Source organism: Engystomops pustulosus, chromosome 8 (genome assembly GCF_040894005.1).
Source record: "Engystomops pustulosus chromosome 8, aEngPut4.maternal, whole genome shotgun sequence".
NCBI lineage: Eukaryota > Metazoa > Chordata > Amphibia > Anura > Leptodactylidae > Engystomops > Engystomops pustulosus.
In genome coordinates, this window is record NC_092418.1 from 46,320,530 (window position 1) to 46,392,618 (window position 72,089).

Here is a 72,089-nt window from a genome sequence, read left to right on the forward strand (position 1 = left end):
ACACAAATGCGTTTTTTCACAAGTTTCACTGCATTTGGAATTTTTTTCCCGTTTCCCAGTACATGGCATGGAATATTCAATGTGATCACTATGAAGTGCAATTTGTTACGCAAAAAAAGAGCCGTCACACAGATTTTTACGTGTAAAAATAAAAAAAGTTATAGATTTTTGAAGGTGGGGAGTGAAAAATGGAAATGAAAAAACGGGAAAGGGCCCGGTCCTTAAGCGGTTAAAGGTAGTCCACCTGGATGCTGTGCTTCTAAACCAAGCTGCTCTCTTACCAGATCCATTCTTTTTTTCTTTTAATAGCTTAGTTTTATTGAAAATAGACTTTTAAAATTATGCAAATAAGCCTCAAGGCTTATTTCACAGGAGCCCCTGCTGGCTCTGTCATCTGCTAATTATTCACGCCTCCACTCTGCTTTTATTCTTGCCTCCGCCCCTCTCCAGCCAGAGAACTGAATGGAGAAGTGAATAATTAGCAGACAATGGAGCTAGAAGGGGCTTCTGTGATGTAGACAGGAGCCCTTTAGGCTCATTTGCATAATTTAAAAAGATGGTTTACTAATAAAAAAAAAAAAATGAAAACCGTAAACAAACCAGCAAGTAACTGCTTGGTGTAGAATACTGCATCCATGTGGTAGATTTCATCTTTGTTTTCTGTCACAGTTTTCAAAGCCAAAACAAGTGCAGATTCCTCTTTCATTCACTCCACTTCAGGTTTCAGGATGCTGTTTTTGAGGTCCAAACCAGAACCTATGGTTCACCCTGTGTTCATACATTCTGGACGAATTACAATCAATGAACACCACATCTTTTGAACATTAAATGATGCAAAACTTGACACTACTGATTACAAAAGTCAATTTAACCAGAACATGTGAACACAGCCTAACAATTTTTACATATGTTGCAGAATTTACCCCAGCGGTAACCTCACAGCCATTCTGCAGGTCTTCTCCCCACTATGACACTAATTGGCAGGGTGGAACAGGGGGATGTGGTCATAATGCTAAGGAAAACTTGTATACATTGGAGTGTATAATTTGACATATTGAGCTACAGTAGTGATATAATATTCCATCTAAAACTTGTGAAACCTAAAAACTTAATAAAATGCTATTAAAAATGAAAAATATTAATTTTCTCTCGTAGTTATAGGTGATTTTTGGAACAAATATCTGGCTGTTCCCCTAGACTTTTGTGAAATCTACTGTTTGGAAACATTTTTTCCCCTAACAGTAGAGTAAGCCAAAAACAGGGGATGCAGCTGCTGCAGCAATAGGCAATGTGCATTGGGAGCTACTACAAGAAGTAGTTTCCCCAACATTATATTTCCCATAAAAAGATACTAAGTACCTGTAGACGTGCTGATACGTGTGGTACATCTGCAGAATACTACAGTAGCGGTGTAGTTTATGGGATTTATGACAATTCCATACACACAATGCAGAAAAAATGTCTGATCCACAGCTAATAAGAGACATTTCCGTTATTGCCAAGGATCATTGTTCAGAAATCAAACTTTGCAGTGCAAAAATAGAGCTCCGCTTTCTGTCAAGGCAATAAAGTCACATCAGAAACGGTTTTGGTTGGTTTCTGAGATGTGCGTAATGTCTATCCACTAGTATATCTTATAGCAACTACCCTGCAGGTACCCTAAGGGCACGTTCAGACGTTGCGTTTTGGCCTGTGTTTGAAATGCATTAAAACAGCTGAGAAAATTACTATTAATATCTGCGTTTACTAAACGGATGTTAAACGTGATGTTAACATGTGTTAACAATGAGTTACTGCATGTGTTTTGTTAATGCATATGTTAACAAAATGTAAACAGTAATGTAATTAGGCAAATCATCTCTCCTCAACTGTTGTAACGCATTTTAAACTCAATGAAAGCAGAGGCCAAAATGTAATGTGTGAACGCTCCCTCAGGGGACTTGTTCACTTTAAGCACATAAATGAATAAACATGTCACCAGGAGTGTCATTTTTAGCTGATGACAGGTTCCCATACCCTATGGCATGCTGACTTTTAAAATGCCTTAGTCAGCATACTGAATAGTTTCCATACTTTAGAAAAGTTTAATTTAAATCCCTGGCTCCCCGTCTCCTCTCCACCACACTCATGCATCTCCCTCCTCTGGCTGCTTAATGCACATGAAAGGAAGTGGGGAGGGAGCTGAATGAGTGTGGAAAAGAGGAGGCTGTAGCTCCCCACCCCAGGAACTCCTCACATGCTGCTAGCAGGGAGCCAGGTAACGTGTAATAAACTGATAAAAAGTACTGAAATGATTCATTTTTTTTTAATAAGCATAGATTAGGCCAGTGATGGCGAACCTTTTAGAGACAGAGTGCCCGAACTACAACCAAAATCCCCTTATTTACCGTTAAGTGCCAATGTGGCATTTTAAGCAGTAACTTATTGCTACCTGTTCTTCCACTTCTTTCAATTGTATGGGCCGCCTAAGGCCTCCAATACAGTAGAAAGAAGGAGGGCAAATTGAGACTTTCATTATAGTTCCTCTCCAAGTTACCTGGAACAGCAGGAAGATTTGATAGATTTGGTCCTGTTTGGTGAACGCTGTCCTGGGCTGATGTCCTGAGTGCCCACAGAAAGGGCTCTGAGTGCCACCTCTGGCACCCGTGCCATAGGTTCGCCATCACTGGATTAGGCTATTGGAACCTCTCACCAGCTAAAAATGACATTCCTGGTAACAGGTTCGCTTTAGCATCCGTGCTTTATATAGCGGAGCACTTAATTTTTCATTATGAATAGATAATAAAGTGTGATGTATTAGAGCACTGAATTACAAAATGAAATAAAGGCAGTAGATCAGTACAAAGAAATGTACACTTTTTATTAAAAAAAAAGAAAAAAAAACCCTGAAAAATCGGCAAAATATAATTTTGGAAAGTGACCAAACATGGGAAATTTTTCTTTAGAAATTGCGGACTAAATTAAATGTTTGCTCAATTATTTACAGAAGAGAAAAACCCTGACATTTGAAAAAATTTAAAATTATATATTTGTATAAAAAAAAAAAATAAAGCCCAGTGTCCTTTTACTTCTCCACGTAAGAAAAAGCTTTTACTTCTCAAACAAGCGGATCCTCCAGACGACACGTGGGGCTTCACAGTCACTGTCCGCTCAGGAAGGCCAAATGACCCTTTGTACATCTGTTGGCGTAGTGCCCCTTCTCTCCACACTGCAAATATAAAGTGATAGACATCAGTAGAGACCTGGGCTCGTTCACGTATCACCAATTTGATTCATTTGGGCCTTCGATTGATACAACATAAAATGTTCAATACAATGTTAATGCGTTTTTAAGCTGGAGAATATATTTCTGTCGACACAGACTTTAGCCAAAACTAGCGCAGGATACGACCCTATATACCTGGTTTGTATAGGTGACAATATAACAGCATCCACAAGTCTCTTACCTTGTAACAGGTAACCTGGTCGAGTGGTCTTGGCCCCCGATTTCCTACATTATTGTTCTGTGACTGCATGACCCCAATGGTTTGTGGAGATCGCTGCTGACCAAGAGGCGAACTCTGGCTTGTTAACTGTATGAGGGACGATGATCTCTGTGAGGACTGGTTGTTATTTTGCTGCTGGTATGGATGGATTTATACAAATAGATTAAAAATGTCATAGGACACACAGTGATATAGCAAAGATATATATTATTTCAGGAAATTTTTCTTTACATTAAAAGGACATTTACCACCAAGATAAAGGATTGTAAACTAAGCACACTGACATACTGGTGTATGCCCCCTCTGGCAGGATCCACTATTCTTTTAGCTTCTTGTTTTTAATTTTTTTTTTTTTTTTAAGGTTTACTATCCTTCATCCTAGTGGTATTGTATTAATGCATGGTGGGTGTTAGTGTGTACTATAAAAAACATTGTAAACTTTGGCAAGAAGAACTCTATAGACATTTTCTAGTTAACATCTCTACCATATAATGAGAAAGTGCAGAATGTTAACCACCTTTTGCTGGTTCTGGGTCTGTTGAGGTAGAGGAGGTTGTTCGGTAGCTCCCATTGGCAATTCAAAGCGTGGACTGCAAAATCAAATACATTTTATTCAACACTGCAAATTATATTGCTCAAAAATCACACAATATTACAAATTCAAGAAAACATGAAAGACTTGCACATCCAAAATTGTCTACTTTTTTGCATTTTAAATATTTTTTGTCTATTTTTGCACAGAATGATTTAAAGTAAATCTACCATCAAAGTAATAATAATAATCTTTATATTGCGCCCTCATATTCCGTAGCGCTTTACAAAGCATAGGGGATAAATACAAATAATAAAACATGACAGAGCACAAACATTCATATGGAACAAAAGGAGTGAGGAACCTGCTCACAAGAGCTTACAGTCTATGAGGAAGAGTGGGGTGACACAAGAGGTAAAAAGCTTATATTATGGTCCAGCCATTCTTCATAAGGGAATAGAACAAATTATAAATAGAAATGCTGTAGCTTGACCCAGTCATCAGCCATCATCTTATATACAAAGTCTGAGTAGAATGGGACTGCATAGAAGCCTGACCTTGGTGTCTGGTTGGTTGCTGGATAACAGATGGGAGGAGGACACAGGACGGGTTAGCAAAGACAGTTAAAACTTCATGAAGTTAACGAGTGTTATAGGCTTGCCTAAAGAGATGGGGTTTAAGAGCACATTTGAAAGTTTGGAGGTTGGGTGTTAGTCTGAGCATTGCATAGAATGGGTGCAGCTCTAAACAAGTCTTGGAGACGCGAGTGGGAGGTTCAAATTAAAGGAAACCTACCACTGCTGATGGTAGGTATTAGATGTAAACACCGGAGCTTACCTTTGCTAGTGTTTTAAACCGCTGTATCGCGGTTTAAACACATTTTGATGAACAGACCCGAGGTAGCTCAGGAACTTCGTATGGAGGCGCGAGCGCGGACGGCCTCGCGCAGCGCCGAAGCTACCTCGGGTCTGTTCATCAAAATGTGTTTAAACCGCGATATAGCGAAGGTAAGCTCCGGCACCAGCTCACCCTGAGCTGGTGCCCGGTGTTTACAGCTAATACCTACCATCAGCAGTGGTAGGTTTCCTTTAAGGTAGAGATTAATCTAAGATCACTGGCAGATCGAAGAGCATGGGTAGGACGATAGGCTGAAATGAGAGAGCAGAGGTAAAGAGGTGCAGCATTATGCAGAGCTTTGTGGATGAGGGTTACAATTTTAATTATGATTGTATTCAAAAGGAGACAGGCAGCCAGTGCAGTGACTGCCAAGAACTGGAGGCATCTGTGTAGCGTTTGGTCTGAAAAACTAGCCTGGCTGCTGCATTAAGAATAGATTGGAGAGGAGAGAGTTTGGTGACCGATTAATAGAGTTACAGTAGTCTAGGCATCAGAGGAACACTTAGCATTTAACAAGTTTCAAGTGTGAGAAATGGTAGGATTCTAGAGATGTTTCTGAAATGCATGCGGCAAGAGTGAGCAAGAGATTGAGCAACACATTCAAAGGAGTGGTCCGAGTCCAGCACAACCCCAAGACAGCGGGCCTGCTGCTTCCGGGTTATGGTGACCCCACAGACTGATGTGGAGAGGTTAGGATAGACGCTGTTAGTGGATGGTGGAAAGACAAGAAGTTCGTTCTTAGAAAGATTAGGTTTCCATGACAGAGAGTAACAGAAGATAGATGCGGATAGATCCAGAAATGGTGACACTGAAAAAGTGCGAGATTGGAAGAAAACCAAGATAGTGCAGTGTCCTTCAGGCCAATGCAGCAAAGCATCCTGAGGAAGAGCTTAAGTAAGGGCCGTTTTAGTAAAGTGCATAGAGCGGAAACCAGATTGTAGGGGGTCAAGGAGGGAGTTAGGCGAGAGAAAACGGGAAAGTTGAGAATAGACCAGGCGAGCAGAGGAGAGGTGAGGAGAGGAGCCTGGACAATTCTTCCTCTGTGACTGGCTCAAAAGGAGGAGAGTGAACAGGTTGCGGTATCAGAGGAAAGGGGGTTAATGGAGTTAGTAAATAATAATTCACGTTAGAATAGATCCAGGCACTGTGACTGTGGTAATCTTCTTATGTTTGTTAGCCATGGCCTCCTTTCTTCTAAAAATCAACTTATATAATTATGCTAATGAAACAAACTGTGTTATGCAAATAATCTATACATAGCTGTCCGCTCCAGTATAAGAATTTTCCCTGATCGTTCTTAGTCTTCAGGAACAGAGCCTTTCCTGATAATACCTGTATTCTTACAAATACAGAACACAAATCGGAAGAAATGTACTCACTGCATGAATTTACAGCTGGGGCCATCAGGACAAAATCCTACTAGATAGTTGACACAAATGACTCTACGTGTATGCCGATGCCTGCATAGAGGACCTAGAAGAAAAATATAGCTTTTGAATACAGACTGTCACATCGACATCAGACTTCCACATCAGCAATGAATCCATATACACCTTACCATGTTTACAGAAGCCTCGATCGTACCACGGACAATCTTTTATCTTTGATTCTGGGTCAATATGTAAAAACGGGCACTCCTTGTTACTGCATTCACCTAAAAACAAAGATTTCATGAAATATAACTTATTTTGTTTGTCTTGAAATAAAAATAAATGTAATTCAAAATTTATTTTGTAGGTTTATATGTATAACTTGATGGGTCAACGTCTTAAATTCGATCTAATTTACAAGGGTTTATCCAACAAAACCTAAACTGTGTAAAGCTCCTTTCATAAAGAATCAATACTGACTCCGTACAAATGCCGTAAAATATAAGTTAGGCCCCATTCACAAGGGTGAATATACATCCCCATAGACACCTATAGCGACCCGGCTGCAGTACTGTATATGGGGGAAGCGTGCAGCGCTAATTCCTATGGATAGGGAAGGGGTGAGCAGAGCTGATACCTCATCCTCTCCGGCGTACCGATGTGTGCTCACATTCATGTGAATGTGAATGTAGCCTAAGGCAGGCATGCTAATTTTTTTTTCTAGAAGTAAAGAAGCCTTTAAGGGGATATTGTCGCCTGCTATGACTCCACCAAACTAACAGAACCTTCAGGAAGTGAATGAAATGTCCTTTAAGCATTAACTCTTTTTTGTGAAATCTCACCTGTTTACAAGTCACATAAAAATTAGCAGACAAGCATTTGCCAAAGACAAGTACAGTTTAAAGGCTGCGTGTCAAAAGCGCCTATTTTCACTTCTAAAGGCCTCTAATGTCATATTAAAGATTATTTAATCTTTCAGACTGCAACAGGCTTGTAGTTCAGAGAGCTGCAAAAGCAGAGATAAAGGCAGTTAAAGATATAGGGGCAGATTTACTTACCCGGTCCTGTCACAATCCCGTGGTGCGTTCTCCGACAAGGATTCGGGTCTGATGCGATTCACTAAGGTCGTGCATCCAATTTCCTGCATGTGTTGCTTCCCCGCTGAGATCCGCCGTAGTTCACCTTCTTCCTGGTGCTTGTAAGTGCTTGATCTTACGACACAATTTTGTTTTAAAATTCCGCGGTTTGTCCGAATCAGTCGGGTTGTCTGACAGCACCCCCCCATTTCTGTCGCATGCATGCCGGTGCGGCACAATCTGATCGCGTGCGCCAAAAACCTGGGGCAATTCGGCGCAAAAAGGAAATATTCCAGAAACCCGATAGAAACCCTTAGTAAATGAGCCCCATAGACGTAAATGTGACCTGCAGATAAAGATCCAGTTCCCTCCCTTTTTTATTCCTTTATAGGTAAGTAGTCGAGATTTCTCATAAGAAGGGGAATTCTAGAAAGGACATTTCATACAGGTCAACATCTGCAAAGAGTTTGTATGTTCTCTCCACGTTTGAGTGTGTGTTTCCTCCAGTTTCCTCCCGCACTTGAAGACATACTAGTAGGTTGATTAGATTGTGAGCCCCATTGGGGACCGGGACTGATTCGGTAAGCTCTTATTATACCCTACCTGAGGGTGCTATTAGTTTAATGGAGTAAGATCTGGCGAGTTTTGCTTTAAAAATAAACACACAGATGTAAGGTCTCTGTTCCCTATACAGGGAAATTTTACAACAAAATGCTGACACAAAGATACAAAGTAACTTACCAAACTTTGAGTAGAAGTAACATTCTGGCATTTTGGTCATGTCATATTCGTGCAAGAACTCACACTGGTCACCTTTCTTACACAGCCCTCGTAACCAGTGCTTACAGACCACAGTCTTCTCCCCACTAATGTGACGAAAAGGGCACATACCCCCTAAAAACCATGATATAATGGCGAATAAATACATATACAATATAGAAAGTATTGTGGATGAGAAGAAATCAACATATAAATGCAGAGGACTATTCACCTTTGCTGCAGGCGGACTTCAAAAAGAACTCGCAAACAGCCGCCCCGGACTCTGCGGGAAGAAAGACAGTATTAACACGAGGACAAAACTGAAAAACATTTCCTTTCGTCCAGTATCCATGATCCCAAAGAAAATTACAATATTCATGAACCATTAACCAAGGCCTGAATTATACTAACGTGATAAGATATTAAGCCACATGTCTAGGGAGATGCGGTCAGGCAAATATAAAGAAGTTATGAGAAGAATCTTCAAAGCAACTTATTTTTGGGATATGTAATATGCTCTGAACAGTGGGGTGCACCTCCCACCATCACTACAACAGGGGTCTTTTCTAGAGACTCTTCTGCTCCCTTCATCTCTATAGGACTGGGGGAGATAGCGCAGTGCTGTGCTCACATAAAGCCAAATATAGCGGTGGCCTGTCTGTGTGATCGCTATACCATGAGGAACAGGACAGCGACAAGTTGTCCTTCTCTACTTCAACACAACACATTTAATAATCCTTTATCTTGAGATAAGTTATAGGGAATAGTATAAAGTTATAGGGCACCAGATGTCTACTCATCTCCTGCCTCTGGGGGGAGCTCAGATAATGGCTACACTGTTTAGTTAATAAGTCTCTTGAGTATCTCTGGAACAAAAGGCTTAGTACATTACAAGCCACAAAAGTTTCTGATGTATTGACAGACCAATAAGCACATGTCATGTACAGGCGGTCCCCTACTTAAGAACACCTGACTTACAGATGACCCCTAGTTACAAAAGGACCTCTGGATTTTGACAATTTACTATACTTTAGCTCTAGGCTACAATAATCAACTTTAACAGTTTTAAAACCCAATAGTCATAGAGACCAAAAAAAATTTCGCCTGGGGTTATAGTTATAAAATATACAGTTCCGACTTTCATACAAATTCAACTTAAGAACAAACCTGTAGAACCTATCTTGCACGTAACCTGGGGACTGCCTGTATTTACATAAGTTTCCAGTATAAACAGCACAGCATGTTATAGGTACTTGTCTGGTTAGTCACAGACTTCTGTTCCACACAGTGTAAATGTAGTCTTAGAAGGGGCACATGAAATACATTGTTGCTAAAGGAAACCCGGCAGTAGGTTTAGTGCCATCATGCAGTTGGTGTTTAGAGTCACAAACCTTGTATCCTTACACGTGTCTGTTTTCTCTTGATTCCAGGTGGTGAAGGCAGCAGGGTCAGGTGACTTGCATCCTCTTGGAAGTTGGAGCTAAGTGAAGCCAAGGTGAGTCAATGCCCATGTGCTCCACGTTCAGATGGTCTGATGCAAACGCAATGCACTGGACCCCCTGCCACCTTTACCACCTGGTATCTTGGGAATGTGGCCACTGACATGGGTGAGATGAGATCGTCTGTGACACAAATTCCATCAGCATGAAGGCTGCCAATCTGACTACTGCCAGGTCCCTCTAGAGCAGTGGTGCCAGAGATGGCATTTAGAGACCTCTCTATGGACAGGGGCGGTTTGGAGATCAAAGATTCTGGTAGCAATAAGATTGTTACTGCCTTAATTGCTGTGTTGGCACTTTGGGAAAAGCTAGTTTGTTTTGGGTCTCATTTTGAGAACTCAATCTCTAATAGGTTAGCCTTCACAGCTCTACAGCCTAATATGGCTGCTGTCATTGTGTCCCTGATGATCTGTGCTTACAACGCTACATCACCCTGTATGATCAGGAGAGGGGCTGCGGCCAGAAAAGTGCCCCCCATCACAACCCAACCTCTGGATAACTGACCACCAATAGGTGGGACAAAGCACCTGAAGCCTGACCCTGCACACTGATGAATCACATGATCCAGTAAAGCAGAGTCCTACAGCCAGGCAGATGCGCTGCTCAGGGGCCGGGAAAGCTGGGTGACAGCTGATACCAGCGAGCACTAGATCCACAGGGGCACGTGCTGCAGGAAAGTTTCATCACCCGTCATAACCCCCATCAGGCTGAGGCTGCCCCAGTACAGTGCCCCAGGATGTACCAGGCCCCATCACTCACTGTCCATGCCCGGGAAGGGCAGAGGTTGTGCCCCCAGCTGCTGCTCCACCGCCAGCTCCAGGTCGAAGCGAATATGATCCACACACGCGATGAGCTCCTGCATGGTGACCGGAGCACAGAGCCGCACACACACCGGGAACCAGCATCAGCCCCGACTGGGACTCCGCAGATAATTGCCGTACAGCGGCTCAACGAGCTACCGCAAGGCACTGTGGGAAAAGGGAAACGCTGGGCCGCGGCAGTGCATGCTGGGTAACGTGACCTGTGACAGAGGAGAGGAGGACACATGGGAGCAGAGTGCTGACTACCGGAGCGGTAATAACACAGGGGCACGTGTATACACTGTCTGCATCTGTATACATATATATATATATATATATATACATATATATATATATACACATACACTGTCTGCACCTGCTTATATGTGTATATATACACTGTATGTACCTGCTGATATGTGTGTGTGTGTATATATATATATATATATATATATATATATATATATATATATATATATGTGTGTGTGTGTATAGACTAGGGAATGAGAAAACACAACATTTTATTCCACTAAACCTCAAAAAGCAAAATGTCCCGAAATACAGGGCTGCACTACCGGATATAAACCGGGATCAGATACTGTCACATGATAATGCTAAACGGGAGACCTTTAAATCTATCCTGGGTCATTATAATTCTACATTTCGTTTGGTTTACAGATACAGTTAAAAGAGCAATGAATGATAAAAAGAGGGCATTCACAAAATGTAAAGCTGATGGGTCACCAGAAGCCATCAATAATTACAAAACACTCACCAACATTTGTAAGAAGGAAAAAAAAAGCAGTATGGAGTAAAGATTAAAACAATTACATTTATTTAGTCTGGAAAAGAGACGACTACGAGGGGACATGATTAATTTATATAAATATATGAATAGTCCATACAAAAAATATGGTGGAAAGTTGTTCCTGGTTAAATCAAATCAAAAGACGAGGGGGCACTAAACCACTAAAGGCGACAGGGCTTTTTTACTATGAGAACGGTCAATCTGTGGAATAGCCTGCCTCAGGCTCTGGTCACAGCAGGGACAGCAGAGAGCTTTGAGAAGGGTCTAGATGCCTTTTTAAATAAATTTGATGGTTATGTTATATAGAATTGTTTCCCATAAATATCTTCCTCATCCAATCCCTTCCCTTCTTTGGTTGAACTTGAGGGACATATGTAACTACCGTATATACCGGCGTATAAGACGACTTTAGAAGACTGAAAAATCTTCTGTCTGGTCTGGGGTCGTCTTATAGGCCGGTAATGTTTCTCACCTTTCCCGCGATCCACCGAAGCTCCGCTGCCGGTCAGTCAGAGACCCGCACCTGACCCCTGCGCTGCGCTGATAACTCAGCGCAGCACAGCGGGCAGATGTTTTGAATTGTGACAGCCGCGGGCCTGCCTGTTACAGCGCACGGACTGTTCTACATCTGGTCCGTGCGCTGGATCAGGGAAGGCCCGGAGCTGTCATAATTCAAAATTAGAACGGGCCCCCGTCCCACCCACCTCACACTACTTACCCGCCGTCGACACCCATCACTTTCGCTGACGCATGCGCCGGATCCCCTGATGAGAGGCAGCACAAACAGGAGCGGGATAAGGTAAGAATTATGTTTTTTATTTAGCTTAAATATATAGGGCCCTGTTTGGTGGTGGGGGACATTATTTATGGCTACTGGGGTTGCAGGACAGTAATTATAGCTACTGGGGGGGGGAGCATTAATTAGGGCTAGTGGGGGGCAGGACAGTAATTATACCTGAGTGAAGTTGGCCCCCCCACCTTGTTCAAATCAAACAAAATTGGTGTCAAACGTTTGTGCTACGTTTGTGCTGGTTTGTGCAGCAAAAATTTTCGTTTGTGCCGCTATTGTTTTTAAGATATTAATGAGAGTTTCCAGAGGTCATCAGAGGTCAACCAGCCCCCCACATTGTCCAAACCAAACAAAACTGGTGCCTAACAATTCTGCTACGTTTGTGCTGCTCAAATTTTTGTTTGTGCTGCTTTTGTTTTGAATATATGAACAAAAAATGAAAGGTCAAAAGTTCAAGCAGCCCCCCCACATTAACCAAATCGAACAAAACTGGTGTCAAACGTTAGTGCTCCATTTGTGCTGGTTTGTGCAGCAAAAATTTTAGTTTGTGCTGCTATCATTTTTAATATATTCATACTTTTTTCCAGAGGTCATCAGAGTTCATTTCTTCCAAAGTACAATGTGTTTGCTAGCTCCCCCTGGTGATCAAACCAGGGAAGTGTCACTAAGTTTGTTTTTTACCAGTTCTTCCTAAACACCTTTAACCTATGTAAACACCTGAACATACCGTAAAAATGATAGCGGCACAAATGAAAATTTTTGCTGCACAAACGTAGCAATAACGTTTGACACCAGTTTTGTTTGATTCGGTTAATGTGGGGGGGCTGCTTGAACTTTTGAACTTGAATTTTTTGTTAATTTATTCAAAACAAAAGCAGCACAAACAAAAATGTAAGCAGCACAAACGTAGCAGAATTGTTCGGCACCAGTTTGGTTTGGTTTGGGCAAGGTGGGGGGGCTGGTTGACCTCTGATGACCTCTGGAAACTCTCATTAATATCTTAAAAATGATAGCGGCACAAACGAAAATTTCTGCTGCACAAACCAGCACAAACGTAGCACAAATGTTTGACACTAATTTTGTTTGATTTGAACAAGGTGGGGGGGCCAACTTCACTCCTGGGGGGCAGGACATTAATTATAGCTACTGGGGGGCAGTTGGAAAAGGGGTAGTCTTATACGGCGAATATATCTTAAACTCTATATTTTAACAGGAAAGTAGGGGGGTCGTCTTATACACCAGGTCGTCTTATACGTCGAATATACGGTATATATCTATGCACAGTCTATAGATCCTTAATAATAATAATTCCTTTATTTATATAGTGCTCACAGATTACGCAGCACAGAGCTAAAAATCTGTCCCTGTTCCCAATGGGGCTCACAATCTAATCAACCTACCAGTTTGTTTTGGAGTGTGGGAGGAAACCGGAGGACACAGAAGAAACACACACAAACACGGAGAGAACATACAAACTATTTGCAGATGTTACCCTGGGACTTGAACCTTATATGAGTATACAATTTACAGAGTGTTGTAACAAAAAGGTCGGGCTAGTGAAATAAACATTGGATCGAAAAACTAAAAATGTACATGAATAGATTTTTGAAAAATATTGAGAAAACTCCCCATCTTTAGATGGGAGGAGACTTAAAAATTAATCATCTCTCCAATGTGTAAGAGGTTGGACTGCCATTAAAGGGAACCTGTCATCAGAAATTGGCCTAATAAATCACTACCAGTATGTTGTCAAGCAGTTCAACAGCTTCATGTTTCTTTCATGACCCAGCTCGGTGGCATCATCCAGAAAATCTACTTTTAAGTTAGATGTATAAAGTGAAGGAGGCATAGGGTTTAGCATTAACCCCTTAGGGACATGGCCCTTTTTCATTTTTGCATTTTAATTTTTCACTCCCCACCTTCAAAAATCTGTAACTTTTTATTTTTTCATGTAAAGAGCTCTGTTTGGGCTTGTTTTCTGCGTAACAAATTGCACTTAATAGTGATGGTATTTATTATTATACTGGGAAGCGGGGAAAAAATTCAGAATGCAGTGAAAATGATAAAAAAAAAACGCATTTGCGCCGTTTTCTTGTGGGCTTGGATTTTACAGCTTTCACTTAGCGCCCCAAATCACATGTCTATTTTATTCTTTGGTTCGGTACGATCATGAGGATACCAAATTTGTACAGGTTTTATAATGTTTTCATACATTTAAAAAAATTAAAACCTCCTGTACAAAAAAAAGTCTTCATTTTGCCGTCTTCTGGCGCTAATAACTTTTTCTTACTTCAGTGTACGGAGCTGTGGGTGGTGTAATTTTTTGCGACTTTTGATGACGTTTTTAATGCTTTCATTTTTAGGACTGTATGGGTGCGATCGCAGGACTTAACAGGTTAACTGCCGTGATCGGTGCCAGCACCGACCGCGGCAGTAACAGGCATGTGTTGGCTGTATTATACAGCAGTTACCCACTGTGTATGGAGAGAGCTCAGTTCGTGAGCTCTCTCCATACACCCCTTGCCGCACGAGGACGATATAGTTCGCCCTCGGTCGGCAAGGTGTTAAAGTCAAGCTATCTCAGACTTTGTACACTTCATCCCATGTGACTTTAGGAGAAGTCATTGATGTCCATGGATGCAGGACCAATTATACTGAAGGGGGCATTTTAAGGCAAAAAAGCAATTTACACCTCACTTCAAAGCTGATTTTCTGGATGATGCCACCATCAGTTTTTTAAAAATAATTTTAAAAAACGTAATAAACAGTAAAAGTCACAGACACAATAGGAATTACCACGTCTCAAATGGCCAATCTATTAAAATATGAAAACCTCTATTGCCGGGAGTGAACCTCATAGCGGAAAATAGCTCATTTGGCTCATTTCGCAAATAAACGCTTCGGGCACCGAAGTATGAAAAAGTTAATAGCATCAGAAGATGGCGAAATTTTTTTTCTTTTCCATACACATTTGTTTAATTTTTGAAAATATATTAAAACACAAAACCTGTATAAATTTGGTATCACCGTGATCATACCGAACCAAAGAATAAAGTAGAGTGTTATTTGGAGAGCGCGGTGAAATTCGTAAAAACTTAGCCCACAAGAACGTGACGCAAACACGTTTTTTTTTTTCCGATTTTTCCACATTTGGAATTTTTTTTCAGCTTCCCAATACACAGCATGGAATAATAAATAACGCCACTGGGAAGTGAAATTTGTATTGCACAAAATAAGCCCTCACACAGGTCTGAAAAATGAAAAAGTTATGGATTTTTGAAGGTGTAGAGCGAGAAATGAGGGAAAAAACGCTGCGTCCGTAAGGGGTTAAGTTGCCCTGCTAGACAGTACAGTAACATGTATTGTATATCGTATATTTTTAGTTTTTTGATCTGATGTGTATTTCACAAGATATTCCATCGTCCCAACTTTTGCTGCACCCTGTGTATAGATCCTTATATAAGTATCTAGACTGGGGCTGTGTACATACATCCTTATATACTGAAGAGAGTCAGCTCACCTGAGAATCATGTAGCAGTGTCTGGCATAGTTGGAGCACGGACAACTCAGTTCCAAGTCCACAACAGAAAATTATGCGTTTAGTCCAGCTTCACACAACGATCCAGAGTAAATAAAACAAAAAAATTTATTTCATTCTTTAAAAGTTTGTAGAAACGGATGAACACATGGAGAACACAATCATACACAGTGTTATTGCCTACGCTTTTCGGAAAAATCCTTCATCATGGCATTGCGTGAGACATAAACAGGTGATATTTAAAATAGCCGCTATTGCGGTCATGTGATCACGTTCAAAGAAACATGACATAATTAAAGACTTGCAACATATATAGACATACATATACAACATAGAATATAATATATAAAATTAATAGAATTCGTTGCAGGACCATGCGAACAGGGCATCTGACAAGGAGATATGTAGTAACTTTAGATTTGATAAATTATATCTTGTCTTTTATTTAAATATGTCTTTTTTATTTCATGTTTATATCATGATATAATTTTCATTATATAGAAATGGGGCCTATATATCATATACTTTGTGTGTGTTTTGTGCACGTAGCTGAGGGACCCAAAGATGGAGCCGGAGCTGAAGACAGTATAGAACCTGTGAGGGGGACAGGCACTAGCTATATACTGGGGGGGGGGGCAGGCGCTGGCTATATACTGGGGGGGGCAGGCACTGGCTATATACTGGGGGGGGGGCAGGCGCTGGCTATATACTGGGGGGGGCAGGCGCTGGCTATATACTGGGGGGCAGGCGCTGGCTATATACTGGGGGGGGGCAGGCGCTGGCTATATACTGGGGGGGGCAGGCGCTGGCTATATACTGGGGGGGGGCAGGCACTGGCTATATACTGGGGGGGGCAGGCACTGGCTATATACTGGGGGGGGCAGGCGCTGGCTATATACTGGGGGGGGGCAGGCGCTGGCTATATACTGGGGGGGGGGCAGGCGCTGGCTATATACTGGGGGGCAGGCGCTGGCTATATACTGGGGGGGGGCAGGCGCTGGCTATATACTGGGGGGGGGCAGGCGCTGGCTATATACTGGGGGGGGGGCAGGCGCTGGCTATATACTGGGGGGCAGGCGCTGGCTATATACTGGGGGGGAGGTGCTGGCTATATACTTATATACTGGGGGGGGGAGGTGCTGGCTATATACTGGGGGGGGGGAGGCGCTGGCTATATACTGGGGGGGGGGGCAGGCGCTGGCTATATACTGGGGGGGCAGGCGCTGGCTATATACTGGGGGGGGCAGGCGCTGGCTATTTACTGGGGGGGCAGGCGCTGGCTATTTACTGGGGGGGCAGGCGCTGGCTATATACTGGGGGGGCAGGCGCTGGCTATATACTGGGGGGGCAGGCGCTGGCTATATACTGGGGGGGCAGGCGCTGGCTATATACTGGGGGGGGGCAGGGGGACATGTGCTTGCTGGCTATTGTAGCCAAATTCTTGTGACAAAAGCCATTGGCTCTGACATTGGTTCCTGAGCACTGAGGCATATGGGTCACCCTTATTGTTTACAATATATATTTTCTGTATTCTTTCAGGCTTCATGAACATCATAGTCCGATGCCATGGCCTTCCTGCAGATCCTCTCTAAGTTGCCTTTGTACTCTCAGGCACCAGGACGCCTCCTTAAACTACAGCCTGTGTGCAGACACATTTGTATAACTTGTACTCGAACTCCAATAAAGCACAGACTGTTATGTCAGCAGAGAATAACAGGATTCCAGAGTATTTCTGACTATACTGACCGTAAACCAGAGCTACCACAGGAGGACAACTTTGGGACATTGACTGATAAATACTCAAGAACTGTGTATAAGAAATCTTCTCCGGAGATCCAGGACTTGCGTTATGAAGAGGATGATGCTGGGGAGACACAACAGGTTAATCAGAGGTACCGGGGAAGAAGAAACACGCCATATTGGTACTTCCTACAGTGTAAGGCCAAAATAAAGGAAGGCAAGGTAATAATAATCTTTATTTATATAGCAGCATCATATTCCGTAGCGCTTTACAACATAAACAAATATAATATTACATTACAGAGTAACAATAGTCATATGAAACAATAGGAGTGAGGGCCTTGCTTGCAAGAGCTTGCAGTCTGAGGGTGAAGGGGTGACTCAAGAGGTATAATTGCTTGTATAATGGTCCAGACATTCTTTATAAGGCAACCGAATAAAATTATTTAATAAAAATGCTGCTGCTTGAAACGGCCGTCAGCCTCCATCCTATACACGAAGTCCAAAGTCAATGGGACTGCAGAGAAAGGACACAATGGGGCAGATTTACTTACCCGGTCCATTCGCGATCCAGCGGCGCGTTCTCTGTGGTGGATTTGGGTCAGGCCGGGATTCATTAAGGCAGTTCCTCCGACGTCCACCAGGTGGCGCTGCTGCGCTGAAGTTCCCCCGGAATGCACACAAGTTTACCGGCCTATTCCTAGTGAAGGTAAGTGCAAGTTTCGCAACACTTTTTTTTTTTTTTTAAATGTGGCGGTTTTTCCGAATCCGTGTCGGGTTTTCGTTGCCCCCCCCCCCCCCCCGGTTTTCGTTGCATGCATGTCAGCGCCGATGCGCCTTAATCCGATCGCGTGCTGCAAAATCCCATGGCAAATACAGGGAAAATCGTCGCAAATCAGAAATATTCGGGTAACACGTCGGGAAAACGCGAATCGGGCACTTAGTAAATGACCCCCAATGTTGTTTGGCTACTAATGGCCACAGTAGATGAAGGTTGAATTAGATTGGTAAGAGAAAAACTTCCTAGCATGTTTCCTGTCTTTAGGATGATTTCAGGTCCGGCTTTTGGTACCTCCACGGATGAGGGTGTTAATGCTATCCCTGGGTGCTCTTTATCGTGTACATCCATCTGTCTGCCTTCTGTATATATTTGTGCAGCTCAAACAACTAATCGATGGGGGTGCAGAAAGTCTGACATTCACAAATTTAGTTTGATGGCCTAAAACAAAAACAACATTGTAGTCCAGTATGTTCATTTTGTAGGTAAAAGAGCCAGAGTAAATGCCATAATAAAGACTGTGATGTGTTCATCACCTATTGTCATTTCATGTGTTCTCTCCTGCCTTTCAGCTAGCAGAGGCCTTGGAGCTCTTTGAGGTGAAGATGCTGAAAGAAGAACGACTAAAACCTGAAGAAAGTAACTACACGGTTCTTATAGGAGGATGCGGTAGAGTTGGATATGTGAAGAAGGCTTTTAAGTTATATTCAGATGTACGTAGTGCAGGTTTATATATCCCATTTTAACCTTGTACATGTGAGTTTTTCATATCCAATGGTATTTATTGTTCTCTACTAGTAAATAGCCGCCGCTCAGAATCAGTATGACCCTGAAAAGCCATGTTTGGCACATACTATTTTGACAGACTTTATACATCAACTCAGCTTTAGACTCGCTGTTGAGATATTGGCCATGTAAGCACTAAAGGCGGTCAGCTTCCATGCAGGGGAGAGGAACTTGTAGAGACGGGGCCCCATAGCAGACTTCTTTAGAGTGAAAGTCAGGGTGGCCTTCACAGTGCAGGCCCCATAGTAGCTGCTACCCTTGTTGTTACTTATGCTCCTGCTTCCTTGTCCAAAAGACAGCAGAGGGGTACAGACACAAATATATGTTATCTAATAAAGTCATATTTTCACCAGCTCATGAATTAAAGTACATACTAACTACTTGTTCCGAATTTTAGATGAAAAAGAGGGGTCTGGTACCCACAGATGCCACGTATACTGCCCTCTTCAATGCCTGTGCAGAGTCACCATGGAAAGACACTGGTCTGCAGAAAGCACTCAAACTCCGACAGGAATTGATGGATAAGAACATTCAGCTTAACCCGATCACTTATCGAAGCTTGTTGAAAGTCTGCATTCTGAGCTCAGGACTGCAGGGGAGCTTTGAGATCTTCAAGGTAATTAATGGCCAGAGTTTTTATGTGCCACCAATGCATCCAGTGTCTGAAGAAGGTACAAGGAGAAAAAGACTATTTCTATGGCTGAGTATTTTTCTAATGTGCATGCTCTAGCATCTAATATCAGTGCCTGGTGGGGGTCCAAATGGCTATGCCTAGCATCAGTGCTGATATATGCAGTAGAATTGGAATCTACTAAGTGATTGTAAGGGGAAAATATATACAGGACCAGTCACTGCTCCTGACATGCTCCTGTTTTACTAAATATTCACCATGATATAACAGTTGTATAACCTCAGATGCGGCTAGTCCACGCCCCAGTAGCCGCATAAAAAAATTTGCATACAAGTGTAATAAAAGTTACTTAAAAAGTGCGGGGAAGTGAGGATTAGCCCTTAAAAGGGCTATCTTCACATCCCATTGATCCACCTACCACCCGATCTACCTCTATAGGTAGATTTGTGGTGGTAGGTTCCCTTTAAATTCGTAAGCTACAATTCTATTTTACCTGCATCCTTGGAGGTTAAGGCCCGTTCCACACTTGCGAGTGTGATGCGATGAACTCGCATCACACTCGCAACGCAAGCTGCCGGGAACGCACGGCCCGAAGGCAGCACCGCGGGAGTGAACTGACATGCTGAGTTCACTCCCGCGGTGCAGCGTTCGGGCCGTGCGTTCCCGGCAGCTTGCGTTGCGAGTGTGATGCGAGTTCATCGCATCACACTCGCAAGTGTGGAACGGGCCTAAGTCTTTTCCAGATGTTGGATAGGATGAAACTAAAGTATGGCTAAGGATCACAATGTCAACTTGGGTGTGCTGTAGAGTTGCACTGATACCAGAATTTTGATTGTGACACTGATACCAGGAGTAGTATCCCGATACTCGATACCAATACATTCCCCGTCTGGGCAAAAAATTATTTAATTGAATAACATGAAATAATTTAGAGACGTGGTTATGTAGAGACACTGTATATGAACAGTTAATTTCCCTGATGACGTGGCTCCTTCTCTGCAGTTATATACCTCTATAAACTTCCATCCCCCTATTTCTATCCCCACAACAGAGCCAGGGGAACCCAAGATTTCTATGGTACTGTATATCCTCCATCGGAAGCCACCATTGGGTGTGTGCTGTGGGTGTTTACCTAGTGATGTAGCCATCCTAATATTGAAAGTTACATTACTTGAGAGACCCCTGAGCAAATCACTGGCTGCTGCCGATGTTCACACGTCCTCCTGCATTCAGGTAGAAGGAACTGAACCAGAAGACATATGCCACTGTATGAGCAAATAGTATAAGCCCACATAATAAGCATTCATTGGGAAACCTCCATACATATCCTATGGCCCCATCCACAAGTGTTATTGATGATATTTTTCTCTGATTTTCATAAATGGTCGAAGCAAATGACACTCAGTTTAATAAAAGTCTTGTTAGAGTATAAATTGAATTTTATTTAAAAAACATCCCCATGATAACAGTATATTCTTTTTTTTATAAAAAATTTTTTAAAAGCTGCTTCAGAATTGTGGAGTATAAGCAGTTGCTAATCCAAATTTTTGGAGTCAATTACTCTTCAATTACTTGAGCAGTAACATCACTATAACCTGCAAACACTTAATTTTCTTAACTAAATGTTTTTGACTTTAGTCTTTTCTTTCTTCAAGGAAATAGCCCAAAAGTGCCATATCACCGGTCCTGAAGTATTCAATGTTCTATTTATGGGATGCATAAAGGATGAAGACCAGGGCTTCCTCTATGCACTGCAGGTATTCCCTACAGGCTTGTGATGGGGTGAGCACCTATTTACTTAGTTTAGAAGTGTTCCACTGTTTTATGGAACTTTTTGTGTTTCAGATTTGGAGGCAGATGCTGCACATGGGTATAAAGCCAGATATAAACACATATAACTTGCTTATTCGTGCCACTAGAGACTGTGGAATTGGAGGTTCTTCTGAAGCTCTAGATTTACTCATGAAGTCCAAGGATCTGGCTCCCTTGAGTTTAAGTTCAGGCAAAGTAAAGCAGGAAACGGAACCCTTGAGTTTAAATGTAGAAAAAGAAAAGCAAAGTAGGAGGGCCAAAAAGAGAAAGGAAGGTCATGAAGGGAGAGGTGTGAAGCAGCTGCTCTTGGACAACTCCTCATCTCATCCTGATGGCACAGCTTTGGACTCACAGGAACCTGCAGAGATGAGTAAGCCTCATTGTTCTTCCAGTTTGCCATCTCTTCAAACTAGTAATATGCCAAATCTCTTGGACTTGTCTATAAATACTGATCACATAGTATCCTTTACAAATGTCACTACCCCATCTGACAGACTGGCTCTGATTGGTGACTTACCAGGCATTCTTCAGAGAATGAAAGCAGACCAAGTCACCCCTACAATAAAAACCTTCACACTCTTGGCTGAAGTAGTGAAACCAGATTTGGGGTCAGAAGCTGCAATGCTGGCCCTTATGGATACATATGGAATAAAGCCCGACCTGACCTTTTTTAACACTTTGGTGTTGCAGAGGAGTAAAACTATGAATCTCAAATTGGCTTTGGTAAGTCCTGTATATCTTAGTAAAGTAGCAGAAGTAATTGCAGAATTGTGAATGGATGAGTAATGGTGACTGAAAGGATGACTTATTTGGACTTGGTTTGACACTTCACTTAAATGGGTATTCCGGAAATAAATAAGCGGCAGAAACAAACACCATTATGCTATAAATAAATGTATACAACAAAACTCAATGTTATTAGTCACCAAATGGAGCTTAAATAGTTTGCTTTTATGATTCACAAAATGTTATGGACTTTCTAAAGAAGACGGAGTTATCTCACAGATGGCCAACACGGGATACTACTGTACAATGTCCATGAACCCTCAGTTACCATACTATGTATGTGTAACTGCCATTACTGCACATTACCTCAGCCCCACACTGGCCATACTGGATGTATCACATACTTTACTGCCGTACCATGCACCAGCGTTAGATAAATCTCTCCCTATATCAGTATGACCTGCCATGTGCCTCAATGTACATCATTATCCAACACCGCTTCCCTCCAACATATGGCCCCAGGTAAAACACACTGGGGCACATTTACTTACCCGTCCCCTTGATGCCGCCGATCCGGAATGTCCAACGAGGATTCGGAGCTGCCGCGATTCACTTACAGTGTGTGCCCGATTTCTTGAATGTGCCGATACCCCGCTCAGGTCCGCCGGAGTTCACCTTCTTCTTCCCGGTGCATGTTAGTGCTGATCTTGCGACACAATTTGAATTTTAAATTCCGCGGTTTGTCCGAATCAGTTGTGTTATCCGACGGCCACGCCCCCTATTTGTGTCGCGTGAAAGCCGGCGTCGATGTGCCAAAAACCCCTGTGCAATACGTCGGACCCTTAGTAAATGTGCCCCACACTCCTCCCTTAAAAGGTTCTGTCCGGTATTTGGCATGGCTGCTTTTTTCTACTAACAGTGCTACATTTATTCCCTGAATCCTTTCCTTCCAACATAGACCCATGTAAATACACTCCTGTCCTCCGCCCTCCTAACATGTAGTCCCATATAAATAAATCCCTCATGTCCCTCCAGCTTTAGGCTACATTCACACGGCCGCATGGGGGACGTATATAAGGCCAAAGTATATACGCCTTATATACGTCCCCCATAGACTGCAATGGGCTCATGGCGCCGTACGGGAGTGGTACGGTGCAGTACTTGTGCGGTCCTATCTTTCTCTGTAATACGGCGCCATACAACACTATGGAGAGGGGCGGGGGTGAGCCTCCTTCTTCCTGGGTGCCTGTCATGCTACAGTACAGAGAGCACACTTACATGTGAATGTAGCCTTAGACTGCAGTGACTTGTGACAACACCACTCCAGCCGCTAACGTGCATCCCATAAATAAACCTCTCTTGTCCCTGCAGCCCCAATAAATGACAACACAACGGTCCTGACCTGCCTGCACAGATATCTTGGGCTTCACTACTGCTTGATGATGACGCCATCTTCTTCATGATATCAAACCCACTATAAGCAACCGGCTACAGCCAAACATAGTGATGATCATATGACCTTTAAATACTGGGAGCAAAGTTTTAAATAACAGCTACTGTATATACTTGGGTAAAAGCCGAGTTTTTCAGCACAAAAAATGTGCTGAAAAACCTCACCTCGGCTTATACTCAAGTCAGGAAAAAAAACTAACGGTTCCCATAGCACTATACTAACTTGTGCCCACACTGTTTTTATGCAAGAAATGCATAGTTCCTATCCCCAGAAAATGGACTTTGTAAGTCTACCTGGCACCCTGCCAGAAGGAGCTTCAAGTCACAAGTGGTGTGTGTGTGATTCATGGCAGCAACGACTCTACCCATGTCTCCAGCATGTCTCGCTCTTCCCTCCTCCCTTCGTCTTCCTTTGCTCTGCTGAATGGAAGGAGCAATGAGGAAGATGGCGAAGACATGGGCTTATTCACATAGTGACTTTCATGAATAACACACACCACTTGTGACTAGCTGCTCCATCTGGCAGGGTGCCCTTTTCCGGGATAGGAAGTATTTATTTTTTAGTTAAAAACTGAGTGGGCAGGCGTTAGTATTGTGCTATGGGAAGCTGTCATTAGGTTTATCAGTGAACATCTGGTGAGAGGATCCATTTCACATTAAGAAACCGAAATTAACCTATTATTTTGGGACCTTTTTTTCCCCACAAAATGTCTCCTAATCAAACCTCTCACATATAATATAAATTGTGTTTTTACAGGAACTGCTGCCTACAATGGCACAAAGAGGAATTCCACCAAACCTGCACACCTTTTGCAATCTCGCTAGAGCATGTGTTAAAAAAGAAGACGGTTTAAAGCTCCTAGAGGACATGACGGTAACGTATTCCGTAGTTATGTTACCCGATAACGTTTTGGAAGATTTCCTGTCTTTAATGTTAACAAGGGTTGTTTTGTTTTTACGCAATGACTGCAGATTGCAGGATGCCCCCCAAATAACAATGTATACAGCACATTGATAAATGTGGCTGTTAAGAGGTTAAATTATGACTACTTGACTGATATTTTACGGGACATGAGGAACAGGAATGTTGCTCCAAATGAAGTGGTTATCCGTCAGCTGGAATTTGCAGCACAATACCCACCAAACTTTGACCGAGTAAGTATGTGAAATAAGGAGGAAATATTTATCCAGTAATGTGACGGGCTAAAAATATGTAAGACTGAAAACCACACTATATATAACCTGTATATTGTTAACTGTTTATGGTGTTTAACCCCTTCATGAATGAGGGTCATTCGTACCTGTTCAGATACATTTTTGTAGTGGTAAAACTGTATAAGCCTTTACCTAAATATGTTTAGAGTCAATCCATCACCATTTTATATGTTAAAATTGTCATAATGTTTATATACTTGCTGTCTGCAAAAAGAAGTATATAACCGTACGGCTGTGATTACTTTCCCGTATTGATTACAAGTTGTTGTTACAAAGTCATTTTTATTTCTTTTCCAGTACCTTAAAAAGAATATATTTCTAGAAAAAATAGACGGCTTTCGTGGCTACTATAATCGATGGCTGGATTGGATGGGTGCTGAAGAGCCCCAACACCCATGGCAGAAATATCGGGTTAAAGTGCAAAGTAACTCCAAAGCTGATGAAATAAATTGACTCTTTCTTTACATGTAAAAATGTGTATATAATGTAATCTGGATAAATCTACTGTATCTTTATTAATAAAATAATTTGTCACAATGATTGTTAGTGATGGATAGAAGCTTTGGCTTAATGCATTTGTGTAATACCGGCCTAGTGAAGAAAACCAAGGTGTTGCTTAGGCCCATACTACTTCTCTGCCCCACTCCCCATTTGTTCTCAATTTGCATTCTGTGGCTATTATGTTTGTCATTATTTAAAAGGGTTGTCCACTTTAGGAAAAGCATGTGAGGGCAGGATATTTAGGTATACATCCATTAAAAGTTCTGCACTGCTTTTTTGACATAAGATAGGAGGCTTCACTTTATATTATCAGCCAGACATTCCTGTCCATAAAATGGCTGCAGATGGAGGGTCATGTGATCTCCATCTGTCCATGAGCAATCACCCTGCCAGGACCATATAATAGTATTCACGAGTATAAGATTGATGTTCTGGCAAGGCAATAACCCTTTAACGTCATACTCTTCTCCTGAACAACATTTTGCAACTAACAATTCTCACATTCAACTGTGTGAATATGACCTTAGGGTATTCATATTGTTTTCTCATTTTTTCATTTAACTACACAGAACAATAGCTTGCAGGCACCCTGCTAACCATAGGCTGTATTTTATACAATCTACCTATCGAAACTGTCAAAAGCACTTGATAACATCTGTCACTTTTCGACACTATGAAGTAGACGCAGGAGAAAATTGTCCCCATTAGGGCATCAACCTATGGGCCCCCTAAAAATAAAAAAATGTCATTAGGGTAGAGAACCATGTTCTCAAAAATATCACTTATGTTTTGATTTGATCTTAAATTCGTTTTTCTGGGAATAAAATTTGCATTTGGCTAGGAGGGAGGACAGTAAAGAAGCACCTCTTATACTTATTTCTCTCCAACTTCATTGAGCTGCAGCTGAATGTCAGCCGCTGCTGGTCCCAATATACAGAGGTTGGCAGTGCAGGTTGGTAAAGGAAACCTACCATTTGATTTTATGAATTATGAAGCAAACATACCTTGAGAATTCTGTAGCCGATGCAGAATCATATCTTGGTTAATACCTGTGCCGAGTGGTTTTGCTGATAAAACATGTGACATTATGATAATGAAGAGGTCTCGCTTCTATGGCTCCTTCAGCACTTGGATCAGTGCTTCTTCTAGCATGCCAGTTTTTCTATGCAGGGGATGATGATGCAATCACTGTTCTCCCCGCCAGACAGAATAATCAATTGCTGCACCCCCCCAGCTGCTGTGTATGAGTGATCCAGCTCAAGTTGATTAGTCATGTCTTGACTAACCTCCATTTGTAATTACAAGCTCCAGTGTATAATGTGTTTGTCACCCATCCTGACCCAGCTTTCCCAAGGTCCTGAATGTTATAATTGTTTTTTCAGCAAAACCATTCAGCTCAGGGATTAACCAAGATATGATGCTGCATGAGTGTAGTTACAGCATTCTCAAGGTATGTTTACTTCATAATGCATCAAATCAAATGGTAGGTTTCCTTTAATTAAGGCTGGCGTTGGAGGAGTAGAGGGGCATAAGAGACCTATTTTTATAGCCCCTCTGTCATATAGAGTTATTTTTAATCCTGAACAATTACTTTGAGATTGACTGCTGTGATGGAAATAAGACTGTCAAGAGGAAGATTTCTTTGGATTTAAACAGCATCTTTATTACATACTTAAAAAAAAAATGAAAAAACTGGTCACAAGACAGCCACAATAAGATAATATTCTTCATCTTAAAAGAATCTGAAATATTCAAGTTTATAAAATGTTTTTATTTCATCCAGAGCATCCTCTGCAGCCACAGTGTGTGCATTCAATAATCCTCCCCTGAAACAAAGAAAGCAAACAAACATTGTATCAGTAAAGTACACAAATAACACATCTCTAGATTCACTCCCAATTTAGCCAGACTAATTATTAGCATGTGCACAAAGGATCACCCACTTATCTCAGCCCGAGAATATGCAAAAATATTAAAAGTCAGGAACCACCTGTACAAGTAATTGTTTTAAACCCGACTTACAGACATTTCCTAGTTACAAACAACCTCTCTGCCCACTGTGACCTCTGGTCAAGCTGTCTGGATGCTGGTAATTTACTGAACTGCGGCTGCAATGGTGCTGGGAGATGGTGTCGGATGGGAGCTTCCGGCTGACCGAAAGCTCCCTGTGCACCCTTGTAATCAAACCGGCACACAGATCAGATGGACAGCAGCGCGGGACATCGGCAGCGCCGGAGGTGGTAAGTACACGTTTATTAATTTTAAATTGCCCCTCCCTACATTATTAGTAAACTCGGATAACCCCTTTAATCTGCTCATCAACTAATCCGACCTTCCTTTTCAACACGGCAGGTGCCAGAACATACTGAAGGGGTTAATACTACAGCTGTTTATTACTAATGAGATGGGAGAAAAAGAGGGATTATGTTTGATAAGATTAATTACAAAGCTTCTTTATTTGTAAGTACTATGCTAAGTGTGCTAAAAACTTGATGAACTTTCAAAGAGGCTAGTGCCATTTCTATGGAGCAAAACATTTGTAATTTTAACCCCTTACCGACATGTGACGACACTCAAGGGCTGAGTCCTCTCCATACATGGAGGATGTTTGCTGCATATTGCGGCAAACACCCACGTTCGGTGCCCTTGATTGCCATCGGCAAGGATGGCGGCGGCATTAAAAAGCTGCAGGCGCGTGGGAACCGCTATATTGGTTTAGATCGTTGCTGCCTGTGTGACTTCATCTGGAAGCAGCGTTGTGTTATTATGGCAGCCTCGGGTCATACAAGGACCAAAGGCCGTCTCGTTGTTGCCCATGTATTACAATGTCCGATTTGCACATTGTAATAGATGTGGAAAATCCCCATATACTGCGATAGTATCAGACAATCTAGGGTTAAAGTACTCTACTGAGTACTTTAAAAAATAAAGATTTTTAAAAAATCCCTAAAAATTCAAATCACTCCCCTTTTCCTAGAACTGATATAAACAAACAATAAGTAAAACCTATCCAAATATAATAAGTGTTACTCCAAGTGTTTAACCCCGTAACAGAAAACTGCGCTTAAAAGTGGAGAGTTAAATGGAAATACGAAAACGGGCCTCGGCGTTAAGGGGTTAAAAGACGTTCCACAAAAGATAATGAAAGGCTATGACATTTAAACTTCCCATAAAAGAATTCTTACCACTTCAAGCTTGCCTTTGGGGACACGACAAATACAATTGGTTCCAAAATTTGTGTCCCTGGTCTGTATACAACGCAGGCAGCACAGGTTCTCATATCCTTGTTTTTTCCACTTTGCAATAAGGTTCTTGTCGGCATATCCTTCCCTTATGCAATAGTCATAAAGTTCTATAAAAGCACAAAACAATCACCATTTTGTACAGTATGCTGAGGTTTTTGGACATTTTTATACAATTAAGGATACTTGTAAATGTATTCTGTAAAATAATATATATATTATGTATAAAAAATTATAATCGGGCCTATGCCAGTAGTTCTGAAACAATCTCCCTCCGGTGGCCCCGATGTGCGGCGCTGCTCCCCCGATGTCCGCGCTGCTCCCATGATGTCTTCCGCGCCCGTCTTCTTTCTTCGGTAATATCTTGCAGGGCGCGGCCATGTTCTTCCCGGCAGATGCAGGGAGAAAAACTATACTATGTGCCGCCAGGGAGAAAAACATGGCAGCGCCCTACAGGATGTTACCACGGGCATCGGGGGAGCAGCTGGAGGGTGAGTATACAAGTATATACGGTAGTCATAGATTGTAGGGCAAATAAAATGTGGTGCACCATAAAAAAAAATAAAATAATGTGTTTAATCTTCACAAAAAAGCACACAATTGGTTTTATTTTGATAAAGCCAAATATCACTCAGGTGTTTATGGTATACAAATCTGTAATGAAAATACTACTAATCGTAATAGTGTCAGGAGATGCAGGATTTTCTCGTATGGCACAGGCACTTGTGTAAGGGAATGTTACACTTCAACCTTAGTTGCTCCAAGGCTGGTGCAAATTTTCACAAATGCAATAAATTTAGCAATTTAAATAATATAGCATGTTATGAATTGTCAGCCACACATAGCTTTTATGATAACTCCACTTTCATGATAACAATTATATTCCATAGCACTTTACAAATCATAGGGGACATATAGAAATAAAATGAACATTACAGAGTACTAACTGTCACATGGAACAATAGGAATGAGGTCCCTACTCACAGGAGCTTACAGTCATGATAGAATTCCAGGGAACCTGTCATCAGCAATTGGCCTAATAAATCACTACCAGAATATTGTGAAGCAGTGTTAACACCTTCTAGTTTTTGTTTCTTACATGGCCCAGTGTGGTGACATCATCCAGAAAATCAACTTTGAATTGAGCTGTGAATTGGTTTTATAAAGTCAAGGAGGATGATGCATCGGACTGCAGGAGATCTGGTAAGTGATGTCTCTGGAAGCCGGACCATCAATAACAGTGAAGGGGGTTCTGTGGAGGAATGACTCCAGTCTACAATCTCCACCTTTATACATGCAATTAACATCTCACTTTAACCCCTTAAGGACCAAGCACATTTTTTTAAAATCTGCCCCGTGTCGCTATAAGTGGTTATAACCTTCAAATGCTTTAACATACCCAAGTAATTTTGAGAATGTTTTCTCGTCACACATTGTACTTCAAATATGTGGTAATATTTGGATGATATCTTTTCTGTTTAATTTAATTATGAAAAAAAAAAAATAGAAATTTGTCAAAAATTTGGAAAAATTCTCAATTTTCAAAGTTATAAATTCTTTTCTTTTTAAGAAGATCTTCAGATCACCCAATAACTTTATAAATAACATTTCCCAAATGTCCGCTTTATGTTGGGATGGCTTTTTCCGCATTTTCTCGTTTTCCTAGGTTGTTAAAAGGCTTAGAATTGTGGTGCATTTTTTTGACATTTTTATGAAAAATCGCCAAAATCTATATTTACAGGTACCTGCTCAGTTTTCAAGTGACTTTGTTAACCCTTTAGGTGTTTTACATGGCTAAAAACAAAGTGGAGGTGAAATTTACAATTTGTAACTTTTTTTGACAATACATTAATTTTGGCCCAAAATTAAAGATTCACAATGGATTAAATGACAAAAAGTTTAATATCCAATTTCTCCCGAGTACACTGACACCCCATATATTGTGGTAAACTGCTGTACGGGCACGCGGCCGGGCATAGAAGGGGAGGAGGCGCCATGCAGAGCACAGTTGCATTATCACATTTTACAGGCCATAAAATGTTTACCGTATATAAGTATCAGTATAAGACGACCCTCCTAATTTTACCACAAAAACCTGGTAAAACCTACATTTTTTTTACTAGAGTATAAGCAGAGTTTGGGTTTTCAGCACATTTTTTTGTTCTGAAAAACTAGGCTTATACTGGAGTATATTTCGTTGTAACATGGACATATGGGGATAAGATTCACTGTTGAGTTGGATCACTTAGGGTGGTTCAATAGCCAATTGATGAGATTTTATGAACTCTCTTGGTGAGAATAAGAAAATCATTAATTCTGGTTTAGGGTTTTTTCTTTGTAGGCCGTTCACTGTACAATAAAAATATTATTATATAGATCACCACAATTATGGAGATACCCCATTTATATAACTTTTTTATGGATACCTTGTTTTGCACAATATAGAACTTATTTGTTGGAGGTTGGATGTGAAAATTTGTGGGTTTTTTTAAATAAAATTTTTTACTGCGTTCACTGTACAGGTTCAGTAACAATTTTGTTACAGACGTGGTGATACCCAATATGTAGAGTTTTGTGGCGATTTTCACAAATGCATAGGCTGACAGGCACTGTGCTAGATCGTGCTGAAAGCCCTGGGGACCTTCATAGGACCCCGGGGCTGCCATGGAAGCAGTCGGCACCTCCGTCTGGGGTTAAACAGGCGGGATCGTGAGTATCTCGATCCCAGCTGTTAGTGTGGGAGCCTGGCTGTCACATACAGTGATGCTCCTGCAGCGATCGCACAGGCTGTGCTACTGAGCCCGGGCGATCCCCGAGACGTGCATGTATGTCGGGATGCGGCAACTGCCCGCATTTCCCGACATACATGCACATCCTAATACTTGTAGGGGTAAAAGTTGATTTTACCTCCACACTGGGTCATGAAAGAAACATAAACTGGAAGGTGTTCAGCTGTATGACTACACACTGGTTTATTAGGTCACTTAATGTTGACAGGTTCCCTTAAAGTAAATTCATGATTTACAGAACCAAGATGCCATCAATCTCAGAAATCCTATACATCACAATTTAGTTATGTTTAGTTATGTTTTTGAAGAATGAATTAGAATGAAGCAAACATAAACTTACCTCTACTTATAGCTTTCCTCTTATAGAACAGATCAAATATATATCGGGTTTTTTGATGATGAATACGAAAGATCGGCCACAGTGACTCCACCTTCCTCTTCCCTTCGTGAGGGTCAGTTTCAGCTGGTAAATAAACAGCATAAAACATTGCGTTAACCATCCCCTGATCAGCACATTCAGCGTTACAGTAAGAATGAGATACATTATCACACCATTTATAATCAAAACATTCATTTCTCAGTATTCATTGACTTATTCCTAAAAGCTTTTGCCTCCTCACCTTCTCTCATTTTCTGATCCAGCTCATCCAATGTAGGTTCTATAAGTTCCCAACCATCCGGAGGAGCCTTCCTGCTGCGCTTCACTTTAGGCATTGTCCTGACAACACAGATTATCACAAATATGTGTTTAAAATAATGATGAAAAACAAGAGCACCAATGTCACAACAAGGTTAATCACCAAAGGTAACATGCAAAACCCATATCTGGACTGTAATACAGGCAGTCCCCTACTTAAGAACACTCGACTTACATACGACCCCTAGTTACAAACGGACCTCTGGATATTGGTAATTTATTGTACATTAGTCCTAGGCTACAATGATCAGCTGTAACAGTTATCACAGGTGTCTGTAATAAAGCTTTATTGTTAATCCTGATTGTTATGACAACCCAACATTTTTAAAATCCAATTGTCACAGAGACCAAAAAAGTTCTGGCTCGGATTACATTGACAAAATATACAGTTCTGACTTACATACAAATTCAACTTAAGAACAAACCTACAGACCCTATCTTGTATGTAACCCGGGGACTGCCTGTACCAAAACTAGATTGTAATGACTTTGCAAGGTAAATATGGGTTGTTGTTTTTTTCACAAAATAAATACAAAAAAAAAATCCATTCATACCTAGCAAAGTCATTAAAGCTATGTTTTAGTAATACCATGTTTTTTGTAATGTGTGTGTAAGTATGTGGGGGAGGGCACATATTAGGTAATTTTCCAATATTCATCTATTAATAGTTCATAGCTGTTAAATATATATCCCTCTACAAGCCGCCATTTTGGTTTTAGCCGGAGGGTGCTGTTGACCTGTGTACGCCCATGTCATAAATCAGACTTCATTGTGTGTGAAACTTTACTGTGTCTTCGCTATTGCTACCTGCTATCTGCGTGAAGGCCATGCTGTGACAGAGCTAACACAAGGGCAATTAGTATAAACGTTATGTCTCCCTGGAGACGGTGCTCGAAGTGAGAAATAATATGTAAAGTTCACCTACATGTTTAGAGAAAGTGAATTTATGAAGAAATACTCATCATGGCCAATAGCATTGCAGTATATTTTTTAATAAAATTTTAAACTACAAAGAATATCCTACACTATCCATATGTGTATTTCTTCTAGTGAAATTGTCTTAAAGAGAGATGGCAATGAAGGAGGATTAGGAAACGCGCTGTAGTTAGTCTGAATGTGACCTATTCTTGTGGAGACGTGCAATACTCATTGAAATGGATCGATGCATCAAGCAATATACTGTGTTGGATTCATAAAGAATTTATAAAGGATTGTCAGAGCTTCGGTCAGAGTAATTTCTCTTTCTTTTGTTTTAATTGTGGGACTGTTTGTGGACCGGTCCTGAGCCGTTGTTAGCTCCGAGGAGCCAAGTGTGCAACACATTAAGATTGTTATATTGCGCTCTAATAAACTGGGAGCATTTTTTAACAGACTGGTGTGTCTTAGTGTGTGTGTGCTCTCATCCAGGTACCAAGGAGCCATAAAGGGGTTAAGTCAAAAGTCACCATATAAATGATAAGGACTGTTTTGAGTCCTAGATAAAAATCTCTATCAATAGCTCTGTTGCTACAGTTCCAAATATTCAGCAGAGTTCAATCATTGAGAGTTTGTACATAAGTAAGTAGCAGGACTGAATCACTCATTCAGGGTTTATTATTAAGGCAGTAAAGGCATTGACACGGGCAACTTATATAAACGAGTGGCCAACCTCTTTAAACCCCTACAGAATCCCTCCGCCTTTTACACCAGATACAGAGAACACCCGGCCCACCTACCTGCTATAACAGTTACACAGATCACGGAGAAAGATCACAACACCACCTCTCCGATCAAACTATTCCACCGGAAGTTATTTCGATCCACTTCCGGGTAAGCGCCTAGGTACTACGTCAGGTCCTTCTGGGGGCCTTTCTAAACTTCCGGTCACTATTAATTACGTCATATTTCCTCGCGCTGCATTGTTCGTCGTATATTTTATACTGTACGTCTGACAAGTTCATCCCCCACATACATTCTAGTGTAAAAACCAAGACGCTGCGTGAAGGACCAGGAGAAAGCGGCACATTGCATCAGAAAGGTTGTCCATATTAATGCCTTGCTGAAAATATCAGCCCAATCCGGCTTCTACATCTGTTAATGACACAAAATCCTGATTTATTTATTTTTTACTCAATTAAATCTCGGAATCATCTGGATTTCTGTGCATATTGGCGATATACGGCTGTTTTAGAAATAGGTGTAAACACAGGCAATTGTAAGAACTGCCCTTCGGTTCAGGGCCCTAAGGCGCGTGCCCATCAAGTTGTGGGAGAGGAAGCGGCAGCTAGAAGAGTGAAGATAACATGCCGAAAGGAGGTGAGGATGCGGCGGCCATGTGCAGCCTGATGTCCGGCTGACTGCGGTTATGTAGAGTGTGTAATGTGTGTGTACAGACAGGAAGGCGGCTCTGAGCGGACAAAGATGGGGAGTGATTACTGTGCTGACATCATGACACCGGGGGGAGGATGGCGCCAAGGCCCAGCTGGTGGGGAGAAGCAATGGGGTAATGTCACAGTGTATGGAATCGGTGGGACACAATGTGGTTCCCCTACCATACCATATACACAGTGTACAGCCAGCCATCACTATACAATATATACAGTGCACAGCCAGACCCCCACCACTATACAATATATACAGTGCACAGCCAGACCCCCACCACTATACAATATATACAGTGCACAGCCAGACCCCCACCACTATACAATATATACAGTGCACAGCCAGACCCCCACCACTATACAATATATACAGTGCACAGCCAGACCCCCACCACTATACAATATATACAGTGCACAGCCAGACCCCCACCACTATACAATATATACAGTGCACAGCCAGACCCCCACCACTATACAATATATACAGTGCACAGCCAGACATCCCACCACTATACAATATATACAGTGCACAGCCAGACATCCCACCACTATACAATATATACAGTGCACAGCCAGACATCCCACCACTATACAATATATACAGTGCACAGCCAGACCCCCACCACTATACAATATATACAGTGCACAGCCAGACCCCCACCACTATACAATATATACAGTGCACAGCCAGACCCCCACCACTATACAATATATACAGTGCACAGCCAGACCCCCACCACTATACAATATATACAGTGCACAGCCAGACCCCCACCACTATACAATATATACAGTGCACAGCCAGACCCCCACCACTATACAATATATACAGTGCACAGCCAGACCCCCACCACTATACAATATATACAGTGCACAGCCAGACCCCCACCACTATACAATATATACAGTGCACAGCCAGACCCCCACCACTATACAATATATACAGTGCACAGCCAGACCCCCACCACTATCCAATATATACAGTGCACAGCCAGACCCCCACCACTATCCAATATATACAGTGCACAGCCAGACCCCCACCACTATCCAATATATACAGTGCACAGCCAGACCCCCACCACTATCCAATATATACAGTGCACAGCCAGACCCCCACCACTATCCAATATATACAGTGCACAGCCAGACCCCCACCACTATCCAATATATACAGTGCACAGCCAGACCCCCACCACTATCCAATATATACAGTGCACAGCCAGACCCCCACCACTATCCAATATATACAGTGCACAGCCAGACCCCCACCACTATACAATATATACAGTGCACAGCCAGACCCCCACCACTATACAATATATACAGTGCACAGCCAGACCCCCATCTCCACCTCTCCTGTTACATTATTATGGGAGGAGATTCTGGTTGAGGGATTGAGCACCAGATGGTATTCAAGGTCACTAATCTTTCAGCATACATTGTATATTTTAGTAGTAGAGACACATGTTAATATAGTCTATCCCTGATATAACTATCCAAGTATTAGCAAGTTATAGTGTTATGGTGACTGGGTGGAATCCCTCCTTCTGTACTCATCAGGTGCTTCCCCTCCTCCACACTAAACTTGCACTATGGTGAGGGAGGAGAGAGAGAAGCATAGAAAAGGTAACATATGGCTCCCCTCCCCCCAAGCAGCTTTTTAAAGAGAACCCGTCAGGCAAATTAACCCCCTAAACGAAATATATTTTCATAAGCTGCCATTAGAAAGCATTGCCTCTATCCCTTAATTATCCCTGTACATGCCATTAAACTTAAGCAATGAGGTCCTAATGAGTCATTAGCATATTCAAGCTGTCCAGCTTATTCATGAGTGAGAGGCACAGCCACACCCCCCAGTGTTTGACTGACAGCCTGTACAATGATGTGAGGTGTAATGGCTCCCCCATGTTCTTCCTGGTGCTGGCGCCCCCTGCAGCCTGTGGGTGTATAGGAGAGATACAGCAGCTTCAGGCAGCCATGTTATAGCAGAACATATCAGGTACTTGTGTAGCTGATGTCTGTGTGTCACACATGTGTATTAGGAGGATGCAGCATGTCAGCAGATGCAGCACACACACTAGCCATGCTTTACTATACAGGCATGAGCAGGGGGAGGAGAGGGGAGGGGTAACCGGGGTGACATCACTGCCTCTGACCATGTGACCAGCCTCATTTACATAATAAAGAAAATATGATTTTATAATGATTAATGTATCAAATAACTAGATAAAGGCTGGGATGGGATCATTGTGAGCTGCTCCAACAGGTAGTGGTGACAGGACTAGTGACAGAGACCTGATGACAGGAGACAGGAATGTCATTTTTAGCTGGTGACAGGTTCCAATAGCCTTTGCTATGCTGATTGTCTGTATCTGAATCATTCCATTAGTTTATAATAGTTTAGTTTACGTTACCTTCCTGGGTTGTATGGTGACAAACATTGCCCTTAATGTGTTTTATCATCCTTTATCCTATCAACAACTAATTAAATGTCAATTCGTACCTGTTTTAGAGCTTTAGAAATGATTTGCTACCCCTGGCCAAGGAAGGTCTTGCTGTTTACTTCTGTCACACATGCTTTTAGTGTCTGATGGCCGTCGCTGGTTCATACAAGATTACTGTGAGCGCGCCCACATAGAAATCATAGAAATGTTCAGATTTTTTTTTAAAATACAGTTTGGAAACTCAAGCATTGCCCCTTACAAACCCTGTTAAAGACAATGACACTGAACATACGTTTTCTTAAATCTTCTCGTCTAGTCATGGGGCAATGGTTTATTGAATGCTCACACTGATTAGTGAGAATGTGATCAGAATGGTAAAAGGAATTGCATAAGGTTCATTTCATGTTTTCCAGTATTCATCATTGTGTCATCATTTTAGTTACCCAGCATTGTTGTCCCCAGTGTTACATCAAGTAGGTTACTGATGAGCCCCAGTGGGTAACAGTACCAGGCTGTAGTCCCCTAGGTGGAGTCTCGTCTTGAGGGTGATGCAATTATACAGATGTAATGTATGCAATGTCTTTATTGGTTAAACATAACTATTTCTTGCTATTGGTTGGTAATGGATACCTTCAATATTGATATTAAAAAATACTAAATCTGGGATAAAATTGCAGTATGCGGTCCATATATCATAGAGAAAAAGTGTTACATATATAACTTATAAGTGTTAGCTATAGCTTATTAGGGACAATCTAAATGGCTGGAGAACCCCTTTAATGTTATTTAGTCATTCACTTTAAGCACATTAATTGTATTGTTTTGTCATACAATTTTCCAATATACATTCTGTATCAGTTCTCACCAGTTTTCTAGTTCTCTGGTCACTGTCACTCTATATGAAGCTTCAGTGTTTAATTCAAGTGGATGTTATTCTGTTGGTCATGTGATGTCACCCAGGTGCACGGCTGGTTATAACACACACCGCTTATTACTCCACTTGCCCAGCGATCAGCAAGCAGAGATCTAGAAAACCATGTGGAATTGATATAGAAAGTATATTGGGAAATTGTTTAATTTTTTTCTTATACAAATAATAACATATATTTGCTAAATGTAGACAATCCCTTTAAGGGGACTGTCTGATACTGCAGCACAGCCTCTGCAGCTTACTCCCATGCAGAAGATGGTGCTGCTTTGAGTAACTAAAAAGCAATTCTTATTAATGCCATTGTGCTCACTTGTGTAGACCTTTATTACGTATGATAAATGTCATGTCATTTGGTGCTCTGCCAGGTGGATCCTCATGAACAATGGATAGAACGTTGGTCTCAAGATTCTTTTTCTCCATTCACTGTATGTTGCTCTAATGTTCTCTATGCTCATGTAGACCCATAGACCTACAAAGCTAGACAGCTCTTCTATTCACACTCCCTTTAACTGTGGTAGTGCCAGGGCACAGAGGGATTTTGGGGCCTAAAGTAATCTGACAATGTCCTGGATAAAAGGCAATTATTGTGGGACAACTCCATTAGATCCCTATGAATGATCTTCCTTGCCCCCTGGAGAACCAGTGACTGACAGGCCTGTCCTCCTACACATTCTTCATCCAATATTCTCCCTCCTCCATTGGTATCTTGTAGATGGCAGCTTTTCTAGTGCCACTGGGGCACTTAATACTCGGGTTGGGTTCCTGTGAGCTTTTTGTCCTCGATCCTTTCATTCATAAAGATGAAATATATCTGGGTATGGAAAAGGTAATGTCAGAAATACAAGAAAATACATCAGCAGTTTTTCTTTCCGTGTCCGTTTTTCTAGTACAGGTATGAAGTCTGGCTGTAATCTTGTTTTATGCAGGAAGAAAAGGAGGTCACAAGGGTCGGGTGAGGCAGTACACAAGTCCGGAGGAGATCGATGCTCAGATTAAGGCTGAACATGAGAAGGCTTTGGTAGGTCTACACTGTAGGATGGCACTTTTCACAGAAAACAGGATTGTGTTGTTATTATTTTTTTTTTTCGTATTTTACTCTCCGCTCAGAATGTTTTATTTTTACCTGTAGGTCTTTTTATTTTCATCCTCTTTTTGCATAGAAATACACATCCAGTGGATTCATAGTACAGCAAGCATAGCCTCCTCCGTGCTCGATTGATACAATATATAAAAATGAGGTTGGGGGGGGGCACCTTATTTAAGCTATAAAATAACCTATAATAATAATCTTCATTTACATAGCACCATCCTATTCTGTAGCACTTTACAAGTCAAATTTAATGTTATGGAAGTAGCACAGAGTCCTAGATCCTGGATCGCATTGTCCACTATATGTACATCAGGGTGGAAGCAAAAAATTGGACAGATAGGCGTCAACTAGTAGAAAAGTACATCAATTTATTTCAATTGCAGAGGATTGCGCGTTTCGAGGAAGAACTTCCCTCTTTAGATCCAAAGCCGGATCAACTCTCTGGCTTTGGATCTGAAGACGGAAGTTCTCCCTTGAAACTTGTAATCCTCTGTAATTGAAATAAATAAATTGATGTACTTTTCTACACATCTGTCCGATTTATTTATTTATTTATTTATTTATTTTCAAAATTTATTTTTTCTCTTTACTTACGCCTTGATTTTGTACTTGATGACTTACTGAAGATGTTAGATTATAAAGAACAAAAGAAAGGGAAACTGATAAAGTAACTGAAAATATTTATTCATTATAGGATAGTACCAGGTAATATTCAGTACTGCTGCAATACTTTGGATGCACTTAGCAGCATGTCCCACTGCCCCTGATCACTACAGACAAGATAGCAGGAACTGGCACCATGTGCTTCCCCTTATTTGTAGGCTGCTGCTATCCTCTACTATCCTAGCTGTGCTCATCTAAACTATTAATAATGGGAGACACTGCAGTGTTCCCTCAGCGGAGAGGTTGAAGTGGACTGCTGGGTAATGTTTGGTTGGTACGCAGTGAGTGGGTTGGTGAGACCTGCTGTAACTTGACATCTCTATGTGGCAGATTACTAAGTGATGGTTTCTCTATCTCATAAATCTTCTGAGTTAGGCCCAGTTAACACCTGCGTCTGATCTTTTCGCTATTCTTTCAGTTTAAGGCTTTATTCAGACGAACCTCTGTTCGCTGTACTGTAGCACTGTTGGCACATGTCTGCATCGGGAGAGGAGGGAGGGGGGTGACGCCCTCTCCATAGCGATATATGGCGCACGGTGACATATTTCCGGGGAAAGATGGGGCATGTCCTATTTTTTCCCGGCTAAGGGACAGCATGGTGTCGCACGTGTGCTGCACCATACCGCTCCCGTAAGGCGTGGTGCGCCCATTGCCGTTTATATAGATCTCTCATACGGTCGTGTGAATATAGCCTAAGGTGGGGGTAACTGAAACAAAGTCCCCATAGACGTTATTGGGCCTTCTATTATCAATAGCGGGAAAAACAGAGGCAGGTTGCCGAGCTATTTTTTTTCTCCTGTAAACGGAATGTGTAACTGAAACTGCCGAATGCAGTTGTGTGAACGTGGGTTTGTCATTGGTTTGATAATCGTGTTTAACAAATGTCTTATATGTATTTGTATATATTATATACACACACTTTAAAGGGGATGTCCAGGATCAGGACCTTTTAAATATAAATTGTTAATGGGTTTAAAAGTAAAGAAAAACTACCCTTTATTACCTCTCTCTGGTGCTCTGCTTCATTGTGGCTCCACTGGTCTTTGTATACAGTGGGTCCCGCTACAGCAGCAGTTGCAATCTGCCTTGGGGTGACGGGAAGAGCCAACAGGAGAGGGGTGAGTATAGGACATTTATTATTACAACTGCACCAACTGCTGTTAGTCTGATCATCGACCTAAGCTAAGGTCATGCAAACTCATGTGGCAAAGCAGATGCTTGCCATCTGTATACTTGACCTAGCTGTATACCATTCTAAAAATGGCCACGGGGCGACCAGGCCACGCTCCGGTATATTTGATAAACATTTTTGCAGTTACAGAATTTGCTACTTTATTAACTCAACAATCCTTTATATCTTGCTTTTTGTCTGTCTCGCTATTGTATTGCAAAGATTGTCTAACTCGCTAACGGACAAACCCATGCCACGTTTACTGTATAAAGAGCTAGGGATGAGAACAATCTGTGTAATAAACACGCCTGCAGGACCACATAATGACACATTGAAGCATATTAAGTCTGAGTGTTACAAGAATCTCCACTATTGTATGAGGAGACCATCAAGTTTGCTGATACATTTTAGCCACAGTTTTTTGTTGCCTCAGATATTAGGAGAAAGGCAGCAGTATTACAGTCAAGAAGACCACTTTATTTCAACATATAAATATCGAACAAGATACTAGGGGGTTGAAATATCATAATAAAATGTAAAGCAGGTAAATACTGTCATGAATAGTCTTCACCAAAATGACTAATAAATATAAGGGTCACCTAATTATTGGTGCAGACTTTAATGTGGCAATTAACACAATGTTATACGCCACTGCTCTAGAGATATAAACAAGAGTACAGGTAAGGTGATATTATTAAAAAACTGCATGGTCACTAACCCCGATGTTTCAGAAATTAATACTATATATACTCAGGTATAAGCACAGTTGTGTGCGGCTCGGCTTATACTTGAGTCTATACTGGGGGCCATGGGCTGGCTGGCTGCATACTGGGGGCCATGGGCTGGCTGCATACCGGGGGTGCAAAGGGCTTGCTGGCTGCATACCGGGGGTGCAAAGGGCTTGCTGGCTGCATACCGGGGGTGCAAAGGGCTTGCTGGCTGCATACCGGGGGTGCAAAGGGCTTGCTGGCTGGCTGCATACCGGGGGTGCAAAGGGCTGGCTGGCTGCATACCGGGGGTGCAAAGGGCTGGCCGGCTGCATACCGGGGGGGGGGGGGGGCCGCGGGCGGGCGGGCTGGCTGCATACCGGGGGTGCAAAGGGCTGGCTGCATACTGCGGGGCCATGGGCGGGCGGGCTGGCTGCATACTGGGGGGGGGGCCATGGGCGGGCTGGCTGGCTTCATACTGGGGGGCCATGGGTGGGTGGGCTGGCTGGCTGCATACTGGGGGGTGCCATGGGCGGGCTGGCTGGCTGCATACTGGGGGGGGGCCATGGGCGGGCTGGCTGGCTGCATACTGGGGGGGGGGCCATGGGCGGGCGGGCTGGCTGGCTGCATACTGGGGGGGGGCCATGGGCGGGCGGGCTGGCTGGCTGCATACTGGGGGGGGGCCATGGGCGGGCTGGCTGCATACTGGGGGGGGCCATGGGCGGGCTGGCTGGCTGCATACTGGGGGGGGGCCATGGGCGGGCGGGCTGGCTGGCTGCATACTGGGGGGGGGCCATGGGCGGGCGGGCTGGCTGGCTGCATACTGGGGGGGTGCATGGGCGGGCTGGCTGGCTGCATACTGGGGGGCCCATGGGCGGGCTGGCTGCATACTGGGGAGCCATGGGCGGGCTAGCTAAGCTCCTAAGGCTAATTTCCATACAGTCCTTCATCCTGGTGGTAGATGCCACTTAACTGGCAATGTAATATAAGTAAATGAGTTAATAGGAAGGGAATATAACATGTGGGAAGTAAGCGCTTTCAGAACCAGAGATTTGGAAGCCAAATGGAGTGACTGGCCTGATAGCTGGGGACAATAATATTTAGAATACCCCATTCTTTTCTTCATTACTTTTTCCCCTTTCTTTTTTACTTTTTCTCTTCTAATGTTGGTAAATTTGTCTATGACCGTGCTTAATAATTAGTATACTACAGTGTTTGTAATTTGTGGAAAGAATCTGGAATGCAGATGAACACTAATTTCCGGATAATGCTGTTAGTCGGGCTGGAAGAAGATCAATTGGCTGCATGCTTTGCCCAGCTGAGGTTACAAGGGGACAGATTAATCTGGTAACCCTCTCTCTTGTATATAAAGTGATGAATTGAATTCCCCCCTCGCCCCATAAAAAAACAATACTGAGATGTGACCAACCAATTGAACAATTTTATTTGTTTGCATAGGAGGCAGAACTCGAGGAAGGAAGTGGAGGAGCTACAGAGGACCCCACAAAGGAAAAGAAAGATCACAGCTCCGATGAGAGCGACGAGGATGATGAATTTAAGGTATATCCAAGTGAAACTGATGATTTTTTTGTTTCACCTTTCCTTTCTATTTCACTCACACTGATGGGTATCTCTAAATAGAGGTTTTATATCTTTAGCTATATCACCTTATAATAGATGTACAACTTCTAAGCACTTTTAACACCATGGTTGCACGATCCATCGAAAATTTGGTACCTTTTCGGTTTTCAGAAAGGCAGAATGGTACAATACACTCCCCTGCCCTGACACTGCGATCATAGAGCGCTTAGCGCTGGAGAGAAGCTTTTACAACAGGAGCTGAGCAGGAAGGGGTTAACCTTCCTGAGAGCTCCCCTGCGGAAGACCACAGTCCGACTGCCTTCCCCGCTAGCTGCTGCTGGGGGGAGGGTGCCATCGGAGTACAAGGTAGCAGCAATGTCTCCTGTCTGGCACATGAGGGGTTAGAGGTGGCCAAGGCTTCTCCAGTCTGCCAGCAGCTCTGCATACAGCCTGTAGTACAGGTCCCAGGGCATCAGGCAGCATGTCAGCTTTTATCATACTTCCTTAACCTCTTCAGGACAACCATTTTCTTTTCTTTATTAAACCTTAAATCCAAGAGGGCTTATGAGAACAGCAACATAGCAGTATCGGCACCCCTGAAAGCGGCGCGGGGGTGCCAGTTGTGGGAGGAAGGGACCACCAGAAGCAACTATTCTCTTAATCACGCTTGGATCCAAGTTAAAAAACCATGGTGCCTGATGCCCTGCTTTATAAGATCCTATCACACAGACAAGTCTGTAATGACCCACACAATGAAACTATCATTAATGAATCTGCACGATAAATGCTGTAAAAAAAATGTGGGTTTAGCCATCTTGTCCCCATAAAAAAGCAATAAAAAGTATCCAAAAAAATGTATCTAGCCCTAAATCAAGTGTCATACAAACTATAGATTTCTAAAGAATCGATCTGATTCAGATTTTTGTTTGTTTTAATAAACATTTTAAATTCAGAAAAAGCTTTTTTACTGATTGTATCAGTATCGAGTATCGCAATACTTTTTCACTCAAAATTCTGGTATTGGTGCAACCCTATATATGTGTAATTATTAAGATTTTACTATTAGATTTGGAAGTAATAAGATTTTAATATTTATGTATTTTAACAATACACAGAAGCGTAAAGGAGTAGAAGGCTTAATTGACATAGAGAATCCTAATCGTGCAGCACAGGCATCTAAGAAGGTCACTCAACTCGATCTAGAGGGACCTAAGGAGCTGTCTCGAAGAGAAAGGTAGGTTTTGAACAATACATTTTGTTTAATGTATCTAATTCCAATAATTTTCATGTTAAAATTTCTTTTGCATAGGGCAAAACCATGACTTTTAAATCCAGTAGTTTTTTGCTGTAATTGGATGAAGGGTTATCAATAAAGCTTTATTGCAGATACCATACGGCTGATCATTTCACTCTGGGACTAAAGTAAAGCATCCAGAGAGCTTCACCAGAGGTCAGAGGGGTTAGTCTTTAATTCCGTCTGTAAGTCGGGTGTCCTTAAGTAGAGGACTGCTTGTAGTAATATTATTTAGAATTTCTCTTAAAGAAGACCTGTCATTTATCGGCACTAGGAGCTGCTTACTTTAGTAAGTGCTCGATCAAACGCCCCTGCAGCGGAGTACAATGTAATCATCGGACAGCTCACAAAGCTGTCCGATGTATTCATGAGGGGGCGGTCGGAGGTGCTGCCTCTTCCCCGCTCGCTCCATAGGCCGGCAGTGACTGCTGCGCGCTAAGCGGCAGTCACCGCCCCTAGCCACGCCCCAACCCCGCCCCCTCATGAATATGTCGGACAGCTTTGCGAGCTGTCTGACAATTACACTGTACCCCGCCACAGTGTTATTGGGTGACAGGTCCTCTTTAAACATTTCTACCATCTTCTTCAAAAGGTGACTTGAATAGTAAAATATTTATTCAAATTTAAAAAAAAAACCTAATTTTATGCACAGTCTGCATTATATTCAGGGTCACGGTGCTGCACGTGGACTATAATAGTCAAATGATTGATAATATGACATACCCAGCCGTCCTCACTAGGTATAAGTAATATACTGCTAAACCAGCTACTCACTGATAACATGGGGTATGGCAGAGGTTTCAGCATGTTTTAACCCCTTAACGCTGAAGCCACTTTTCACCTTCCTGACACGGCCCATTTTTTAAAATCTGACAGGTGTCTATTTAAGTGGTTATAACTTTGCAACGCTTTAACATATCCAGTTGATTTTGAGATTGTTTTTTCGTGACACATTGTACTTCCTGTTGGTTGAGAAATTTAATCAATATATTTAGTATTTATTTATGAAATAAATGGAAATTTGGCAAAATTTTTGAAAAAAACAATGTTTTCCAAATTCAAAATTTTCTACTTTTTGGAAAGTTGGTCATATCACTAAAATAACTTGATAACTAACATTTTCCATATGTCTGCTTTAACTTGGCATCATTTTTCAAACATGTTTTCCTTTTTTTAGGATGTTAGGAGGCTTATAACTTTAGGTGCAATTTTACAGATTTTCACGAAAATCATCATAACCTACTTTTGGAGGGTCAATTTAGTTAGAAGTGACTTTATAAGGCCCACATGACAGGAAACCCCCACAAATGACACCATTTCAGAAACTACACCCCTCAAAATATTCAAATCAACCTTTGGGAATTTTGTTAACCCTATGAGCGTTTCATGAGGGTGAAAGATAAATGACAGTGAAATTACAGAAATGTAATTTTATCTTACAATAGATTCATTGAACACTAAAATTTGCACCTTCACAATGGGTTAAAAAGGAAAATGCATTTTACAATGTTGAGGGCAATTCCTCCTGAGTATGCAAATACCCATTTTGTCACTGTACCCCGCTGTACGGACACAGTGGGGCACCTGGAAGGGAAAGAGCGTTGTTTCGTTTTTGCAGGGCAAATATGGCTGAAAAAGTTTTCATGTGTCAGGATGCATTTGGAGAGCCATAATGGTACCAAAACAGAGAAAAGCCCCAACATGAGACACCATTTTGGAAAGTACACCCCTTGGAGAGTTTAGCAAGGTGTAATTTGTGTAGTTGCCCCAACAGGTGTTTGATTCATTTAGGCCCCAAAAGGGAAAAAAGGTGAACATTTTCTCAAAAAAGTCACTTTTACCCCAAATTTTTGTAAGCCACAAGGGATAAAAGATTAAACAACCCCCATAAATGTGTAAAACTATTTCTCCTAAGCACAGAACTGCACCACTTTTTCATATAAAGTGTTGTATGGGTACACAGTAGGGCTCAGAAGGGAAAGAGGGGCGTTGGCCTTTTAGAGGCCAGATTTGACAATCATCCTTTACATGTGTCAGGATGCATTTGGAGAGCCCTAGTGGTACCAAAACAGAGGGGAACCCCAACAAGTGTCACCATTTTGGAAAGTGCACCCTTTGGAGAATTTAGCAAGGTGTAATATATGTATTTCCCCTACAGGTGTTTGCTTCAATTAGGTCCCTAAAAGGAAAAATATGAACATTTTCCCAAAAAAGTCACTTTTACGGCTATTTTTTGTATCCCATAAGGCATTAAAGATAAAACAACCCCAAAAAATGTGTACTAGCATTTCTCCCGAGTATAAAATTGCCCCACACATGCAAATAAAATGTTGTATGGGTACGCAGTGAAGCTCAGAAGGGAAAGAGGGGCGTTGTCCTTTTAGAAGCCAAATTTGACAGACATCCTTTACATGTGTCAGGATGCATTTAGAGAGCCGTAGCGGTACCAAAACAGAGGGAAACCCCAACAAGTATCACCATTTTGGAAAGCACACCTCTTAGAGAATTTAGCAAGGTGTAATATGTGTATTTGTCCGTAAAGTTGTTTGATTTCATTAGGACTTAAATAGGAAAAAGGTGAAAATTTTCTTATAAAGGTCATTGTACCCCTAATTTTTTATAGCCACAAGGGATAAAAATATGTAATAACCCCCCAAAATGTGTAAACCTATTTCTCTCGAGTGTAGAAGTACCCCACATGTGTATATAAAATGTTGTATGGGCGCACAGTAAAAGGGAAGGGGGATGTTTGCCTTTTAGAAGCCAAATTTGACAGAAATGTTTGACATGCATTTGGAGAACCCTAGTGGTATAAAACAGATTAGAATCCGAAAAGTGACCCTAATTTTTGAACGCACACCCCTTAGAGAATTTTGCAATGTGTAATATATGTATTTGCCCCTACAGGTTAATGATCCAATTAGGCCCTAAACATTAAAAAGGTGAAAATTTTCCTATAAATGTCACTTTTACCCCTAATTGTTGTAAGCTACAAGGGATCATATATTAAATAACCCCAAAAAAGGTGTAAAACTATTACTCCCGAGTGTAGAAGTACCCCACATGTGCATATAAAATGCTTTATGGGGGCACAGTAGAGGAAAAGAGGGATGTTTGTCTTTTAGTGGCCAAATTTGACAGAAATCCTTCACATGTGTCAGGATACATTTGGGGAGCCGTAGTGGTACCAAAACAGAGGAAAACCCGAAAAGTGACCCTAATTGTTGAATGTACACCCCTTGGGGAATTTAGCAAGGTGTAATATGTGGTGTAGGGTAATACACGTTGTGAAATGAGCATTTTGAACATATAGGTGGTTTCCAAATATGATGTGCAATGGAGTCCAAGATGGAAATTGCAATTATTTCGGGAAAGTTCAGTGCCCGTTATGTGGCGCCCCTTATGAAATAATGGAGGGGTATAGGGAGCAACGGGACATAACAGTTGTTACAATTATTAATTTTACCTAAATGAATTCACAACAGGTTGGGCGTGAATTGTGAATGTGTTGCGTATAAGGAGGTAGAATATACCAGGGGACCAACTAAACTTTTGTCACTCTGGAGGTGTCGCAGGTCTCTTAGTAGTATGTAGTGTCCATCCTAACTCCTCTTTTGGAACAGACTCTTTATTGAGTCCTACCTTTAGAAGCAGCAGAATTCACCGGGAAAATGCTGTCCTGGAACATCTAAACCAGAGGTACTGGGGCCCCGTCCTTCTTGTCCCAATATTAGTTTCCTAATACCTTCCTCTTGAAAACGGAGAAATGATACGGCAGGACATGCACATTGGAACAGCTCGTAAGAGTTGTACAGCGTAATCTGTACAATGTGCACGGCCAGCACTTTTGTACCATATCTTCGTTTTCCTTAGGGAAATTATCGCCAAGTGTTGCTCTTATTCACCCTAGCGATGCCCATTGTGACGAATATTGCTGCTTTTCGCTGGACCAAATCGACCAGCCAATAGCGGCAAACATGGACAGAGGGGGGCAACAAAACCCCTCTGAACCACAAGGCACAATTGGTGGCTGTCAGGAACAGCCGCCACCCTGCCCCGATCACCGTGTCTACAGACATAGTGACCAGTATTACTGACGTCATAAGTAAATTCGCTTCTATTGGCTGGTCTGAATTGATGAGCCAATAGCAGCGATCATGAACTGGGGGTGTGGGGGGGACGGAACCCTTCTGGTCCATGAGGCAGGATGGATGGCTGTCAGGAACAGCCGCCATCTTGCCCCGATCACTGTGTCTGAACAGTGTTGGCAAGTCACTACCCGCCACACTGTTCTATAACAACGCGCGTTGGGAATGGGCTATACAATCTTTATTTATTTTTTAAGCAATTTAGTCAAATAAGGGATTATTTTTTGCGAGACGAGATGCACTGTAAAAAAAACCCTTTATTTTAGAGGGTGTTTAGCTTATCGAAGCAATTTTATTAACTTTTTTCGTGTGGAGGAAAATAAAATCATCAATTTTTGTTTTGGATTTTTAGCATTTTTTTGGGGGGGGTGTTCGCTGTAGCATAACAATAATATATTATCTTTATTCTACGGATCACTACGATTACGGTGATACCTCATTTATATAGTTTTATTTATATTTCTCCAATTTTATTGAAGGAAAACTAGAATAGAAAAAATTACATTTGTTTTAGTATTGCCATTTTTATAGCGGCATAACTATAGTATTTTTTGGTTTACGGAGCTGGTTGTGAGCTTATTTTTTGCGTGACAAGTTGTTCTTTTCAGTGATATCATTTTGGCGCTTATAACTTTTTCGGATCACTTTTTAGAACATTTTTTGTAAAGCAATTTGATAAAAAGTTTTAATTTTTGGCAAGTTTTTTGGGGTTTTTTTTAACCACGTTCACCTAGAGGGTCAAATTATGATTAGGATTTATTGTACACATTGTTACGGACGCGGCGATACCAAATAAGTGGGGTTTTTTTGTGATTTAGTGTTTTTTATACTTTATTAATTGTGTACAGGGAAATGTGGTGTTTGGGGGACTTTCTTTTATTATTTATTTTTATTTTAAAAAACCTTTATTTATTGTTTTAACTTTTTTTTACAGGTAATTACATCTAAGCTTGAACAAGTGATCTTCTGATCACTTGTTCAAGCTATTTTACAGGTTACACAGTGCAATACAGATGTATTGCACTGTGTAATGTAAGACACTGAGCATGCTGCGCATGCCCAGTGTCTTACAGCCGGGTCCTGCAAGGAGGCAGGGACCCGGCTTCCGGATGAAGATCTCGCAGACCCGGGCACCGGCAGTCCCGGGGCTGCGATCGGAGCAGCGGACCCCCCCGGTAAGCGCCGCGGGGGGGTCCGATTCACTTTAACTTGCATTTAAATGCCTCTGACACGCCGCGGTCAGCGCGACCGCGGCGTGTTAGGGGTTAACACCCGCGATCGGAGAAATCTCCGATCGCGGGTGTTAGAGGCAGGTGTCGGCTATAATATATAGCCGACACCCGCAGCTTCTGGCGCCGGCTCCGTTCAGGAGCCGGCGCCAGAAGCTTGACGTAATAATACTGCATTTTGCGGGAACGCACCTCCCGCCATGCAGTATTATTACGTCAAATGTCGGGAAGGGGTTAAATATGTTCTTTATTCACCAGGCACAGCTCACAATACAGGCAGTCCCCTACTTAAGAACACCCGACTTACAGACGACCCCTAGTTACAAACGGGCCTCTGAATATTAGTAATTTACTTTACATTAGCCCCTGGCTACAGTAATTATCTGTAACAGTTATCACAGGTGTCTGCAATTAATATTCATTGTTAATCCTGATTCTTATGACAATCCATGTTTAAAATCCAACTGTCACAGAGACCAAAAAAAAATTTGTCTGGGATTACAATACTAACATATAAAGTTTTGACTTTATACATACAAATTTAACTTCGGTCCTGTAGGTTTGTTCTTATCCTGTACGTAACCTGGGGACTGCTGTATATTTAGCAATGATTACCATAATCCTATGGGGGAGATGCAGTGTCTGGAAAGAAATACCACTGACCCCTGACATTTGGCTGCAGCATTCTTACCCTGAAGTAGTTTCCTAACACAATTCTCAAGAGTTTCCCTTTTGATCTCCTTATCTTAACTTGACATCACATGGTCAAGGTTTGTGATATTGATATAGTGCAGAATATTTTGTCAAATATTTATACTGGGTACAAGATAAACATATGTGTTAAACATACAAGATATAGTATATGGTCTGTGTATCCAGCACTTGATAAACATGTTATAGAACATTGTGTTGCATTTAAGGTAACAGTAAGTGTTGGGGATGGTGTGCTGACATCTAGTGGTAAAACTATTAGGCTCCTTTCACAGTAACATATTAGTTTTCCAGTCCTTTATTTCTGTGCTGTATGGATCTGTATATATGTGACATTTTTCATCCATAGGTGCACGTATGTCACTGTATCCATTTAGAATACCATGGGCTGGTAAATAATGGATGCCTAAATGGATGGGGAATGCACCTTCCACTGGTTCAGGTCTTTCTGGATACTGCACATATATGCAGTGGGTACAGAAAGTATTCAGACGCCTTTAAATTTTACACTCTTTGTTTAGCCAATTGTACTAAACAACAGGAAAACTAAAATATCACATGGTTGTATGTCTTCAGACCCTTTGCTGTGACACTCATATTTAACTCTCATGCTGTCCATTTCTTTCTGATCCTCCTTGAGTGTGCGTTCGCACATTGCAGTAATGCAGCTGAGAGGAGGACATTTACCTGATTACATATCTGTTAACATTGCGTTTTCAAATGCGTGTGTTAACCTAGTGTAACAGACACATGCGATAGCATTGCATCAATGCACATGTTTTGTAAACACAATGTTAACAGCTATGTAATCAAGCAAGTCTCCTCTTCTCAGCTGTTCTGATACCTTTGAAAACGCATGCGTTACTTCCATGTGTGAATGCACCCTGAGGTTCTACTCAGTCATCGGACTTAATTAGTATATTAGTATTAATTAATTATAGTATTAATTGTATATATAGAACCTCACAGCGGAAGTCAGAGCACATGAGAATCATGAGATCTAAGGTACTGCCCAAGGAGCTCAGAGGCACAGATCCTGCCAGGGTAACAAAACTATTTCTGCAGGATTCAAGGTTCCTAAGAGCACAGTGGCCTCCATAATCCCTAATTGGAAGAAGTATGGGATGACCGCAACTCTTTCTCGACTTGGCCATCCAGCTAAACTAAGCAATTGTGAAAGAACAGCCTTGGTGAGAGCGGTAAATCAGAACCCCAAGATAACTGTGCCGGAGCTTCAGAAATGCAGTAAGGAGATAGTTGACTTTGTTGAACTTTCTCCTATCACTGCATCCTCCACCAGTCGGGGCTTTATGGCAGTGTGTGCCGACGGAAGCCTCTCCTCAGTCCAAGACATATGAAAGCCGCATACAGGTCTCCCAGACTTTAAGAAATAAGATTCCCTGGTCTGATGAAATGAAGATTGAACTTTAATATGAACTGAATGTTAATTCTTTGCTCATCACCTGCCAAATACAATCCCAACAGTGAAACACGGTGGTGGTGGTGGCATCATGCTATGGGGGTCAAAATGGGGTACAGAGTGTATATTAATGAGCAAGAAAAAGCTTAACAGTTGGCTGCAATAAAACAAGTTGTGAAAAAATTTAAGGGGTCTGAATACTTTCCAAACTAACTGTACAGCAGCATATGATGCAACACATATTTTAAACGCTCCCATTGACTTCATACAGAACAGAAATGCTGGAGAAAATAGAAAATCCTCTATATATATATATATTTTTTTTTTTTTAATGAATGCCTTGCTTACAGTACGGTAAGTTAAGGTAAAAAACAGGGGTGTGTAAATGCATGTCTGTATTACCCATTGAAATGCTTGGGGCCGTATGTTGCCTGCATGAAAACAATACAGAATGGGTAGTATACGGCTGTTTTCATACACTCATGTGAAAAAGACCTTACTACACAGTAGATTTCCAAATTAGTATAAACATGAGTAAGTTCCATAAAAACATCCAGGAAAACGGGACCGTTGTCAGAGATACACATGTAACTACCTAATACTGAAGCTTCAGATTCCAGGAATAAGGGGCAGTGTATGCACATGGTTAAAGGACTGGTAAAAGAGGTTTTCTTGTCTTCCACATTTAGTTTTTACTAGATGTATCTCCCGGCATTGCCCTGGATAGTAAATAACTGTTCTTGGTTAAGACAAAATAGAATATTAGTAAAAATATTTTTTCATACATCTATAGACTGTCTGTCACCCTCTGTCACTGACCGTCCTTTTTTTTTTTTATATATACATTTTTGTGACAAACTCTGTCTCTGGCAGTCTCTTTCAGTGACTTTCTGTCTCTCTCTCCCTCGGACACTGTCATTCCAGTGACTGTATCTGTCAGTTTGTCTATGGGGAGATTTAACAATAGTGTCTGAGAGTAGATCTGCTCTAGTTGCCCATGGCAAGGAATCTTATCTCAAATTTCATTTTCCCCCAGCTGTTTATAAAATTACAGGCGATCTCTGGTTTCCATGGGCAACTGAAACAGTTTTACCTCAGACATTTCTGATAAATTCCCCCCCCCCCTCCATCTCTATATCCCTATCCATCTTCCCTCACACATAAGTGTCTTATACGCATTGCCTATAGTAACCAATCACAGCTCAAAGCTCATATTAATGACCTGTGGCAGCAGCAGAAGACCACACCGGGTGCCACTCCTTTCAGCTAAGAACAAGAAACTGAGGCTACAATTTGCACAAGCTCATCGAAATTGGACAGTAGAAGATTGGAAAAACGTTGCCTGGTCTGATGAGTCTCGATTTCTGCTGCGACATTCGGATGGTAGGGTCAGAATTCGGCGTCAACAACATGAAAGCATGGATCCATCCTGCCTTGTATCAACGGTTCAGGCTGGTGGTGGTGGTGTCATGGTGTGGGGAATATTTTCTTGGCACTCTTTAGGCCCCTTGGTACCAATTGAGCATTGTTGCAACGCCACAGCCTACCTGAGTATTGTTGCTGACCATGTCCATCCCTTTATGACCACAATGTACCCAACATCTGATGGCTACTTTCAGCAGGATAATGCACCATGTCATAAAGCTGGAATCATCTCAGACTGGTTTCTTGAACATGACAATGAGTTCACTGTACTCAAATGGCCTCCACAGTCACCAGATCTCAATCCAATAGAGCATCTTTGGGATGGGGTGGAATGGGAGATTCGCATCATGGATGTGCAGCCGACAAATCTGCGGTAACTGTGTGATGCCATCATGTCAATATGGACCAAAATCTCTGAGGAATGCTTCCAGCACCTTGTTGAATCTATGCCACGAAGAATTGAGGCAGTTCTGAAGGCAAAAGGGGGTCCAACCCGTTACTAGTATGGTGTACCTAATAAAGTGGCCGGTGAGTGTATATCATACTTCGGCATACAGTATATACACTTTATATATACAGTAAACAATAGGAGTGAGGGCCTTACTCACAAGAGCCTACAGGGGGAAGGGGTGACACAAGAAGTATAAGAGCTTTTATAATGGGAACAGAATAAAATTATTTAATAAATAAAGATGCTACTCAATTGGATATACACTATATAAGTGGTTTTGTTGGTCACCCTTGTGGTGCTTTGGCCAACTCTCAACCAAGCAGGCGTCTTGGTGTCCTGCCAGCCCTATAGCGTCTGCTACGGCTCTAGTTATACCTCTGAATTCTCTCCAATATCAGATACTTATATCTTATCCTGTGGATAGCAGGGGACTATAATAAAATTAATGCAGTTGAAGTTGTTGTGCTAAGGACTCTAGATTTTTCCAGTATGAAATGAAGACAGAATAACAGAATACCCAGGAGGGCACCTGATTATCCTTTATACATATTAGCTTGGGAGAAAGAGCTGGGCCTTACATTGTCTGATAAACAGAAAAGCTGGGTTCTAAAACACTCCTAGGGTTTCTCAAAATGTGTTAGGTTGCAAGAGAATCATTAGAAGTTACTTGCGCGTTGGTATAGAACTCCAGAAGCCTTATTTCACTGGGGGTTGCACCCTACAGGGGAGTGTTGGGGATGCGGGCAAGACTTGGGCACATATACACCCCATGAGGTTCCCTCATTACACTCACTGCGGCAGCAAAATCTCTAATACCTCTATTCTGGTTGCAAACAAGCGCACCTCCCATCTCTGTGTGGGAAGATAAGGTAGCACAGATCTGCCGTACGGAGCAACTATCAAGCTGGGCTTCCCACACCCACGAGCGGTTTGTGAAGACCTGGCAACCGTGGGTAGATTACAGGGGCAAGATGCCACAAGCAGCTCTTCACTCCTTAATTTTTGTAATTTTATGTCTGGTTCATTTTTTGCCTTCTGTTGTACAAAGCGTTGTTACCAACTTCTCTTGTTCACATACATCGCATTGTAAAATAACCGCTTAAAATGGATAATTGATTCGTCGATTTTGTCTGTCAATCGGCATATGTATGAATGATTATTCACTGATAGTCAAGCTCTAATCTAGATGAATACAGAGCCTTTTTGTCTGATTTATAAATGTCGATGTATGCTTCTTTCCCTGTTTAATACAAACAGAATTGATAAAAAATAAATAAATAACAGAATACCAATATTGTCTTCAACTGACGTCAGCCCTTTCAGTGGTTCGGACACACCTAACATCTACATCTCTCAAAGTAGTGCAAAAACTTGTTTCTGTTTTTTTAAAGCCGTTCATCTCAGTGTAGCTTTAGCCAAGAGTAAAGGTTAGGAAGGACACTTCTGTATACTGTGACTCTCTGTTCTGGCTACCAGAGAGGAGGTGTGAGCTCTTAGCCTTCTGTTGTGCACAATCACAGTGTGGTGCATGCACTGTGCTTTGCCGCATCATGAATTTTTTAACCGGCTAACTGTGTTCACCAGGCTGCAATTGTACATGTGCCTGTAGAACGAAACCTATACATGCATTGCTTGCTGTGTACATTGTGTGTGTGTGTATGCCTTATATACTTGAGTATAAGCGGGGGCTGGCTATATACTGAGGGCAGGGGGCTGGCTGGCTGTATACTGTGTGTGTGATATATATAAATGAAGTCTATAAGAAAGTGATAACCCATGGAAACCTATTGTGTTATCCGTCTTGTAACAGATGCATTCACCTTTTCCACCATCCCTTTTCTCATCTGTAAACATTTTATTTTCTGACAGGGAGGAAATAGAAAAGCAAAAGGCAAAAGAACGCTACATGAAGATGCATTTAGCAGGGAAAACAGACCAAGCAAAGGCTGACCTGGCCCGTTTAGCAATCATCCGAAAACAGAGGGAAGAGGCGGCAAAGAAGAAAGAGGAAGAAAAAAAAAGTTGGTGTCAAATGGTTATTCTGAAATTATTTTTTTTACTTGAGATTGTACAGTTTGAAATTGTTGGCCACACAAAAAATGGGACAACCTGACAAATTACATAAATCTTGCAATAATTGGCCTTAAAAAGAGATTGGCATTCACTCCACAATACAGATATTAAACATTAGACAATGTAGCTTACTTGGGTATAGTCCTACAGGGACACTTCACGCAGTGAGACATTGCTCTAACTGTGACGCTGCTTTAGAAGATTTTATTTCGGTATTGGTAATATGAGATTCCATAATGTCATTTTGATTATTTAACGCGGTTTAGAAGGTGAATAGTGTAGTTTGTGTATTAATAATTTATAGCTGGCAGAATGCATACTCCACCCCCGACTCATTTTATAATAGTTGAACCATCTGTTCTATTTGGTTAGGATGCATGTGCTACAGTCTAGGGAACCAACCCCACAATAATTGTTGCAAAAAGACTGTGCACAACTTAAGTAATGCAAAAGTATTTGTTTCAAAATTGTTTCCCAGAGAAGGACCCTGGGAATGGTGCTGCTGTACTGGTGTATGGCGGTCCATGCGCCAGTGCAACACCCATCTCCTTTTATGTGGCCCACAAGATCTGCTGCATGTAAAAGCCACAATGGCCATGTCTGGATCTTCACTGCTCCGGGCACATAAAGCTACCATGCTGTTTTTACACATAAACTTAGTGTTACAGCCATGGAGGTGGTTGTTGATAGAAGAGTATTACTGATAAGGTGGGAAGAAAGAAGCGTTTCTTGGTTAAGAAGAGAATGTTAAATTTCGGGGAGCTTCTAAACGCTTACTATCAGGATTGAGCTATACAGGTTTTGCATGCTTTGTCATGGTTTACTGGCATAGCGCGGCTTCATAGAAGAAAGTGCACGGTCCAGCCAGGCTCCAAACACTGATGGTTTCTTTATTTAGTAAAAGGTCCACTCAGACAGACGGATAAAATGCCTACGCGTTTCAGACAGACAACCTGTCCTTAATCATGGCATAGCACGGCTTCAGCCTTTAAAGGGAGCCTTAGGGCTAATGTGGCCATTGTTGATATTGGTGAACGATATATAACCTGTATATATCAAGAGTGTCTAATTTGGTTACTTATTTCTCAATTTTCTCTTCTATTCTGGCTTGTTTAGATGGCTGTAATTATATTTGCACTTGTGACTTTTTTTCTTCATATTAATATATATTTTATTTTGCAGTAAAAGACCCGACGGGAGCAGCAGCCAAAGGAATGCAATCCATGTCCCTTAATAAGTAACTGCTACCGCACAGAGACCACATCCTGAGGATCCTAGGGCCGGTGCAGTGGTCTGTAGACTTCTTGTCTAGACAGTACTCTGGTCCCTTGTGTGTCCACAATATGCTATCCCCAATCAAGTCATGACAGCGTTTACATGCTGCGGATACTGCAATGAAAGACTGGACATGCACTGAGCACATATTTATTTAATGCTGAGTGTTTGTGGAGCTTTGGGGTCCTGAAGAGGGGAATAAAGTTTGGAATTTAAACAAAAATTTGGTGGTTTTGTTTTTCTGTTTTGTTTATAAAATGAAGGATTTCAGTATAAAATACTTCTTTTTTTCCCCGTCCCTTATCTCCCACTCATTTACCTGTCTCTAAAATCCATCTCTGCCTCCAATAATGGGCTGCCGGCTCACAGAACTATGGACATGACACATGATCCAAGTCTTCTGACTGGGTCCGGTCGGGAGTGAGCTTTGGGCACTAGCCCAAAGCTCACTCCCGACCGGACCCAGTCAGAAGACTTGGATCATGTGTCATTTGTATCTTTGTATCTGGCCACAAATGCACAAGTGCAGTACAGTGCTTCTCTACAATTTGGGATTGTAAGTCAGAGGAGTGGATGTCACAGCTCAGAAGAGTTACGTGGAAAGATACTTTATACTTCATATAAGACAATTTATGCATCTGGCGTCTCCTTGCTTTTTCCCTCTTTTCTGCCATAAATCTATGGATCATTCTGCACTGCATTACATGGGCAGCTAACACCCACTGCATGCTGGGAGGACAATGCAATGATCCCACTCTTCATATTGACCAGAAGTATCAGTTGGAGCGATCATCCTGCTCATCTATATGTTACATGGTTTTTGCGGGAGTCCATGCCATGTCACCAAATAGAAGTTATGACGCCTGTATCAGTGACTTGTATCTCTATAGACCTAAGACGGGTGTTTATGCTGTGTCTATCAAAGTATCTTCAGACATTTTACAAAAATGTATCCAATAATACTAAATTTGAGCACTTAATGTAGAGTTTTGGATTTTTATAATCTTGGCAGATAATGAGAAAAATCCCCATCTTCAGTGGGGAGGAGAATTAAGTTATTAAAAGACATCTATCATTCCATTACCTAATGGTAAATGCTTACAGCTCACTTCTCCATCCTTTACCCATCCCTTGAAAACTTATTTTTTGTATCTTTTAGAATTGCTGTGTTTTGTAGAAATAGCTCTTTTTAAAATATATAAATTTGCCTAAGGCACTCATCTGAGCGCCTTTTAGCTCCTGCGATAAGTAATTTATTCATGCCCCTCAGCAGACTAGCTCCGCCTACACTGTGTTAAGAGAACCGGAGATTCTCAATCATGGCAGAGAGAGGGACGGTGACTTCTCCGGCTCCCAAAGCCATGCAAGTGAAGCCAGTCTTCCTAGAGGCATGAATATATTACTTATCGACCGAGACAAAAGGCACTTAGCAGAACGCCTCAGGCTCCTTTGCATATTTTAAAAGCATTATCTGTACGAAACGCGGCCATACTGAACAGTTAAAAACTACGTTTTCTGGTGATGGGCACAGGATGGGTTACGCTGAATGTAATTTATTCCTTGGTTTGGTTCTGATCACTGGGAAACCAATTTTATAAGTGTTCCTAGGCTACGCTGGATGTAGTTTCTAAATAAAAAATTTCATCCCCCCGCCCTCACCCCTGTGGGTAAAATACAGGGTCAGCTATAGGATCATTAGATAGATATTTAAGAAATATGTGGCACAAAGTTTTTCATTCCGATGTGTATTTCACAGGAGATCACTATTTTTTACACTGAATGAAAATAACTTTTGAATTGAATTAATTATGCACACCCACTTTGTGACATGAGATTTTCTATCCATCTTTCACACTAGGTGTGAATTCACGCCTCTCCCATGACGTCACCTCCCTCTCCCATACAGTGAGGTGGTGAGGGCGTGCATAATTAGCAGCGCTCTGGCCTACTTTTTATAACTCTATTTTCAGGATCAAGATGAAGGGAAGCATAGGGAAGTATTTGTAGATATTTTTTACTTTTTTAAAATGGTAAATTTCCTTTAACTATATTTGTCATTTTATTACTTTTTCCGGAGTAATTTCTCATTATTGCACATAACTTAAAGGGAACCTGTCACCAGGAGACCCATTTTTAGCACTCCCCCAGTCCCCACAGAGCATAGTACATACACTGCCAAAGTGTTTTTGTATAAAAAATAGGTTTTACAGAAAAAAAGATGTTATATTGTACCTTTCATTAGCATCTGCTGTGTGAATAGGCAGTCGTCCGCTGGGAGGGGCTGGAAAGGAGCAGCCCCCCCCCCCCCCTTGGGAAACTGCTCCATGTGTCTTTTTCAAATATATTAAAACACCCATCACTTGGCTTAGCGACACCCCCTGCTCCTCTACAGCCACTCCCGAGTGAGGGGAGTTATTCATATATTTGAAAAGGACACATGGAGGAGCAATTTCCCAAGGGTGGGTGGGGGTGGAAACTGCTCCTTTCCAGCCCCTCCCAGTGGACGACTGCCATGAAAGGTACAATATAACATATCTTTCACCTGCTCTATACTGAATAATTAAGGTACAAATATGGAAATGCACAAGTACCTGCTTTGGTACTCATATAAACTACATTATTTTAAGAGATTTGGCAGAATTTCTGTTTCTTGAAGCGACCTCATCCTAACCCATCATTAAGCTTTGTGACAGCTCAAGGTGTTTATTTCATGCACAATAATACATTGTTAGCTCAACCTAAAAATGGATGTGGTTGTGGGCATTGTATAAAAATACAGATATGCCAAAAAAAAAATATTTTACTCATTACAAAACAATACTTTATATGACCGTGATAATAAATACATATTACACTTAGGAATAGTCTATATGGTGGAACCATGGCCAAGACTATGGAGCAGAGAGACTCCATACAGAGGAGGCTTGCTTTAACCCACTTCCCCTTTTTTTTTTTTTTTTTAAATCTACAACTTTTTATTTCTCCGTTTACAGAGCTGTATGAGGGCTTTGATTCTGACTAACAAATTCTGCTTCCTTGTATATTATAGTATTCCATGGCAGTTACTGGGAAGTTGGTAAACAATTCCAAATGCAATGAAATCGTTTAAACAAAAAAATGCATTTGTGCCAATATCTTGTGAACAGTTTTTAGGGCTTTAACCCTATGCTCAAAATGACACATGTAATTTATTCCTTGAATCGGTTAGGATCACGTGGATACCATTTTTTTTATGTATTGTCAAATGACAAAAAAAAAATGGAATTTTGTACATTTGGGCCCTATTTTCCTTTACGGGATTCACTGCTGGGATCAACCGTTTTATATTTTGATAGATTGGGACTTTTGGGCCCTAGCGATACCTAATATGTTTCATTGGTGCTCTCTAAATATACTATAAACAATGACAATGGTACTATTTACATAAAGAATTGTTAATATTATTAATAACAAATATTTATATATATATATACAGGCGGTCCAGTACTTAAAGGACACCTGTCATCAGGTCTGTGTCACTTGTCCTGTCACTACTACCTGTTGGAGCAGCTCACAAGGATCCCATCCCAGCCTTTATCTAGTTATTTCATACATTAATCATTGTAAAATCATCTATTCTTTATTATGTAAATGAGGCTGGTCACATGGTCAGAGGCAGTGATGTCACCCCTGTTACCTCTCTCCTCCCCCTGCTCATGTTTGTGTGTAATGTATAGTAAAGCATGGCTAGTGTGAGTGCTGCATCTGCTGACATGCTGCATCCTCCTAATATACAGGTGAGAGACACAGACATCAGATACACATGAATCTGACATGTTCTGCTATAACATGGCTGCCTCCTGGAGCTGCTGTAACACACACACACACACACACACACACACACTCCATTATACAGGCTGTCAGTCAAGCACTGGGGGTGTGGCTGTGCCTCCCACTCATGAATAGAGTGGACAGCTTGAATATGCTAATGCTTCATTGGACATTTCACAGGTCATTTGCATACAGCTTTAGGACCTCATTGCTTAGGGTTACAGGCATGTAGAGGGATAATGAAGGGATAGAGGCAATGCTCTCTAATGGCAGTTTATGAAAATCTATTTAGTTTAGGGGGGTTATTTTGCATGACGGGTTCTCTTTAAGAACACCCAACTTGCATATGATCCCTAGTTACAAACTGACCTCTGGATGTTGGTAAATTATTGTATTTTTGCCCTAGGCTACAAAAAATAGTTGCAACTGTTATCAAAGGTGTCTGCAATAAATTGGGGCACATTTATCAAATTAAATTGGGGCACATTTACTTTGAAAGTCGGAAACTTCACTAAAAGTGCTATTTCCGTGTATAATGCTGGGTGTGACAGATTAAGAATGCAGCAGAAATCGTGAATCTGTTGCTTCCCCGCACTGGCTCAACCTTTTTGTGGTGCACCTTTAACATAGGGTTTACAACACAATTTGCAAGTTAAATACGGGGCTCGAATCAGTCGGACCAACCGCCAGCACACCCCCTAATATGCGTTGCATGAGGGCCAGCGCAGCTGCACCACAAAAGGGTCATATGTGACACAACAGCAGCACAGACACTTCTTAAATACCTGTGCAAGCAGTTTTAGCCTAGAAGAACGTGCACAGTCCGACAAAAGTGCGGCGCAAAGCCCTTAGTAAATGTGCCCCATTGTGTTTGGCATAGAAACATTCATATGGAACAATAGGAGTGAGGGCCCTGCTCAGAAAAGCTTACAGACTATGAGGATGAGGGGGTGACACAAGAGGTAAAAGAGATTGGCCAGCCATTCTTTATAAGGGAACAGTATAAAATAATTTAATAATAGTAAATAATTTAATAAATAAAAATTCTGCTTCTTGAACCTGCCTTCAGCCGCCATCTTATTTACAGGGTCCAAGGTGAAACACTGACAACGGCAGGGAAAATAACCCAGGATGTCAGAGAAGGACAAACCCAATAACAATTATAAATGGTGCTTATGGTAATGATTTATAATAGGGAGGGTCTACAGATATGAATCCCTTCCCACTGATGCACTTCATTTTATTGCAGTTCAAGTTTTTGGCCCTCACACAGCCAAATTGAAAAAAATTGTCAAAAGTTATGGCGCTTGGAAGGTGACGATGCAAAAATTTTATTTTTCCACCATTTTCCACAATTTCATTATGCAAAGTAAGGTAATTTATAAATGTGGTATCGCCAGATGCCTATTGACCCAAAGAAAATGGTTTTATGTGACTTAGGATGGATGTTAAAGGCAGAACATTTTTATTAGAAAAAAAACAGCACAGGAATGGTTAATAAAAGTTCACCTGTAGGGTACACAATATGTGTTATCTTACTGTGAGATCCGCACAAAAGAGTCCGGCCCCTTTCACACCTGATTTACGGATTATGTCACAGTGCAAAGCGGGAAAAACTGACGTTTTTGCCTGCGATTTTCATCAATTTTTTTTTTAACTGATTCATTAGCGTTTAGCATTTTTTACGCACTTTTTTTTGTATTTCAATGTGTTTCTAACATGCATAAAACGCTTGTGAAAAAGACTCATGACTGTGGTCTATCATTTCTGTGACCATTGATCAACCATAGACTTGTATGGGGGGACTTTCAATTGTAGAGCACAATGCGCGTTTCACTTGTGTTAAAATAAATGAGCATGTGTGCCTGAAAAAAAATGCAAGTCTGACAAAAACCCATTGGGGCAGATTTACTTACCCGTCCTGTGGCGATCCCCGCTGTGCGTTGTCCTTTGAGGATTCGGGTCTGCTGCGATTCACTAAGGTTGAGTTCCTGCCTGTGTCGCTTCCTCCGCTGATGTCCGCCGGAATTCACCATCTTCTTCCGGGTGCATGTGAGTGCTGATCTTGCAACACAATTTCATTTTTAAATTCCGCAGTTTGTCCGAATCAGTCGGGTTGTCCAATGTCCACGCCGCCGATTTGTGTTGGATGCAAGCCAGCGCCGATGCGCCACAATCCAATCGCGTGCGCCAAAAACCTGGGGCAATTCAGGGCAAAATGGGAAAAAGTCGGGAAACCCAACAAAAATGCGTCCGACGGACCCTTAGTAAATGTGTCCCATTGAATACAATGGGACAGAGTGCAATGCACATTCTGAAAGTCAAAAACACGTGCAGAGCATGCACATAATAAACGCTAGTGTGAAAGGGACCTAAAGCCTGCTGGAACCACAAAACACCTTCCTAACAAAGGACAGGTCCTGGGAGCCAGGCAAAGTGGTAATGCTTTGTATAAATGGAAGGAGAAGACCACGTTGCGTCTTGCATATTTTTTCCAAAAAGGCGCCCCATGCCCAAGAGGCTGATATGGCACTTGTGGAGTGTGCTTTTTTGTTGGGTGGGACTGATTTCACCTGTTCTGTATAACGGAATGCAGTAGCAGATCGCAGCCATCTTGCGATGTTTGTCATGGAAGCCTTCCTCCCCTTTTTCTCCTCTTTAGAAAGGCCCTGGGAACTCAGGAAGTTGGCCTCAGTATCCAGACTGAAAGTTGTAGTCTGCCTGGATCTGGACTGCAGAATTATTGGCTTTTGGAGAGCTATGGATTTTAGAAACTGGTACCAGCTCTGCTTGGGCCAATGAGGACAGATTATCATCCGGGGCCTGTCCTGGAAAATATATATTAGAACCATTGATTCTAAGGGAATAGGGGGGTGCGTACAAGAGGGGCTTGTTCCATACATGGCTGAACGCTCCTGGATGTTCTTTCTGTTCTTCCTTGTGGCGAAGAGGTCCACTTCTGGAGAACCCCAGATACTGGTTATGTGAAAGAAGATTTCCTGATTTAGACACTATTCCGACGTTCTGGTGAACGCGTACTTGGCTTAGAAAATCCGCTTCCTTATTTATATCCCCTCTGTAAATGAGCCCCTATGAGTTTGCAGAGCATACAGGGACCAAATGAAAATAAAATATAATTACACACACACACACAAGGCAAAACAGTTATAAAATTAAAAAGGCAGAAAAATAACAGAAACGTACAGATTAAAGTAAATCCTGATGCCATGGAGGCGGGAGAAATATGGAACACCCCAACTTGTCTTAGCAGCCCCCATAGAGTGAACACCATTTTCTGTATCTCATATTGTTTTATAGGATCTCTGTTTAGTTCAGGTTTCAGAACCTCCCATTCATTAATTAGTTATAATTGTTTTGCATGATTGTACAAAGTGTTAATGAGGGGGAGAGTCCAGGGATATTTAAACGGTTCTTTGTTTCCAAGTCCTGATTCAAGAGGGGGGGGGGGGTATTTGGAGGGAAGGTGACCAAATGTCTTCAGGTCAGAGTTTATCAGGCTGTAAAAACTCCTGGATGTCATAAAAAGCTGCCTGGACAATTCAAAAGATACCAATTGTCATATATTCCAAGAATTCTACGCAGTGAATATAAGTCCTTCCCTGACGCCTCCCTGTTTCAAGATTTGAAATGACCCACACCATTTTACATTTTCCCAATCCAATTACCATAATACATAGCAGAATATCACCAATTAATATCACCCCTGGTCACTTGTACAATGCTGTAGTGGGGGTCCCTGCTGACTTCATGGCTTTGTGCTGCAGAAACACTTAGTTCTGTGTCCCTGCTACCAAGTGTACAGCCTGAATATAGGTCCTTCCCTGACATCCTTAGCCCATCCCTCCAACCACTGATAGAGGATTGGATGGACAGAGGGGGCATGCAGACAGTAATGACTAAGGTCTCCCTCAATCTGCCGTAAGCCAGCAGGACACAGGCAACACAGGATGTCCTGAGACCTGCTGCCAGGAGGTAATGTGACCCATGGTGAATGGCGGACGAACAGCAAACTTTAACAGGGTGGATATATAATGGGTAACCCTATAAGGGACATCCCAATTGGGTCCTTTGCTTAGCACTTTTATCAGGAAGATGCATATGTCCCACTTCACTGCTGAAATTATCAGGTATAATAAGGTACAACATTTAAAGTGGGAATAGAATAAAATAGATATAATACACCTGGAAGGTCTGCATTGAACATAACGTGACCCAAAAAATAACACAGGACTTATTGCTTTCATATGCTTTTACTCGATACAGGGGCCCGGCTGTAGATCAGCTTCTGCATACAAGTTTATTTACAGTACAGTTGTGTTCTCTAAATAACTGGACACTAATTATCCAGAAATATTTTGTGGTCACATCTTTTTTTTCTTTACTTTTTTACACTAAACCCTGCAGAGAAAGGGAGATGACAGGAAATAAGAAGGAAATAATCTATTTAGGGCTGCAGCAGAGGAAGGATATACATGAGACGGGATACACTTTCAACTGAAGCCATGAATGAAATATGCTTCACAATGAAAGAAGCTTTCTCCATTTACTGAGATTCACATCTCCAAATTTTATAGAAACTGTGTTCCCCATAAACAGAGAACAAAGCACTTGTGTGATAAATTATCAGAAGGACATCTGGATTTGATCTGAAGACTTCAATATCTTGGGTAATGTTGTAGTTTATATAGTACTGAATCAATTTCTGCATAATAACCTAATTTTATCATTGTAGACCAATGGCAGACATGTTTTTATCTTCTACTGGATGTGCATGAACAAGCCGCTATTGTCACTTGTAAGAGGGTTACTTCAAAGGATTGCACAGTGAAGAAGTGGACACAGGGGTTGTGATATAAGGTGTCCCAAGGTACTTACAGCGCATTAATCCAATTTTTTTTATTTTCACAAATCAATAGCTAACTGCCAGGTGCAGTAATTATGATTATCTATTAGCAAAAAATTTTTTCCTCATTAAAACTGTGCCTTTCCATTCTTTTGTAGGTAGACTCGTTCTGTGTGTTTGTGAAATTTACTAGACTGAACCTGGAACCGCTGAACTGAACTCAGTTCAGTAAATCCCGCACATGCAGTACATATTGGGGGTCATTTAGTTACCCGGTCCTGTCGCGATCCAGCGGCCTGTTCTCCGACGAGGATTCGGCTCTTCTGGCGATTCACTAAGGTCATGCGCCCGATGTCCACCAGGTGTCGCTGCTGCACCGGGGTCCTCCGAGGTCCGCTGGAGTTCATCAACCTATTCCCGGTGTATGTGAGTGATTGATTTTGCGACACAATTCATTTTTTAAATTCCGCGCCGAAATCAGATCGCGTGCTCCAAAATCCCAGCGGAATTCGTTGCAAAACGGAAACATTCGGGAAACCAGGCTGAAAAACGCGATTCGGACCCTTAGTAAATGTGGGAGCAGAATACATGTGTAAGACTTGCCTTAACCAGGAGGTAGAGCTGTGGACTATTCCATGCTGAGTAGCCTTTTATTTATTCCTGTAAAATTGCAGCTTATTTCACCTTATACCTAGATGGTTCATAAAATAGTTTTATTTTGGGGCCCCACTAAAACTGGCCCTGATTATGATCATTTATAAACAAATCCTAATCAAGGCCATAACTGAGAAGTGACCATTTATGGGGTCATTCAGGCTCAGTGTATATAGTGCCATGAGTTGTACATATGTCCCTGCAACAATGAACACTGGGATCACCAAAAAGTTTATGTCTATTGTCAATATCCTCCAGAAATCCAAAGCAATGGGGCTTACCACATACAAACTGATCTGTTCACATTTGTACTCCCTTTCCTAGTGTAATGTAATGTGTAACATGGATTTTTGCCATCCATTACTTACCTCCAAAGGAATTTTTTGCCGTGACTTGATGTTATGCATGGAACAAAAAATAGACCCATTCTCTACCAGATGCTGTGATAAAATATTTTCAATACATTTCAGATTGCTGTGTGTTACTATAACTCTCATGTAACTCCACTAATCTGGGGTTTACAATGTACCAGATGTTCAGAACATTCTCTAATGTGATTTTTTGCTAACCAATCATTGCTCACCTTTACCACTGTACCCTCAGGCACTGACTTTATACTGCTCTGCAGCCAAACATATTAGTTCAACTGTAGATTTTATGTATGTCACATAAGATGGGAAAGATTTCAGAGATCATATTACGGTTGTAATTATTTTAAGTATGCCAATTTTCCACTCTCTAATATTATTTTATGATTAGAAGGTACTTGTGTTCCCAATGTGCTTTGCTACATTTATCATACATACTTACAGAAAATGTATTGAATACCTGGCACAAAAGAGTTGCCACTACTAGCCTTGGAAAAGTAGTTCAGCATCTTGCTACTCCATATAATATCCTAAATTTAAAGCAACAGAACACTTGCTTGCTCTGCTTTTTTTGCATCCGATCTGAACTTTCGGGGAGTAGCCTCCTTCTACCATGGGACATCACTTCCATTTTCCAGGGGACTTTATTTCCACTTCCTGCGTTGTCACCTAGTCCAAGGAGGCCACTCATTAGATGAATATGGTCCTGTGACCTCCTGGAACTTCTGGTTGGGAGCAGGCCAGAAAAGTGGAAGTACCAAAACTATGGGGGAACTAGGAGTCTGAGCAGCCTAAGTATGTCTCCTTATTTTCCCCATACTGGCCCCACCTTCCTATGAGGTTTTACAATCTGACTGTTGAGTCTAAGGGTGCATGTCCCTTAATGTTATACTATATCAATTTTATGAGATCAAACCCATGAAGTACTAGTTGCAAAAGTGTCTAAAAACTCTCTAAAACCATATAACCACATAAATATGCACAAATTATAATTGATTTATGTCTTGGTTTTACAAAAACTATATACAGGTTTACAAGAACTGGACTTTAATACAGTGCTACCAGTGTTAGTTTTCAGCCTCTTGACAGGGATCACATTTTTCAAACAATCTTACTTACCAATAAGATTTTGAGGTGTATTTTCATGACACAATGGGGAGATTCATTATGCCTTCTTCACCAGAAAGCTGGTACATGCATTTCCCCATCCTCACCAGTTTTTCTATTTCCCCGACCCCTATGCCACTTTGGGAGTGTCGGGGCAGGGAGCAGGTGGGGCAGGCAGAGGACGGGCAGGGAGCGGGTGGTGCAGGCAGAGGACGGGTACGGAACGGGTGCGCAGGCAGAGGACAGGCAGGGCCGGCGCTATGGGTAGGCAAAGTGGGCAATTGCCCAGGGCCCCCAGAAAGAGGAGAATCTCTTCTTTCAAATGATATTCAGGTTTAAAGTGAGAACATCGGGTGCCATTTTTATAAATAAAAATCACTCTTGATGGCAGTTTAACAGTTAATAGCTCTGTTTTCCTGACACTTATAAACACAATTAGATTCATATAAAAGAAGAGACTCTCTTCTTTCATGGGAAAAATGAATTGAGGTTCTATGTGTCACAGAGCCAGAGATATAGTCCTCCGAAGTGTAGCCCTCGCCAGATTCTTAGCCATCAGGCTACAGGAAGAATTTGCTGCAGACAGGAGCTGCTGCACCTCATAGATAATAGAAATATTTGGGCAGATATATCAAGAGTCTGAAAGTCAGCACTGCACAGAGCCTTAGATACAGCTCTCTGTATTGTAGCCCCCTCCAGATTCTTAGCCATCAGACTACAAGGAGAATTTGCTGCACACAGGAGCTGCTGCACCTCACAGATAATGGAAACATTCACTTTATATGTTACTACATTTTGAGAAGGGATAATATCAACTAATATTCATGTATTTAACCCTTCTCTATCCATAACTATCTAAGAACACACTTTCCCTCTTATTGCCTTTTATTTCGTGATAGTTTTTTTTTTGCAAAAATTGACTGATACGATGAACATTCGATCCTCTTCGCCTAATGTCCCTCTTATATATTAACACCACGACCCATGTCCATAAAGTTATATGTAACACCAAAAACACAGACATGTTCTGGAATAAAGTTTTTATTTCCCACCATCCTCCATTACTTACACCTATGTTATGACGTTCTTACTCAAATTCTTATGAAGCGCGGAGGGTTCTGTTATTGTGCTGCTAATACAATGGCGCAAATCTAAAAGTGACTTTTATTATGTCATTAGCTTGGTTTATGTCCAACAAAAATGATTTTTTATAAAATATTTCAGTTTGAATCAAAATTGCATGAGTGTATATGTGTATAAGCTCTTTAATGCAATTTTGAAAGTGTCTGCTTTCAGAAAATATATGGTTTGTTGGGTTTACTTTAATTCTTTTTTCTGTAAATTAATTTAATTTTTAAATGTCAAAATTGTACAGAGCTTGCCAGATCTGTCCCTGTCCCCATCTATTCAACCTACCAGTTTTTTGGAGTGTGGGAGGAAACCGGAGGACCCAGAGGAAACCCACGCAAACACAAAGAGTACATACAAACTCTTTGCAGATGTTGACCAGCACTGCAAGACTGTAGTTCTAACCACTGAGCCACAGTGTTGTCCATCAATCCCCCTATCATCGTTCTGCAACATCCCCCACCGGGGCCTAGCCCTTTGCGGTGAGGCCTGGAGTCAGCCGGGGCCCGCTGTACCGGAGTGGCTGGCGGTTGCGGCCTAAGCACGCTATTGTCACGGTGCTTGGTACGGGGGAACCGGAGGGCTGTCCTACAGCCTGGCAGGTCTCCAGCAGGGTGGTGTTGGCAAGAAATGATGAGGGAGAGGCTGCTATAGCGGATCTCCCTGGGGCAACCCCTTAATGTCCCGAGGGTGAGTCTCTGGGTGATGGACAGGGTGCCGGTGATGAAGGCAGCCGTATTAGCAGGGACCAGACGGAGACAGAAGTTGAAGAAAACAACTTACAGTTCTTTATTTGAACCGGCAGGAACCGCAGCAACGTGCCTTTAACAGGTAGATGGAGTGCTGAGATGTGAGTTGGAGGGAGCCTCAGGAGCTAGTTCACCAGCCTGGATGTAGAGGGCAGGCTGGGAAGGCAGCTGTGTCCTGGTAGGAAGCTTCAGGTATCACCTTTAAAGGTAAGATGATACCCCTTTTCCTCACTACACTAACTCTAGTCTTCTTGCTCCACTCTTCAGAGGCAGGGGCTAGGCTCTTCCTGCTCTGGTATGGGCTAGACTGAGATTACTCACTCACTGCATAGACATACTAGAATCTCTCTGAAAGAAGATCTCTAGACTAACTCCTAGAACATTCCTGGCCAGGGGGTTTTATTACTTCCCTTTGGTCAGGTGGTGGCTGCTCCTCCAATCACATCTCAGCTTACAGAGCACAGGATGTAACACATATCATTGGACAATAGCATCTTGCATCATACAAAATACTTAACTTCTGCCTTGCCAGGCAGGATTAACCACTGCAATACCCCTATGTCCTATCAGGACCATGTAGTGTGAGGTGATTACATGCAGGTGGGACGTATTCGCAAACTCTCCCTCGCCATTGCATCGGCGAGGGTGTTGCATACCCCGGGGGCAATTGAAAGAGCCGCCCTCGGCTCCACTACAGATGGTTTGAGGCACACAGGGGGCTAAGGGCACTTCTGGGAAGTGCAGGCTATGTGAGGTGTAGGGACAAACCGCCCATGGTCCTGGAGACAGGCACCTGGGTTGGTGTCGGACTGAGACAAAACATATAGCTGTATGACAGTTGGTCGCTGACGCCATTAAACCGAACTGTACAGTAGGAAAGGTGTGGTGTCATGTCCTGTAATCCACTCCTTGCACCAAGGCCTGTATATTTGTTCTATCAACGCTTCTTCCCTGGCGGCAATTATATAAGGTGTCTATCTGCATTGCGTTAGCATATGCGACACAAGTACCTCCTGACTGGCATCTTTACCCATGTATGAGTGGCATCCAGGTGCTAACTCTGTAACACCCCCGGTCCCCTAAAGACCCGCAGTTTACGGACTACCCCCATGTGCAAACCTCAGTTTGAGGGATCAGGTAGCGGTCAGTGTTTTACATAGAAGACGGTCCGACACAGCCACACTACAACCTGAAAAGCCTATGAAAGGGTTAATGCAGACTACTGGCATATATGACAGTGTGCAAACAGGTGATAAATTCACATTGGCTTAGGAGCCCAATGGGTACACATCTTAAAACGTTACAAACGTTACAGAGGTAGATAGGCTACTCAGGGTAGCAAGATAGTAAATGTCTCTTTTCCTGCAAAGAAAAGGCATAAGGAGTGCAAACAGAATGTCCGTACCTAAAAAGGAAGGCATTAAGTGCAAAATAATAATAAATTAAGTAGCAACTTTTCCTTGGAGTTGGCAAAAGTCTCACAGAAGGTCTTTAATAACAAAGTCCATCTTCTGGGTACAGCCCTTGATGTGGGGAAAAGTGCACTGAGAAGCAAAGGGTCTCCTCTAGTGTAGAGGGACAGAGTCCTTTGAAGAAATTATCTGCTGTGGCAGAGGAAGGGGTGCTATCATAGCACATGACAATAATCAGTTCAAGGTATGTCTCTTGACTGAGATAAATAGGGATGAGAGTCTCAGGAAAGTCTCTGGCTCCTTAGGGATAAGAGGAAATAAACATATATACACAGTACAGTACCTGAAGTGGGCTACAGCCCTTCAGGGGTTACTCTGCATCGCTGGGTTCAGCAAAGACAGGATCCAGCTCCAGCAGGGAATCCTGTGCATCCTCAGCGGGAGTAGGTGCCGGCTGGGGACACCCGGTGGCAGTAGTGGGTACTGCAGGTGCAGCAACATCCTCCGGACCTTCAGGGGGAGGAGCGCTGTCGCCCGGGGTGTCGGCTGTTCCAGCCGGGGGCTCAACTGAGCCAGGGACCACGGAGGGGTCCAGGAAGAAATAAACAGGGGCCTGCGGCAGCGCCGCAGCCCCTTCCAGCTCCGGTTCTTCCGGGGCCGGGTCATCACCCCATTGGTAACCGGCAAGGGGAGATGTGGGCCTAGACGGAACCTCCGGACAAGGTTCGCTAGCCGGGATGTCTTCTCCCACAGAAGAGCCGCGGGATCTGGCAATGCTCCCAGCAGGGGAGACGGTGGGGGTGGCGCCCTGGATCATGCCAGGCCCATGGATGGCAATGGGACCCGTACTCACGATTACCGTGGATGGGGCATTCACGTGGGTCACCGCCCGGGGACTCGCAGCCGAGGAAGAAGAGGTGTTCGGAGATTCCGGCCACTCGTCGTCCTCTTACCAGTCGTCGTACGGGAGGTAGCAGTCCTCATCGGAGTCGGGGATCCGGATCACACCAGCCGCCCAGGGTCCTCGGGGCCCCTCTTGCAGGGAGAATTCAATGCACTCGCCTGGCTTCAGGTTGTGCTGGCTCTCCGGCAGATCAGGCC

At 42.1% G+C, this 72,089-nt stretch overlaps 4 protein-coding genes across 5 annotated transcripts; 2 read left to right on the forward strand and 2 right to left on the reverse strand.

Annotated features, from left to right (window-relative positions):
- Positions 1 to 2,868: 2,868 nt before the first annotated feature.
- On the reverse strand, positions 2,869 to 10,512 carry CPSF4 (cleavage and polyadenylation specific factor 4). Of its 2 annotated transcripts, none has more exons than XM_072120836.1 (8): positions 10,378 to 10,512; positions 8,352 to 8,402; positions 8,102 to 8,254; positions 6,473 to 6,568; positions 6,294 to 6,387; positions 4,003 to 4,075; positions 3,447 to 3,617; positions 2,869 to 3,208 (listed from the first exon to the last, which is right to left on the reverse strand). In XM_072120836.1, exons 1-8 carry the CDS (start codon positions 10,478 to 10,480, stop codon positions 3,140 to 3,142), a joined length of 810 nt encoding a protein of 269 aa, XP_071976937.1. In that variant the 5' UTR covers positions 10,481 to 10,512; the 3' UTR covers positions 2,869 to 3,139. The 2 variants fall into 2 exon arrangements, with proteins under 2 accessions (XP_071976937.1, XP_071976936.1); XM_072120835.1 differs by having other exon boundaries at positions 3,447 to 3,620.
- Positions 10,513 to 10,573: 61 nt separating this feature from the next.
- PTCD1 (pentatricopeptide repeat domain 1) lies at positions 10,574 to 25,231 on the forward strand. The gene is made up of 9 exons (XM_072120833.1): positions 10,574 to 10,692; positions 17,094 to 17,516; positions 18,645 to 18,785; positions 19,256 to 19,474; positions 21,145 to 21,246; positions 21,335 to 22,024; positions 24,237 to 24,353; positions 24,452 to 24,634; positions 24,992 to 25,231. The coding sequence occupies exons 2-9, from the start codon at positions 17,121 to 17,123 to the stop codon at positions 25,145 to 25,147; spliced, it is 2,004 nt and encodes a 667-aa protein (XP_071976934.1). The 5' UTR covers positions 10,574 to 10,692; positions 17,094 to 17,120; the 3' UTR covers positions 25,148 to 25,231.
- A 1,714-nt stretch (positions 25,232 to 26,945) lies between these two features.
- BUD31 (BUD31 homolog) lies at positions 26,946 to 33,797 on the reverse strand. The gene is made up of 5 exons (XM_072120839.1): positions 33,639 to 33,797; positions 31,847 to 31,944; positions 31,567 to 31,689; positions 28,381 to 28,547; positions 26,946 to 27,021 (listed from the first exon to the last, which is right to left on the reverse strand). The coding sequence occupies exons 2-5, from the start codon at positions 31,938 to 31,940 to the stop codon at positions 26,971 to 26,973; spliced, it is 435 nt and encodes a 144-aa protein (XP_071976940.1). The 5' UTR covers positions 31,941 to 31,944; positions 33,639 to 33,797; the 3' UTR covers positions 26,946 to 26,970.
- A 263-nt stretch (positions 33,798 to 34,060) lies between these two features.
- On the forward strand, positions 34,061 to 57,119 carry PDAP1 (PDGFA associated protein 1). Its single transcript, XM_072120838.1, has 6 exons — positions 34,061 to 34,218; positions 38,585 to 38,676; positions 42,748 to 42,849; positions 43,986 to 44,104; positions 55,418 to 55,569; positions 56,804 to 57,119. The coding sequence occupies exons 1-6, from the start codon at positions 34,206 to 34,208 to the stop codon at positions 56,860 to 56,862; spliced, it is 537 nt and encodes a 178-aa protein (XP_071976939.1). The 5' UTR covers positions 34,061 to 34,205; the 3' UTR covers positions 56,863 to 57,119.
- The last annotated feature ends 14,970 nt before the right edge of the window (positions 57,120 to 72,089 follow it).

Excerpts from the sequence above, each read along its gene's own strand:
- CPSF4 (XM_072120835.1), bottom strand. The coding sequence starts at position 10,480 with ATGCAGGAGCTCATCGCGTGTGTGGATCATATTCGCTTCGACCTGGAG. Across the intron at positions 6,569-8,101 it reads TTACTTCTACTCAAAGTTTG|GTGAATGCAGTAACAAGGAG; the intron begins GTAAGTTACTTT and ends CTTTGTTTTTAG. Across the intron at positions 3,209-3,446 it reads ACCAGGTTACCTGTTACAAG|TGTGGAGAGAAGGGGCACTA; the intron begins GTAAGAGACTTG and ends TTATATTTGCAG.
- PTCD1 (XM_072120833.1), top strand. The coding sequence starts at position 17,121 with ATGGCCTTCCTGCAGATCCTCTCTAAGTTGCCTTTGTACTCTCAGGCA. Across the intron at positions 19,475-21,144 it reads GGAGCTTTGAGATCTTCAAG|GAAATAGCCCAAAAGTGCCA; the intron begins GTAATTAATGGC and ends TCTTTCTTCAAG. Across the intron at positions 22,025-24,236 it reads TGAATCTCAAATTGGCTTTG|GAACTGCTGCCTACAATGGC; the intron begins GTAAGTCCTGTA and ends GTGTTTTTACAG.
- PDAP1 (XM_072120838.1), top strand. Across the intron at positions 38,677-42,747 it reads CTGAACATGAGAAGGCTTTG|GAGGCAGAACTCGAGGAAGG; the intron begins GTAGGTCTACAC and ends TTGTTTGCATAG. Across the intron at positions 55,570-56,803 it reads GAAAGAGGAAGAAAAAAAAA|TAAAAGACCCGACGGGAGCA; the intron begins GTTGGTGTCAAA and ends TTTATTTTGCAG.
- BUD31 (XM_072120839.1), bottom strand. The coding sequence starts at position 31,940 with ATGCCTAAAGTGAAGCGCAGCAGGAAGGCTCCTCCGGATGGTTGGGAA. Across the intron at positions 31,690-31,846 it reads GGATCAGAAAATGAGAGAAG|CTGAAACTGACCCTCACGAA; the intron begins GTGAGGAGGCAA and ends TTTATTTACCAG. Across the intron at positions 28,548-31,566 it reads GAGGAAAGCTATAAGTAGAG|AACTTTATGACTATTGCATA; the intron begins GTAAGTTTATGT and ends GTGCTTTTATAG.